The sequence below is a fragment of the Moschus berezovskii genome, chromosome 28, assembly GCF_049115385.1.
Source record: "Moschus berezovskii isolate FMDL1 chromosome 28, NW_MosBer_1.0, whole genome shotgun sequence".
NCBI classification, from domain to species: domain Eukaryota; kingdom Metazoa; phylum Chordata; class Mammalia; order Artiodactyla; family Moschidae; genus Moschus; species Moschus berezovskii.
Genome location: NC_142487.1, coordinates 27790153 through 27862241, shown reverse-complemented (window position 1 = coordinate 27862241; position 72089 = coordinate 27790153). Strand labels below are relative to the sequence as shown.

Below are 72089 nucleotides of genomic sequence, written 5' to 3'. Positions count from 1 at the left end.
GCTGACATCATATACTAACAGACAGTACCTAAGTGGTTCTTTTGTAAAGATTTCTAAATCATTAAAAATAACCGCAGTTTCATTTTATTGACAAGTAAAATGATGTTTTCCAGACATGTTCTACTTTAATCTTCACAAGAGTTTCTTGGTTTAGCTACTGTTTACTGATGAGGAATTGGATCTGTAATGGGCGAGGCATATTGAACGTTACATGTATTGTAATAGAAAAGCTCTTTGAAATCAGCAGCCAAGTCTTTTACCACCTTTTGTAGCTGATTTTGCCAGTGAAAGTATTAATAGTATCTTTTGTATAAAACAACAAAGTAGACATGAGCAGTAAGAAGCTTTCATGCTTTTATTTACGTGTTTGAAGCCTGTAAGTAAAAATACCACTTTCAAATTCTCTTTGGGCTATAGCAGTCTATTTCAGTGTATCTCTAGGAATTGTCTTAAAATATCCAATTCCTAAAGCCACAAAAAATTTAGGAAAATTGGCCTCTGCTTCCAAAGGGACGTGTATATATATATTCATTTTATAGCCTGCATTCTATAATTTCAAAATATATTCACATAATCCTGACAACTCTATGGATGACTTTAGAATTCTGTTTTGAATATAAATTGATCGTATGGACAAGAGTCCAATGAAAATTTTAAAAATTCTACTTTGCATTTTGTCAAAAACTGTGTCTAAGGATGATTAATAATTTCACCTAGATACAATTGCAACTTCTTCTGTATATTTAGGGTTTTGATTTTTCCTCGATGTTGCTTAATTCTACAAAAAAGTCGAATATTTTCAATAAGTTTTTTGAAAAAAATTCATATATGTTTGTACAACATTTGGAAGTTTTTTCCCCAGATCTAAATATGTCATTCTCTCTGAAGTACTTATTGCCATAGAGATTTTATCTAATCCTCCTGTGAAATATACAAACACATGAACTTAAATAATGGATTCTTCTTGAAATAACATTTTAATGTAAATGTTGCCTGCTAAACCTCAGATTAAAGGTGCATAAAATTAAACTCCTCTCAGATGTTTAGATCATTTGACAAGTTTTTTTTCAACAAAGGATTTCCTAAATAAATGTAGGTTTGGAAAATATTTTACACAAAAGATACAAAAATCAGTTTATGTACATTCTTACAATGCTAGGATGAAGATGAGTGCCCTCAATTATATGGCCAGTAAGACTGTGCTTGGTCTGTTATTTTAGAGAATATTTATTAGCACTTAGCTTACATTTGAATATCTGATAGTATAAAAAAATGATTTTGGGGGAAAAAAGTACTACAAACTAAACAAATGAATTCCTTTCCTTAACTTGTCTGAAATTAGTCTGAATTTGAACATATTATTAAAAATTACATAATCTACTAATTCTGATCATCTGAGTCTCCTGACTCCTTCAATTCTTCTTCTTTAGATAAATCCCCAGATAAAATCCTGTTTATATGCCTTGTAGAGAGATGTGTTGGTTTTCTAATAGGAGAACAAATAGAAAAACCACAAATTTCAAAAGTTTTCCCACGCTAAAAAAAAATGATTGAAATAAGATATATTCAAGAGCATATCATAAGACTGGGGGTAGTGATCTTAATGCTGAAAAAATCTGAGCATTTTAAGAATTAAAAAGTAGTTACATTTTCTTACTTAAAATATCTTTTGGATCAAGTTTTTTTAAAAAATATTACTTATTTATTTGACTGCACCAGGTCTTAGCTTCAGCATGAGGGATCTGTAGTTGCATCATGTCAACTCCTAATTGCAGCAGGTGAGATCTACTTCCCTGACTAGGGGTTGAACCCAGGCCCCTTGCACTGGGAGTGCTGAGTCTTAACCACTGGACCACCAGGAAATTCCCAAGGACTAATCATTCCTAAGTGTGTCACTCATGTAAATTAGTGTGTCTAAAAATATTATACTGTCCATAATATTTCCTTCAGTATTTATACCATTAGTTGCATGAAGAAAAAAGTATTCAGCAAAAGTAAACATTAATGAATTGTATTCACATATTGATAAGTTCTGAAGGGTATGACAAAATGTATGAGGTTTTCATGGTATTTTATGTTGACAGAGTAAACTTCTAGGTAGGTTGATAAGAAGTCCAGGGACCCCGAGGAGGACATAGGAGTCTGGAATTCTCAAGGAGGACAAAAGAACAAGCGTCTCTCTTTTTTTTTTTTTTCTCTCTATATATTCACATAATTTTTTATTTTTCCTTTATACCTGGAGCTGATGATTACACAAAGAAACAGCTCAGTTTAAACCCTGTACTAAGGATTCAGTTCAATTGCTCAGTCATGGCCGACTCTTTGCAACCCCATGGACCACAGCACGCCAAGCCTCCCTGTCCATCACCAACTCCTGGAGTTTACTCAAACTGTGTCCATTGAGTTGGTGATGCCATCCAACCATCTCATCCTTTGTCTTCCTCTTCCTCCCACCTTCAATTTTTCCCAGCATCAGGGTCTTTTCCAATGAGTAGTTCTTCACATCAGGTGGCCAAAGTATTGGAGTTTCAGCTTCAACATCAGTCCTTCCAATGAATTTTCAGGACTGATTTCCTCTAGGATGGACTGGTTGGATCTCCTTGCAGTCCAAGGGACTCTCAAGAGTCTTCTGCAACACCACAGTTCAAAAGCATCAATTCTTTGGTGCTCAGCTTTCTTTATAGTCCAACTCTCACATCCATACATGACCACTGGAAAAACCATAGCCTTGACTAGATGGACCTTTGTTGGCAAAGTAATGTCTCTGCTTTTTAATATGCTGTCTAGGTTGGTCATAACTTTTCTTCCAAGGAGCAAGTGTCTTTTAATTTCACGTCTGCAGTCAGCATCTGCAGTGATTTTGGAGCCCCCCAAAATAAAGTCTGACACTGTTTCCACTGTTTTCCCATCTATTTGCCATGAAGTGATGGGACTAAGAATTATATAGCAACAATTTATCCTGCTTGAGCATGGTTTCTCCTTGAAAACCTTCTGACTAATCCTGTCATCTTAAAATGTAAATTGTGGAAGTGGGTCTGGTAAGATCTTTTCAACCTTGAGACATTCTTTTGATTTATTGTAATAACTAATTTAGAAAGTGTGTAACTCCCTCGCTAACACGAGGGGGGCACTCTCCTTCCCCCTTCTGATGTCTGTGTCAGAAGCTTTCTTCTGTCCCTTTTCATACTTTAATAAAACTCTGCTACACAAAAGCTCTTGAGTGATCAAGCCTGGTCCCTGGTCCCAAAGCTGAATCTTCAGAGATTTACACCCTTCATGGTAAACTATCAATGTTTACTCATGTTCAGGTAGTCCCTTTTCCATCTATTAATGTTAAAATTACTGCTCTCAAATTACTATTAATACCTACCAGAAGACTCAGACCTACATGATTCCTTTTTACGTCACTGAAAATATTACCCTTTGTGATGAGGAACATAATTAATGCAAATCAAACTCAATAGCAATAAGTATCACTGCAGTGAGAATTAGGAAATAGAAAAATTCTTACAAATGCTAAATTAGGGTTCCTTTTATTCCAGCAGTAATTAGGATATCCACGTTTTGGTAAGAAACATGTCTTGGTACTACTTTTAATCAGAACTGGAATCTATGTGATTAATCATGAGTACTAGATATTTGTATCATGGATTTTGTGCCATGGAGACAGTCCCCTACACCCAATATGTAAGAATTTTATCCAGTCAATCTTGCATCGATGATATGTCCATTTTTAGTTGTCTGAAAAATAAAAGAACTTTAAAATTTTATATTTAGATAATAGAATTTATTTTCCAAAATACCATTTCATCAGATTATTCATCCAAAGGAAATTTGTGCTTCACTGCTGTGTTCTATGTTCAGCTGCTTAGCTGTGTCCGACTCTTTGTGACCCCATGGACTGTAGCCCACCAGGTTCCCCTGTCCATGGGACTCTCCAGGCAAGAACACTGGAGTGGGTTGCCATGCCCTCCTCCAGGGGATCTTCCGGATCCAGGGATCAAACCTGTCTTATGTCAACTGCGTTGGCAGGCGGGTTCTTTACCACTAGCGCCACCTGGGAAGCTCATGCTTCATTGCTAATACTTTTGAATATCTGCTAGTTCTAGGTTGACACTGGTGGTACTTGAGAGGGTGAAGCTGTTCTTATGACAAAGGGCTCAGTGTATTTACAAATTAAATCATAAAAGTAGGTTGAATCAGCTCAGAACACAGATCAAATTAACTTGGAAATTGACTTCAGCCTCTAGTCTAGACAAGCGTTCTAAGGATAATCCTTCCTTTCCAGTTCTGGATCTGTTAGGACGATTTTCTTTTCCAAGAAAAGAAAGACAAGATCTTGTCTTTCATTGACTTTCCTCCTGGTTCCCTAACCTTTCCAGTTGTTTATAACTGGCTGTCCTTTAGATTAGGTTTATCATCCAGGGTTGGAAGCAGTATCTATTGAGCATTTGAGTAATTGAAGAAATTCTCACTTGACAATTTTTCTGTAGTAAAACTATATGACAAAAATTGTTCATGAATTGTGTGATACTATATCCAAATGAAGTACTGTTTATTTACTCACAGGCAGTAGATGAGTAAGTTTGGAAGAAAACAAAACTGCAAATGTTATATTAAATATCCTAACAACATCTCCTTAGCTTTGATACAGCCTTTTATCTGGCTATCTGGTTATTTGTCATTTCAAATTTCTTTTCACAGAATAAAGTGCACAAAATACAATAAAAATAATATGAAAATGCTCAGAGTTGAGAAAATATGCTTCATGACTAATAAATTAGATTCCTAATCCCCAAATAACTACTAATGATGTTGGCTATACCTGAATTATGGAGTATAAGTGATAATGATACCAATATGAAAGGTTTTATTATCTTTTCTATGGTTTGTATATATTTAAAACACATTATCTTCTAATTGCCATAAATAATAGTTCTAATGCAAATTGGAAAAGTGGTAAAAATAATAGATTTCTTTGCTTGACGCTTCAGATAAAAACCTGTGTCTAAATGAATTCTAAGCATCATTTGTTAGTATTTGCTCTGCAAAATTTCCCTTAAATGTTGATTATTCATGTATTTTTCTGAAGTGATTTCAAGCTTTCAACTAATAAAATTACATTTTATGAAAATTAAAATTTTATTAAAGCTACATTCTATTAAAATTTCATTTGATTAGTTGAAAGCTTGAAACCATTGCAGAAAAAAATAAAAGGAATGAGGGAATGAAATGGTATATTGTTCTCCAAATCAGGAAGCTATTGTGTCAACTTGCCATATTTCTGTAATGAATTTTTGTTGTTATTGTTTATTATAGATCAGCATGCAAAAAAAAAGGAGAAATAAGCATGTATGTCTATGTGATGTTTAGTTTGTATTACCTAATGGAATAAATGCCTATACAGAAAGTGAAAGTTGCTCAGTCGTGTCCAACTCTGTATGACCCCATAGACAGCAGCCCACCAGGCTCCTCCGTCCCTGGGATTCTCCAGGCAAGAACACTGGAGTGGGTTGCCATTTCCTTCTCCAATGCATGAAAGTGAAAAGTGAAAGTGAAGTCACTCAGTTGTGTCTGACTCTTAGCGATCCCATGGACTGCAGCCCACCAGGCTCCTCCGCCCATGGGATTTTCCAGGCAAGAGTACTGGAGTGGGTTGCCATTGCCTTCTCCAGCAAAACCACTACAATATTGTAAAGTAATTTGCCTCCAATTAAATAAATTTATATTAAAAAATTTTTTTAAATGATGCTCTGGGGTTTTCTACTCTGAGAGGAGTGGGGGAGGAATGTTTAGAAAGCATCCTCCCAGCCCCCCAAGTTCTCAACTGCCAAAAAACTGAGAGTTGCACCTGTAGATGGAGGAGGTCACCTAAAGGAATTGGGGCTTTTAATCACCAAAGCCTGGAGGCAGGGTGAGTGCGAGGTCGCTTCAGTCCTGTCGACTCTTTGCGACCCCATGGACTGTAGCCCACCCGGCTCCTCTGTCCATGGGCTTCTCCAGGCAAGAAGACTGGAGTGCGTTGCCATTTCCTTCTCCAGGGGATCTTCCCAACCCAGGGATCGAACCCGCAGCTCTTACAGCATCTCCTGCATTGTCAGGTGGGTTCTTTACCACTAGCGCCACCTTGGAAGGGCCCAGTATTTCTGAAACTGGGAGGCAGAGAAGAACTGAAACTCACACACATTCAGAGTTGTCACAGAGCTCTGGGAGGCTCCCTCTGAAGGAGGAGATGAGGGCTCTGGAGACCTCTGCAGGCACAGAGGCAAGGAGCCGAATGGGGAGGGGATGGGACACCCTGGTGACCTGGAAGCCTTGCAGCCAGGCTTTGAAGTGGGCAGACATGCCTCAGGTGTCTACACAGGCCAGAGCGCTTGGTGCCATCACTTCTTAGCCACTTGCCCCACAGACAGGAAGTCTCCATCCAACCCTCAACACACTCGAAATCAGTGGAGAATGGACTCAGATTCAACAAGCAACAAAGCCCAGATGCAGATAGACTATATGCATATGCAGAAAGTAAATATCATTTGATTTATCATCTGCATTTTTATTTGGAAATGATAACAAATAATCACAAATTTTAAAATCTACACGAACAAATTTAGAAAATGTGACATATAGACAAGATAAGGAAAAGTCTATAGAAGGAGATCTGGAGATGTCTCAGTTGTTGAAATTACGTCAGGAATTTTAAACAACTATGGAAAAATGCCAAAGAATCTATTGAAAGAAGTAACATTCACGAACAGATGGTAATTATAGAAGTATGGCAACTTGCAAAAAGAACCATGTAGAAATGCTAGAAATTTAATAAACAATATCAAATATGAGAGGTTATCTGGTAGATTAAATAGAAGGCTGTTTAGAATCAGTGTATTTGAAGATTGGGCAATCCAAACTAAAACACAAAAAAAGTTTAAAACACACAGAAAAAAACGCCTAAAATCTGTTGTCAGTACTTTCAGTCTAACATTCTATGCGAATTCCCAGAAGAAAGGCCTTTTCTGGTGGCTCAGACAGTAAAGAATCTGCCTTCCATATGGGAGACCTGGGTTCAATCCCTGGGTTGGGAAGATCCCCTGCAGGAGGGCATGGCAACCCACTCCAGTATTCTTGCCTGGAGAGTCCCATGGACAGAGAAGCGTGGCGGGCTGCGGTCCACGGGGTCACAAACAGTCAGACACGACTGACCAACTAAGCACAGCACGACCAGAAGAAAAGGGAAAAAAATAAGTTATCCAGAAAATAATGTATGTTTGAAAAGAAAATAGTTGAGGACTTTCTGAAATAGAGGAAAAAAATTGACCCACAGATCCAAGAACCTCAGCAAATTCTAATCAGAATTCAAAAAAACACAAAAAACACACACCTTGACGTAATCAGCCGTCAGAAACCTATCAGCAATTGGTTGCATCTGTGGATTCAGAGAGCTGAATCTACCACACAATTTGCGATTAGGTGCTTAAACGTCCAGCGATTCTGGAATCCACTAGGGTCCCTGAAACTAATTTCCCCACAGATACACAGAGATGACTCTGTAATTAAATTTTTGAAACTCCAAAACAAATAACATATATTAAAATCAGCTAGAAACATATCACATACAGAGATCCGGTTCCAAATGTCAGGAGTTGATGTGGGTTTGGGTTTCACTCCTGCTGTTGTTCTGTTCAGTGCATCAGAGCCTTCTAACGCTGCTCTTACCTGTGTTTACAGCAGGGCTTGGTCTGAAGGGGTTTCTCTCAGTTTTCCAGCTCCACCCTCTGCTTTCAGCAGTCCCTGCCCGCTTGTGCTGCAGAAGGGTTCTCTCTGCTCCTTCCCCAGTGGGAGCAGTTCACTCAGATCTATGTTTGTGGCCTGGTCAGCCTCTATCTTAGGCAGCCTCTGTTTATCTGGTCCCCAGGGATGCTCTGTCAGCATGCTCAGATGTGTATCTGCGATTTGCCTTAGGCTCCCGCTCCTTCTCCAGGGTTAGCAAAAGACCCCTGCTTGAAACGGATGTAGAATCCTGAACCCACCAGGGTTTCCTGTCCCCCTCCAGGTGCAGAAGATTCTTCTCCAGGCCACTGATCTTCGCTGTATTCTGAGTCACAGGTCTTCCTACCCTCATCCCAAGATAGAGGGGTTTTGCTTCTATTTCTTTCTCAGAATTAATTTTTAAACAGCCCTGGGATTTCAGTGATTGCTACTGATATCCCAGGATTTTAAAATTTGTGCTTCATAGCAGGGAATGCTCAAGGAAGCTCGGCAGGGTTTTGCATCTGTACCCCAGCAGCATTAAGCACCGCCCATGGCTGCACCACCAAAGGGCGCCCCTCCCTGTCCCCCCCACCCGCCGCGTGTGCGTGCTCACCTTCCCCAGTCCCGGCCCACTCTGTGTGCCCCCGTGGACTGCGGCCCGCCAGGCTCCTCCGTCCAGGGGCTTCTCCAGGCGAGAACACTGCAGTGGTTGCCACGCCCTCCTCCAGGGGGTCTTCCCGACCCGGGGATCGAACCCGCATCTCTTACGTCCTGCACTGGCAGGCGGGTTCTTTACCACGAGCGCCACCTGGGAAACCACCAACTTCCCTAGCCCTTCCCATGAGCACCTGTTGGGGAGCTACTCCAAAGAGACTGTAAATGGGCGTAAACGCCCCTTGGGCCTGAGAATTCTAGCTACTCTAATCTGATGCTAGCCCACATTTGCTCTTTCATAATGTGTTGCCCTTCCAGCCGATTTTCTTTTTCCCACTGTTTGTGTGGCACGCGCACCTTTCTTCTGTCCCCTAAGATAAAACAGTTCCTGTTTAGCATTGCCTCTCTCAGGATGAGGTTTACTTGACTTGAGACTTTAAGTCTCTGATGAGCTCAATAAAAAGTAACGATTGTGTAGCTTACTTGGCACTTTTTCTTTCATCGTAAGTCTGAAAATGATATTCTCTTGAAGCTTTCTGCATCTCAAGCAGAAGCACAATTCAAGGGTGTTTTCATATGTTTACTTACTCTAAAGTAAAAGCAATCTGTTAAGATGTGGTTCATTCAGAATATATGAATTCCCCTCGTCCCTGCTCATACCCACTTGGGTGTTACTAGAATTGGGCAAGCATTTTATAAGGGAAAGAGGGATGTTTCTGAACCTGGCCTAATTTTTATTTCCGGTGGTAGAGCTAGACTATAGAGCATTCCCACATACGTGACCTGAATGAAATGAGTGAAAGTGAAAGTCACTCAGTCATGTCTGACTCTTTGTGACCCCGTGGACTATACAGTCCATGGAATTCTCCAGGCCAGAATAGTGGAGTGGATAGCCTTTCCCTTCTCCAGGGGATCTTCGCAACCCAGGGAGAGAACCCAGGTCTCAAGCATTGCAGGTGGGTTCTTTACCAGCTGAACCACAAGGGAAGCCCAAGAATACTAGAGTAGGTAGCCTATCCTTTCTCCAGCGGATCTTCCTGACCCAGGAATCGAACTGGGGTCTTCTGCATTGCAGGTAGATTCTTTACCAACTAAGCTATCAGTTCAGTTCAGTTGCTCAGTCATGTCTGACTCTTTGCGACTCCATGAACTGCAGCATGCCAGGCTCCTCTGTCCATCACCAGCTCCCGGAGTTTACTCAAACTCATGTCCATTGAGTCGGTGATGCCATCCAACCATCTCATCCTCTGTCATCCCCTTCTCCTCCTGCCTTCACTCTTTCCCAGCATCAGGGTCTTTTCCAATGAGTCAGCTCTTCGTATCAGGTGGCCAAAGTATTGGAGTTTCAGCTTCAACATCAGTCCTTCCAGTGAACACCCAGGACTGATCTCCTTTAGGATGGACTGGTTGGATCTCCTTGCAGTCCAAGTGCCTCTCAAGAGTCTTCTCCAACACCACAGTTCAAAACAGTTCTCCTGTTTGACCACTTCCAATTTGCCTTGATTCATGGACCTAACACTTCAAGTTCCTATGCAACATTATTCTTTACAGCATGGTACTTTACCTCCATTACCAGTCACATCCACAACTTGGTGCTGTTTTTGCTTTGGCTCCATCTCTTCATTCTTTCTGGAGTTATTTCTCCACTGGTAGAAAGTTCTGACAAAACATGGTGCACTGGAGAAGGGCATGGCGAACCACTTCAGTATTCTTGTCTTGAGAACCCCATGAACAGTGTGAAAAGGCAAAAAGATAGGACACTGAGAGATGAACTCCTCAGGTCGGTAGGTGCCCAATATGCTACTGGAAATCAGTGGAGAAATAACTCCAGAAAGAATGAAGAGATGGAGATATCAGGGAAACCCTGAATGACATGAGTGAGCATATGATATGTGGAATATTGCTGGAAAGAAATACTATCTCCTATCATTAGGTGTTTGCATTAGTGCTTGTTTTTAAGATGATATGAAGTAGAAAAGAATAGAAAGAAACCAAAGAATACCTGACTCTTTTTTCTGCTTCCACCCACTTTATTTCTGGCGTTGCAACCTCCACGTTGGGATTTGTTCCCACGTACCCCACAGTGCAAGGGACGCTCATTCACACTCTCTGCCCTTCTGTTTTTGGGTTGTGGCAATCTCTGAAAAGTTGAGAATGACAGTTCACATTGACCATTTCAGAAACAAGGGCTAGCTGCCCAGTTTGCTGCTTAGCATTGATGTTGGTATTAATTTTTGTCTTTTTAAACAGATCCAGAACAGTAGGGAGAAAAAACTAAGTCATATCACTGCCTCTCTTTCAAGAAAGAACAAAATGTCTTACTCTCGGTAAATATTCAATAATGAATGAGTGATAACTTCTGATTGTGATTGTTCATTGGGATCCACGCATCTTGGAATTAATGAAGGCCTCCTCCAGCCCCAGGTTTGGCAACAGCTAATTGTCACTCAGTGTTCTGCTCCTTTCATTTCGTAACTTTTGTTTTCAGTGGGGAATTGGTAGAAGTTGCATGAGGATTTGTTATGTAGATAAAAATTTTAACCACAAATTCTATATTTTATTCTGATTTTTGGACCTAATACTAGTGGTTTTTATTTAACTTCGTGAGTCCCTCTAATCTGTGGCTGCATAATCTACTTCTATAATCTACAAAATGCATGGTAACAGGGAATTCATTTATACATCCCTTTTAAAATTAATGTGATTAAAAATATCTCTCTTGTTTACCATATTTTTCTTCCAGGATCAAATGACATTGCAAATACCAGAGCTTTTGCTCTTTCCTGAACTATATGTAGATCACTATTTGTCTGTCTCTTTTGAGCTATTTGTGGAGTGTCTTAGGGTTTTAGACTCTTTGTATATCAAGGCCTACCACAAAGTAGACACAATCTAATTGTCAATAAAATGAATTAAGCTAATAGAGTGAAAAGGTTGGCTTGAAGTTCAACATTCAGAAAACAAAGATCATGGCATCTGGTCCCATCAATTCATGGGAAATAGATGGGAAACAGTGGAAACAGTGTCAGACTTTATTTTGGGGCTCCAAAATCACTGTGGATGCTGATTGCAGCCATGAAATTAAAATGCGCTTACTCCTTGGAAGGAAATTATGACCAACCTAGATAGTATATTAAAAAGCAGAGATATTACTTTGCCAGCAAAGGTCCATCTAGTCAAGGCTATGGTTTTTCCAGTGGTCATGTATGGATGTGAGAGTTGGACTGTGAAGAAAGCTGATCGCCGAAGAATTGATGCTTTTGAACTGTGGTGTTGCAGAAGACTCTTGAGAGTCCCCTGGACTGCAAGGAGATCCAACCAGTCCATTCTAAAGGAGATCAATCCTGGGTGTTCATTGGAAGGACTGATGCTAAAGCTGAAACTCCAATACTTTGGCCACCTCATGTGACGAGTTGACTCACTGGAAAAGACTCTGATGCTGGGAAGGATTGGGGGCAGGAGGAAAAGGGGACGACAGAGAATGAGATGGCTGGATGGCATCACCGACTCGATGGACATGAGTTTGAGTGAACTCCGGGAGTTGGTGATGGACAGGGAGGCCTGCCGTGCTGTGATTCATGGGGTTGCAAAGAGTCAGACATGACTGAGCGACTGAACTGAACTGAACTGAAAAAGCCCAGCCCCTTCTACTAGATATTTTCAAGTACTGCACTCGCCCTAAAATAAATTTTTGATCTTCTCTTTTCCTTGTTAAAATGTAGGCTTTGTGAGGGAAGTGCCCATTTAGGGCTCATTCATCACTGGTTTTTCAACCCTTAGAACTGTTTCTGGAACACAGGAGGCCAGTTCAATGCATCTATTCAACAAGTATTTATTGATCTTAAATGTAACTAAATACATGTTTTCCATTATAAATAGTCCTATATTATGATTCTGTTTTATCCTTATGTCAAAAAACTAAATTGGAGAAGGAAATGGCAACCCACTGCAGTACTCTTGCCTGGAGAATCCCATGGACGGAGAAGCCTGGTAGGCTACAGTCCATGGGGTCACAAAGAAATATCATCCTTGATTCTAAGATCATACTACTAAAGCTACTTTCTTGTAATGAACTTCTTCCCAGGTAGATCTATCAACCAGGGAAGAATGTACTGATATCAGTGATTTCAAATATTCTACCTAGACAAGTATATTTGTTACTAGAAAAATGTTAAAGGCATGAAACATTTTTGGTTTTGGTAATCAGATGACTGAGTAAGAATTACTATCCACAAAAGATTTGAGTGAACTGAACATGATGACTGAAAACTAAGCAGTTGAATATTTCTTTGATTCTCAAGGGAATAAATAAATGCAAAAGAACTATGTTTTAAAATGAAAAAAAAAAAGTGACTCACATCCAAAGTGAATGTAGAAAGACAATAACAGACCCAGAAGTTCACCTCTTCCTTTAAATTTTTCATATTTTCTCACAAGTTTGGAGATTTCTGGTTTTGGCCATCAAAGTATTTTAATAATGGTACAGTTCCAGCATAAGTAAAATTCTCTTAATTGTTGTTGTTTCATGTCACTCGAAAAAAATAGTTAAGGATGTATCATTGGCATTAATTATGCTAAAGATAACATTGTTGCACACTATTTTTGTCCTTTACTATGCAAAAAACTAAATGATTTTTACATATATACATGGGTGTGTGTATATATATATATATATATACATTTATTTTAATTTCCAAAATTTTTGTTAAATTAATCACAAGATATTACATGTGAAGTGCATTTTCAATTTATTTATATTTTGTTAAATTTCACCCTTAGGCATCAATATCATAATAATTGTGAATGAAGGCGCTCCAGACAAGATAATGGCATATTCACTCAGAAAGCAGATTGCATTTTGCTATTAAAACATGACAACAGTATGGTTCTAATTACCTCCTAAACTTTAGAGAGTGGCAGCTAGCCAATGAACTGCACTTTTTTTTCTCTCTTAAAAGAATATTATCAAATAAAGGGTAGACAAGCTTTTGTAGACTCTTGGATGTGTAAATTAAGCACCTATTTAACAAGTCATTTTGTCATCCTCATGAGTGGAAACATTGATTTTCAAGACTAATTATACTCTCTATTTTTAGAATAAGCAAGGGGTTTTGCATTATATAGTTTTGCAGAGCATTGGAATTAGGCAGGTTCTCTACAGGTCAGGCCTCCTCAAAAGACATCCAGGATGTTTACATAAAAGTCATCTTGGTGAAGGAGATGAGGTTTATAATTCAGCAATTCACCGTGGGTCCAGTTTGCATTTTGAAGTCGATTGGAACTGTCTGCTTAGACATGCCTTCCCAAATGTCAAGGAAGGTCTGCTTCTGTAAATAGCCACTAATTACTAACATATCTTTAGCGAATAAGTCTAGACCCTTATTTGTCCTCTGAAAAGCACCGTTCCTCTAGCAAAAATATGTTTTTTTGTTGAGCTAGGAAAGTATCTTGTGAGTCTACTGAAATTCATTGAACAAATCTGTTTTATGTCAAATGGTTTCAAAGAGAGTCCCAAAGGAAGAGTAAACACGTAGGTTTTGGAGTTATCCAAAGAAATAGAGAACTAATAGTCCCTTCCAAGGGAAGAAGTATATAACCAGATACTAAAACAAAATTATATTTTATACTTCTGATTGTCAATGATAAGCAAATTCAGATTTTTCATGGAACGCAGAAATACATCACCTAGACTAAAAGCTGTGAACTGTTTTCTCTTAAGCACATTTAGGGTGTAAATCTGTGAACTGAATTTTAGAGTCAAGAATAAGTGGAAAATATACATAAGCTGGAAATTTGTGCTCAGGTCTCATATTGGGTGTCAGAGCATGCTTAGAGTCCGAAATTTATTAGTTAACAGAATACAATGTCTTCCTTCAGTGTGCCCTCCTCAGAGTTTTGCTCAAGAAATATATTGTTGATTTAAAAAGACTGTCTTCCTATGGCTGAGTCTGGGCAGTGGCCTCCACAATGCAGTTCACCTGAACTCTTCCTGAGAAACCATGTGCCTTCACAAAAGCTGATCTATTCCGGCTGAAGAAGCAGCCCAGCAGAGGAAGGATTTGTGCATCCCTATCAGCAAACGCACGAGGCTTCAGAGTCTCAATGACAAGCTCATTCTGGAGTTGACAGGAGTAGGATTGTTAGCGACGGTGAATGTGTTTGCAAGATTCAAATGTGTACTGTTTATATTAAACTAAAACTAAATTTTTATCCTCTGTCTATTTTCCCCATCTTTATACTTGGATAGTTAGTCATCAGATTAAAAGTCACAATTGGAGAAGTAAAATTCTAGTTTAACAGGTTTTTATCATTTTTTAATTTTTTCCATCCTCCATACTAAAGAGGTAACGTGTGTACATATGTATGTTTTACCTATATATTTGAAAAGTTAAATTAAGCATGAGTCAGTTATCTGCTGTATAACTATTTACAGAGGTGGCATAACATTTGTAGAAAATCAGTCTGAGTCAGGTGCTGCCTTCTGAACTTCACACTCATTGTTTTCTTTAATCCTCACAGCAGTACTATGAGTACAATTCTATGAGATTAGAATTATTGTCCTTGCTTGACCGAAGAAGCTGCGTGTTACGGATGTTAGTAACTCACCTGTAGACACACATTCATCTTCCCAGAAGCAAGACTGAGGTGCAGGCGGTTGAGGCTATCCTCACACTGCAAAGCTCACAGCCCGCTTGTTTCCCGTTTGCATAGTCTAAAGCCCCACTCACTACACATTTGTTGTTGCTCAGTTGCTAAGCCGTGCCAGACTCTTGGTGACCCCATGGACCATAGCACTCCAGGCTCCTCTGTCCTCCACTGTCTCCCGGAATTGGCTCAAATTCATTTCCATCACTATATATGGGGAACAAATAAACTCAGGTTCCTGACCGCAGTCCATGAATTCAGTCAGAAAGACACAGATTCGCTGAAATTGTGTATAATACTGTCATTTATTGTATGTTATCGAGGGGATTGATCCACACTCTGGCATAGATATCATCAGAATCTCAGAGCACTGTTTGTGATATGGAAAATGGAAAGACAGGACTTCCCCGGTGGTCCAGTGGTTAAGAATCTGCCTGCCAAAGCAGGAGACACCGGTTCGATCCCTAGTCTGGGAACTGAGATCTCACATGCCATGGAGAACCTAAGCCCATGCTTCTCAACTACTGAGCGCCCAGCCCCACACGCTAGGGCCCTCCTGCCACAGCAAGAGAACTCACTGCAATGAAAAGCCCATGTACCAGAGTGAAGACCCAGCGGAGCCAAAAACAAGTAAATATAGTTTTTTTAAATAGTAGGACTGCTGTGACCCAAATAGTACATGCCACATCCATTTGCTCCAGGATGACCTCACTTCAGGCTTTAAAGGACATACTGAGATAAGGGCATATTAAGATGAGGATGAGATGGTTGGATGGCATCGCTGACTCGATGGACATGAGTTTGAGTAGACTCTGGGAGATGGTGATGGACACGGAGGCCTGACATGCTGCGATTCATGGGGTCACAAAGAGTCGGACACGACTGAGAGACTGAACTGAACTGGAGATAGGAAATAAGCAAGCATCAGAACTGATTTGTAAAACAGTTCACTCTTGCAGGAAACTCTTAACTGAATTGGAAACACCACATTCAATTTAAATAAACATTTGCATATTTGATAAACTAGACTTTTTGTTGTAAACACTGTAGAGCAGAAGTGCCTGAGAACAACTTTTAGAATTTAAGAAACTGCACAGATTTTTTTTTTACTTGCTTAAAATAAAATCAGCATGAGACTGGCCATGACTGGAAATGTTCTTGACTTTTTATTCTGATTTTGATGATGTGTAAAGCTTAGGGAACAAGGAATGTTGTGTAAAAAATATGCAAAATGACCTTCATTTTAACTCTCATTATTGCAGATCTGGAATAATTCTTTTTCGCAATTTTCAAGCTTAATTGGTCATAATTTGTTATTTTGATTTTTGTAATCTTTGTAGATATTGAAATATTGATACAACAAAAACTGTTATGCCAACTATGAAATTTTTCATTCTTCCTGATGATCCTGTCCCTCTATTTAATATCAAAAGATTAAAACCTGTTCAATGATTGCTGAATTGTTTCAGGGTTTTAGATAATTACCATTTTTGAGTGATTATTCTCCTGCAGGAAAATAAATGCTATGACGACAGAGAATGAGATGGCTGGATGGCATCACCGACTTGATGGACATGAGTTTGAGTGAACTCCGGGAGTTGGTGATGGACAGGGAGGCCTGGCCTGCTGTGATTCATGGGGTCGCGGAGAGTCGGACATAACTGAGTGACTGAATTGAACTGAACTGAACTGAACCATGCATTTTAATTTGTTTTCCTTTTAAAGTGTGACTTTGAAATAGGTTCTCATCATGTGAAGAGCCTTGGAAAAACTAGAGCTGCTGAAGCTCAGAAAGGCATCTGACTTGAAATCTCCTATGAAACGTGGTGTCCGGGAATGAACCGCAATTGGCAAACCCGTAATATGCACACCGGTACTCCAGCACACAGCCTCAGAGTCCAGGAGAAAAATGCTGCCAAGTGATCAGCCTTCAGAAGTGTTAATGCACTGCTTCCCTTCCCAGGGTGCTGTGAAATGGCTTTCTCTCCCTCAAAAAATAGCACAATTATCGGATTTCATCGAGACCCGGATGGAAGAAGATGAGTCTACACGGGATGATGGTCACATATCAAGTTCTGCAGAGAGCCAGCTTAATGGAATTGGGGCCTCCCTGTGTCTGGCAAGATGGCCAACCAAGAGGATGCAGAGGTCAGTAGCCCAGTAACAATGACGCATCTGTCCTTGAATAAAACCTGGGACTTGGATATTTTCTCCATCCATCTAATTACCCGTTGATGTAACCTGATCACACAGTAGAAATGTAATGTGTGTGTGTATGTGTGTGTTTATGAAACCTAAGATTTGCTTATGTATAACAAACAAAATCACCTTAATAAATGTCTAAGCAAACCATGGAGTATTTTTTTCTAAAGAGATTAGGAAGCTTCATTGTTTCAAAGTAGGTTTAAAGACAGTTTCTTAGGGCCAATTGTTGGACTGAAAATGACTGTGTGCTCTTCTATGCATGCGTGCGTGCTAAGTCACTTTAGTCGTGTCCAGCTCTTGACCCTACAGGCTGCAGCCCGCCAGGCTCCCCTGTCTGTGGGATTCTCCAGGCAAGAGTACTGGAGTGGGGTGCCACGCCCTCCTCCAGCACATTTTACTGAATATCTCACTCTATCGCTTACAGGGGAATGTTAACAAGGTCTTCAAAACTCACAACCGAGTAGCTCCAAGGGACACAGGGCCAAAAGGTGGGTAATGTTTTGTCTAATATTTCATAGTGTCTTGTAATAGCTGTTGGTCTTCAGTGACAACTGGGTTCATGAATATTAAAAAAAGTTACTATGCACAGTGGAAATTTCCTCTTTCTGGCATCTAGTTATATTTTTATTTTATTTTTATTAACAAGTATCAAAGCATTTTAAATGTCATGTAGATTTCAAGAAATGTCTTGAATCAATAAATATTCAATTGATAAATATATTTTACTTGAGGGTTTGTAAGCTTGACTTACAACTTTTTAATTATTTTTGTAGTAAGAATACTCAACATAGGGTCTACCCTCTAGCAAATTTTAAGTACATTATTATTAGCTATCAACACTAACAATGTATCTAGACTATTATCTCCATGCTTCCCCTACCCCCAGCCCCTGGGAATCACCATTCTATTCCTGTTTCTATGAGTCTGAGATCAAATAGCATGTGTCCTTCTGTCTGGCTTATTTTATTTAGCATAACATTCTCCAGGTTCATCCATGAATAGCTGGAAGGATCTCCTTTATTTTAGGCTGAATAATATTCTATTATTATTGTGTGCATATATACCACATTATCTTTATCCATCAGTCTGCTTAAGGATACTTGAGTTGTTTTCATATTTTGGCCATGGGCAATCCTGACGCAATGAACATAGGAGTGCAGGTGTCTCTTTGAGTTACTGGCTTCAGTTCTTTGCATAAAAACCCAGAAGTGGGATTGCAGGATCATACGGTAGTTCTACTTTAATGCTGTGAGGAACCTCCATACCACTTTTCACAATGGAGGCACCAATTTAACACCATTAGTGTATGAGGACTCCCTCTTCTCCACATCCTTGTCAACACGCCATCATTTGTTTTTTAAATGACAGACATCCTAACAGATGTGAGGTGACATCTCATTGTGGCTTTGATTTGCATCCCCTGATGATACTGAGGAAATATCCTTGGAAAAATTGACTGACTTGCCAAAGTTCTAAGTCAATAAGTGGTTAAATCAGGTATGAAAACAAGGTTGTTTAACTCCAAAGGCCGGCTTTTATCAATAGTCCCATATTTTTGTGATTTTCTTTTAAAGGAAGAATCTTTTTTTAAAAGGGTGCAACTGGAAAGATTATTACTTTTGAGACATACAGAGTGAAATTCACCCAAGAAGAACTAAATTCAGTATTCTTAAATATTTTAGAATGCAATGCTTTAAATTCAAGCCAGACTCAAATACTTATTAACCAGTTACCCAAGTGCTTCACAGGTCCCAAACTGTCTACAACCTTAGGACTGAAAATCCCACTTCACAATGAAATTAGATTGAACTCCTAACATAGTGAGAGATTTCATACATTAGTATAAGAGAGAATTTAAGTCAAAAATCATCTTTATACTAATTAGTGATATGAATCTTTGGAGTCAAGGTGACATATTAAAGATCAACTAATTTTTCTCCCTAATTACACTTCTCTCAAGAAACAAGAAAAATCACCGGCGCTCTAGAAGAGAAGGGGTGTGTGTGTGTGTGTGTGTGTGTGTGTGTGTGTGTGTATGTGTGTGTGTGTGTGTGTGCTCAGTCTCTCAAGCATATCTGACTCTGTGACCTCATGGACTGGACTCTGCTTCCTCTGTCCATATTTCCCAAGCAAGAATTCTGGAGTGGGCTGCCATTTCTTCCTCCAGGGCATCTTCCTGACCCGGGGATCAAATTTGCATCTCTTGGTCTCCTGCATTGGGTGGCGGATACTTTATCACTGTGTCACCTGGGAATGCCTGGAAACATAGAATATATTCCCCCAATTTCAGGTATTTGAAATTTGCTCATTTCTCTGGAATCACCTTTAGATGCTTTACTTAAAGATAGAAAGTATGTTTTCTTCTTTTTCCTGTGCCAAACCACGGGAAGTTGTAAAATCAAGTTCATGTGGGCATCAGACAGGCCATACCAAGGAGAAGCTATGTAAAATCCCCAGTGTTCACCACAGAAAATAGGGACAAGCCAAGAATATTAGTTAGTGCCAAGGCCATAGGTGCGATGAAATAGTGAGATCCAAGACCAAAGACTAAATCTAAAAGTCTGAAGTCAAGTCAGTATGAAACGAGCACACAGGCCTACCTAGAACAGGGATAACTCAGTAGTTTCTGAAAGTTCTTAAGGAAGGTATCTCTTCCTTCTAGACCTGAATTCGTGTGAACACGGGATAATTTTGGAATAGTTGATAAAATCTAATATTTGTTGAGAAATGGGAAATAGATTATATCACACCATAAGTTTTCAGATCCAGATTGCTAAATTTTCAAATTTAGTCATATCCTACCTATATTGTCATTACTTCTTTGGTTGTCTATGGAAATCTAGCAACTCTTTTATATACAATGCCCTTAGGGTATTGGGAAGTTTCTTATAAACTCCAGACATTTCCATAATACTATTTCAGATACCATAGCTTCTGCCACACATACTCTGCAAGACACCCATATACCACTGTGCATAGTTTCTCTCTAGCGTCCCTGGAAATTCACCAAAAAATAACCAACAAGGACAGGTGGTCTACAAGCCACTTCTAATATACGCATCCACTGTATCTTTGTGCATTCTGTATACTTTGATGAGTATGCATGAAGTACAATATATGAATGTCTGTTCAATAGGTCAAGTATTGACTGTAAGTCACAGCAAGCAAGCACTAAATCTATCCCAATCACTTTTCTGCCTAACTCAATGGGCATTGGTGATTTTAAAGCAAGAATCAATAAGACTGACAGATTTCAATGCTATTGCTAGGATTATATATATTACTGCAAACAACACCGATGTTATACTTGACCCTGTGTCTTAGAAGGCAGAAAATCAATATCCTTATATCACTACTAGGATTAAATTCTCTTCTTGGAATATGCTAATGAAAAGTCAACCGGAGTGCTAACATTTTCTGCATAATTAATACAAATTTATAAAAGGCAAAATAAATTATAATGAGCAAGCACTTTTGTTGGAACATTAGTACCAAATTACATCCCCAACACAAGAATTACTTATTGTAATCCAAGAAGCCAAAATTATGTCAGGCTGTTCTCTTTTTTGTGTGTTACGATTACCTATTTAATTATAAAATGATAATGTGTGTGTGTGTGTATTTAAAACACACAAGCTCAAATTGTGGAAGATTGTGAGGTGCTTTTGTCCCTCGATAATGTGTAGGTAGAAAAGCAATTTAAAGCATAGAATGCATTCTTTAATGTCAGTGCAGCTTTCAATGTGACTTAAACTTAATGATTTTTGAGGGGAGAAATAAATGGGCTGAGCTCCATCAGAGGTCTACTCAATCTCACACTGTAGATAGTGTTTTAAGAGAAAATTTACTATGGACGTTAGAAAAGTAATTACTCTGCAACTACAGAACTATTGTCTCTTTTAAAGATACATATATAATTTGGCCCTGGCCTCAGAAAAGCTGTCACAATATTAGGGGAAATATCCACTAGTTCAGAAACACCCAGGTCTAGAAGAAATGGAAAAAAATCAAGATATGCTAAATGAAGTATAAAATATTGTCATATGTGATTTTTAAAACCCTAGAAATTTATGACATAAAATGAAAATCCAAACAATCCATCCTGGTCTTTCTTAGCTATTCCCAGCTGATCAATACTCTTGATGGATTTTTTTTTAATTAAAAAAAATAGTTTCATAGATCAACCAAACAGCCAAGTGCCTTTTCTAAAGGAAATTATGTTCAACACTTTCAGCAAAACTATCCTTATCAAATTCTGCACCAGTTCAGTTATCTTTATTTTTTATTAGAGTTAACTGAGAAACTTTCTTCCTTTATACTGCAGCTTTGAAAGACTAGTTTTCGCCCTCTAAACACTAGTTTTTTGCATTCAATTTGAAGCTGCATACATTTTCCTCTTGAGAAATTTATGCAACTCAACCTTGATTTTTTTTTCCTTCCTTCAAAACAGCAATTTATGAACAAATTAAATTGGTTCTAACGCATTCAACAAAACAAGTGAATTGAAGATCTAGTAGTACCATGCTCGATTCTGAGCAACAAACATAAGAAATGAACAAGAGACAAACATCCTTGCCTTCAAAAAAAGCTTAGACATACTTTTATATATATACAGCTTCCCTTTCCATTTGGGGGACTACAGCTGGAATAGGATGGTGTGTTCGTGTCTAAAAAGTCCACCCTACTTATTAAGAAAGCATTGTCATTGTAGGCTTGGCCCTACCTGGAAAATGCATTCTATGTGATTTCAAATCACAAGGTAACAACATAGAAAAGGTAAAATGGGGATGAAACAGAGGGAAGATAAAGGGAGGAGGGAGGTGGGAGGGGGGTTCAGGAAGGGGAACTCATGTACACCTGGGGCGGATTCATGTCAATGTATGGCAAAATCAACCAATATAATATTGTAAAATAATTAGCCTCCAATAAAAAAAAAAAGAAAAGGTAAAATAAAAATCCTAACCAAAAACAAACTCTGCAATCTCAATGAACTATTTTAAAAGAATTTTAAATTTCTATATTCAACTGCAAATTGTGGGATGTAATTAAAAAGTGAATGTGTGAAAATACTAGACAGAAGGCAGATAGCTACACTTTAAATGCTGTGTATGCCCCACTACAGTGCTATCTCTAAAACACTCTGTCTGTTCTTCCTTTACAGCTCATACTGAGTTGGCCGTCACTGTCTGATCGCTCTGCCTCAGGCAAATCCATTATCCAGCTGACAGCAGCTGGAGAAAGGGCTTGTCGGGTCGGAATCTGAGAGATCTCCCGTGTCCTGAGATGCTTCCCTTCATCATCTCTTTTCCTTGAGAGCAACAGCCAGAGTGGCTTCCCAAGTGGTGCTAATGGTAAAGACCCACCTGCCAATGCAGGAGACTTAAGAGATGCAGGTTCCGTCCCTGGGTGGGAAGCTCCCCTGGAAGAGGGCATGGTGATCCACTCCAGTGTTCTTGCCTGGAGGATGCCCTGGACAGAGGAACCCGACAGACAGAGAGGCGAACCTTCAGAGAGGGTCCTCTTGCCAGGCGATTACTTATTTTTGCGTGGGGACTGGGGCCTTCTCTGATTTGGAGAGTGATGACAAAGGGCTGGGGTATTCATGTAGGACCGAAAGCTTCTGGGCTTTCCCTTTTCAAATGGGCACCACCCTTTGCCTGAATTTATCCTTTCCATTTGCATTTTGCCCTGCCCCCCACCCCTTTCTTAACCACTTTGCTACCAGGATCCACAAATTCTGCTTTCTATTATGTAATACTTGATTATTTAATTGATTTTCACTAACCAGGACTTGCATAGTTTCCCTACCTTTCTTTTTCAGACTCTCAAGTTCTATGCATCAACTTTCCTGACTTAAATAAGGAGGAAATCTTTGTTATCTAGTTCAGCTTTTTAATTTTTTTCACAGGGGAAAACATACACAAAGGTAAAAGTTTGTGTGGAAGATGTGGGTGTGTGTTTATCAGTCGCTCAATCATGTCTGACTCTGCGACCCCATGGACTGAAGCCCGCCAGGCTCCTCTGTCCATGGGATTCTCCGGGCAAGAATACTGGAGTGGGTTGCCATTCCCTTCTCTAGGGGATCTTCCTGACCCAAGGATCAAACCCAGGTCTCCTGCATTGCAGGCAGATTCTTTACCATCTGAGCCACCAGAGGTAAATAAAATGAAAGCAAAGACCACCCCCCGTTCCCCTCCAGGAAGGGAGACTTCCAGGCTGACTCCTCTACACGGGCGGGGTAGAGGAGGCTACACAGGGGCTGCGAGAACTCCTTCATGAACCGCACTTTAGGGATAAATGGACAAAGTAAAAATTTTCAACAGAACAGAAAAAACTTTTTCCCTTCTGTGAAACATGAAGAGACTTACCACAATATTTAAGGACACTTACATAATGTAGTTATGTGTGTGTCTGTGTGTGTGTCGGTCTTGACTTTTTTGAGATTGGTTCTCCTTCCTGAACAGTAGCTTAAGTCCGTATCCCAAAGGACTTCCTTCACTGCCCCAAGACCAGGTCCCAGACAAGCAGGGACAGCTCCCACCCCCCAGAACCTGCTGAAGTTACTCAGATTAGCCAGTCCCAAGCCAGCCTTCCTCCATCCCTGCCCCCTTTTCCCACGAAGTCAAAGTAGAAGTATTAGTGTCTGACTTTTTGTGACCCCGTGGACTGTAGCCCACCAGGATCCTCTATTCAGAGGGTTCTCCAGGCCAGAATACTGGAGTGGGTTGTCCTTCCCTTCTCCAGGGTATCTTCCTGACCCACGGATTGAACCCGGGTCGCCTGCATTGAAGGCATGTTCTTCACTGTCTGAGCTACCGGGGAAGCCCATGTGTTTGCCTAATTCCTCACAAATAAAGAATGTCAAAGTTTTGCAAGAACTTTATTTCTAGACTATTTCACAGCCTCTGGCTAATCATGCCATCTGGTGCACAAATTAAATAACTGCAAGGAAGATTTCTCGGTACCTGTATGAGTGTGTGATCTGTAAGGAAAGTAGTAAAGGGATGGTATTAAAGTCTAGTAAATAAAGTAGTATATTCAATTTAAACTATAAAAAAATCAGTTTCTAATTAGTCTAGTTCAGTGCAGTTCAGTTCAGTAAAGTTCAGTCACTCAGTCGTGTCCGACTCTTTGTGACCCCGTGGACTGCAGCACACCAGGCCTCCCTGTCTATCACCAATTCCCGAAGTTTACTCAAACTCATGTCCATTAAGTCGGTGATGCCATCCAACCATCTCATCCTCTGTCATCCCCTCCTCCTTCTGCCTTCAATATTTCCCAGCATCAGGGTCTTTTCCAATGAGTCAGTTCTTTCCATCATGTGGCCAAAGTATTGGAGCTTCAGCTTCAGCATCAGTCCTTCCAATGAATAGTCAGGACTGATCTCCTTTAAGATGGACTTGTTGGATCTTCTTGAAGTCCAAAGGACTCTCAAGAGTCTTCTCCAACAACACAGTTTAAAAGCATCGATTCTTCGGCACTCAGCTTTCTTCACAGTCCAACTCTCACATCCATCCATGACCACTGGAAAAACCATAGCCTTGACTCAGCGGAACTTTGTTGGCAAAGTAATGTCTCTGGTTTTTAATATGCTGTCTAGGTTGGTCATAATTTTTCCTCCAAGGAACAAGCGTCTTTTAATTAATAGTCTGTCACTGTTTCCATTGCTTCCCCATCTATTTGCCATGAAGTGATGAGACCAGATGCCATGATTTTAGTTTCAAACTCACCCCAAATATATCTAACAAGTTCTACTAAGTAGTGCCAAACCCCTATTGGTCAGTTATGCAGGATAAACTTAAGAAAACAGCATTGATTTCTGAATCTCATTTAATTTGCATTCATAATATCAGTTAATTTTCACAAGAGAAGATTAGTGAGTATATTAATGTTCTCATTTTTTAATGAGAAATAAAATCGTATGGCTTGAAACAAGTTAGGCATTGTACAGCAGGTAATTCTTCTGGCTTATCAACCCTTTGAATATTATTTCATTTATTGAAATTTTGGTTAAATGGCACACAAAAACCCATGGTCTTCTGTTTCTTTTTAAATTCTTAGAATTTATTGTACATGCGTAGAACTTCTGCAAACAAAGACCCCACGCAGTCATATATGACTTCCATTTGAACATAAGCTACAAGAAGAAGCCAATATAAAGGTTTCTAGGGAAAAAAGGCTCCATCTTGTGGAAGATAAAGGGAAAAATGAGAAACTGCTGTTGGCTTTGGCCTGTGCAGGGCTTTTGAGACCACTGGATAGGAGGAAACTGCACTGTGGATTCTTCGTCTCCATCCCCTCAGCGTGTGGGTCTTTGTATGTTTTGGCTAATTGTCCACAGATATGTCTTTTCCAAATATATTTTTCACTCTCTGTGGTGTTTCTTGTCATTCTTTTTAGCTATAGAGTAAAAGTTCTTTGTCAAGTTGAGTAAGTTGCCCTATATTCGTAGTTTGTGGAGTGTTTCTATCATGAATAAATGTTGGCTTTTGTCAAATACTTTTTCTGCATCTTTTGATATGATCATAAGATTTTTCTTCTTAAGCCTGGTGATATGACAGATGACATTAATTGGTTTTCCAATGTTGAATCAACCGAATGCTCTAGAGCTTCAAAAATAAATATATTTTGTGCTTCTGTAGATTAAAGAACAGATTTAATCAGTAAGATGGAAAGAATACATTTAAGAACATTGTGGCTATTGCTAATTAGATTGTCTGTAGTCAGAGAGTAAAGAAATTTAAGGTTAAAAGAATTTTAAGATGAAACCCCATAAATACATATGGCTGAATTTTACCTAGACTTGACACTCCAATTTGGTTAATTATTTACAGTTGAAAGTTAAAATCTAAATGATTTAATTAACATAAAATTGTTTTCTAAAGAAAACCCAAAGATTGATTTCATTCACACATTTTGTTTTATGTTTAAAGTGCTTTCTTTTTGTATTTTTTACATGCAGAAATATATACTATATTTTCAACACAGTACATGCTTTTTCCCTACTTGCTTTTCACTGATAAGAAATTTACTGTAAATTATCTCCTTCCTTGAAACAAAATATTCTGTTTAAATGTAGGAATAAACCTAAGGAAAGATTTGATTGGAATTATAATAATCTGTTTCAAATTTCGATAGACAAAGATTGAACAAATGATGTTTTCAACCAAAGAGTATTCTTTGTATTTCATGTTTTTCTGTATCTTTTCTCCCTCAAAATTTCTGATCATATTTATTCAAAAACTTTTTTCCTAAATTCCTACAAAATGCAATGCCTTTGTCAATAATTCACTTTCTAGTGGACTCTTCTCAGGCAGCCCTTGAGAGTGGCTGCTGCAGTCATAACTAATGGAGGCGCTGTAATTCTGAAATCCTTTCACTTGTATAATTTCATATCTACTCTGTACTTCTTCCTTTTTTTTTTTTTTTGCTATTATTGAAAACTGTTCCACTTCCCAAATCTCTTATTCAAGAAGCAGAATCACAGTTCCTTCTATTCATCCAGTCCATTCATCTGTATCCTTCAGAGTTCTCATTTGCACACATCCCAGCCTAGTCAGCTGAGACCCAAGACCGCTGATTCAAGAAGATCTTCACAATGGCCTTCCCCACACTTCTGTCTTTCTGCTGAATTCACAGCACAATTTTAACCAAAGATGAGAACAACTGTCCAGTTTCGCCTTGAGTGTAACTAGGGGTCTACATTTCAGCAGAATTTTTATTTCTATTTGGGCATTTTCAATTCTGTGCTCCTCTCTAGGGATACCAGTTTTCCTGATCTTGAGTAATCATCTTATCTCTTTCCCATATTCCATCATGGGACTCTTTCCTTTTTTTTTTTTTTTTCCAATGAATTCACAGTAAATACTTCACTCCTTTCTTTCAAACAACAAATTCAGTTTTGAACTGAATGCCAGGAGCAGTGACCATCGTGTTACTTAATCCAATGAGTCTTCCTTAGCCCTTATCTTCTATGATCTCTTAGGAGCTCGGAACACTTTGACAGCTCCATTGTCCTAGAAACACTTTTTCCCCTTAGCTTCAATGACATCATATCCTTCTGCTTTCTGCTGGATCTCTCTTGCTGTTTTTTTTTTTTAACCATTAAAAAACAATTTTTTAAAAAAAAAAGAAAAATTACATATACCAGTTTATAACAAATGGCAAAATCTGTAACTCTGTTCAAAGTTTTAAAAAATTACTTAAGAATAATTTCTTGTATTTCTATGCCACCTGTATAGTTCTGGTTCTTATCCTCTGTTGGCTCAGATGTCACCTGATCTTTGATGTCAGAGGTCATCAAAAATCAGATCAAGACTCTTATTTTTATTCTCTATTAATTTTTATTTAAAAATTCTTCAAATCTACTATAAAGAAAAAAGTATAGTACTAAGTTAATAGTTCAAGTTGATTAGCTTTTAATTTATTTCTTCCTCTGGCGCACTTGTTTAAGTGTGTTAAAGAAAAACCGGATGCACAGATACCAACAACACCCAAAGCAAACTGTTTTCTAACAGGTGACTCTGATGAGCTCAAGGGGGCAGGGTCTGTAGATTCAGGTTCAGAGTCCAGTTTGGAGACTGTGCTGGCGAAGTTCACTTCTGCCAGCTCTCAGATCTCTACAAGATGTGCTCTCTGCAGAACTGCTCTGAAGGAATCCTCAGCCCGTTGCCGCCATAAATGTATAGCTTCCTTGTTGAGCTGGGCCGTCCTCCCCAACAAGAAAGTCCTTTCCCAACTAAGCCAAGAAAATGAAGCTTTGGCAATGAGCTGCAAGTGGAGAAGCAACTTCAAGTCAAATGGAAAATACATCTCTTGGATACTCTGTGATCAGTTTTTTTAATAATGAAACTTATAGGAACTTTAAAAAGTAAGAAAATAAAAAGATTTCATTAGACAAACTTGCTCTCAACTCAGTCTGAAAGAGTAGGAAAAATAACATTGAAAATATTCTTGGCAACAAAAGCTAGTGTTGGTCCCTGAGTTAGATGCAGCATAGTAGACACTGCCAGTGCCCACCTAAACCCCCTCACGTTCCACTTCGGCGTGCCCTGGGTCTCACTTCTTGTTGCCAGCACCTATTCCTTAGAGGAGGAAATGGCAACCCACTCCATTATTCTTGCCTGGAAAATTCCAAGCACAGAGGAGCCTGGGGGGCTACAGTCCAAGGGGTTGCAAAGAGTCGCACTGAGCACTCACGTATATCTCTGCCTGAGGGGCTCATCCCACTGCTGGAGCCTGACTAGCATGCATACAACAAGCCAGAGGTCTTGGGGAATTAACATTCTCCGGAGCAGCCCTCAGCCCGTGGTTGTTGATTTCAATTGTGTCCCAGTGGGGTTAAATTAAGGTCTGTTTGCTCACACTGGTGGCTGGCTCGCTGAGAGATCTTTTATTGGCTGCCTCCCCCACACCCCTGTAGGTGTTTCCTTCACTTCCCATATAAATTTAAATACTGTTCTCAGAGTCTATTTCTGGACAGATATAAATTATATGATCTATAATGTTGCCTGAATGACTTTAAAAATATTTATGCTCATTTAGTATAATCGTGTATCTTCTCACATCTTTAGATCATTCTTTAAATCTGTAAAAATTATAAATATCCTTATTAGAGTCCCTTTAGGCACCCTAAATAAATTCTCTCCTGTAAATAATTGATATGGTTTTTACTTTGATTTCCTTGGAAGGAAAAGCAACATAAACTAAAACTATGCTTTTCTATGGATAAACAACCAAAACCAAATTTATGTCTTCTACTATAATTTAATATTACAGAAGAACATATGAGATTACACTATTGAGCAGTGTCATTTAAATAAAGCAAATATAGTATAAAACAGCATAAAGAGCAGTGGAAAAACCAAATAAAAGAATAGAGAGCTCACTGCTTACCCACATTAAGGAATGTATTAAATTTCTTCTTTGTTTTACATTTGAAATCAGTCACTGTATTAATGGCATCTGAGTTTAGGTGAGGCAATGTCCATACCATACTGAGATGACTCGGATAAATTGCTACTCAAATGGCACGTTCTGGTTTTAATCTAGAAAAGAGGTTGGCAAACTCTGGCCCCTGGGCCAAATTCAGCTTACTACCTATTTTTGTCAATAAAGTTTTATTGGAACACAGCTATGCCCATTTGTTTGCATGTTGTCTCTGATGCTTTCACATTACAGAAGGACGGTGGAGTATTGTGACAGAAGCCATATGGTCCTCCAAGTCTAACAGATTACTTTCGTAGTTTTATATGAAAAACTAGCAAACTAATAGTAGTAACATTTATGCATCCAAACTGCTTATTATTATTTCATTCTTTAGCTTCCTTTTTTATATAAAGACGAAACTTACTTTTATATTTAATATGTATACATTTCATATTTCAATACAATGGGTAAAATAACTTTGGAAGACAATTAAACTTGCATTTACCATGGTTTATGAGCGAGTTGATCTCTTCGTTTCTTTAAGGAGACTTACCACTGGGCACCCCTGGTGGCTCAGTGGTAAATAATCCACCTTCAATGCAGGAGTCACAGGAGATACAGACTGGATCGCTGGGTGGGGAAGCTCCCCTGGAGGAGGGCATGGCCACCCACTCCAGTACTCTTGCCTGGCGAATCCCATGGACTGAGGAGCCTGCCAGGCTACAGTCCATAGGGTCGTAAAGAGTCAGACAGGACTGAAGAGGCTTAGCACACAGGCATGCACCTGCCATGCTCTTAACTCTTCAATCATCTAGTACAATGTCAGCAAATAAAAAAGTGCTTTTTCTTTGAAACAGTGTCTTACCTCAATCAAAGGCACTTTTGAAATGTTTTATAGTGGTTGAAAATTTAAAGAAATAGAGTTTCTGATAACTGATCATTTTGAACTATTAGAAATTTAAGTAATAGCCCATATCAAGTTATATTTGATATTTTTATTCACACAGTGTTTTGCTTTTTATACAAAATGCCTGGTTTTACACTGATGGAATGTTATTTTCATCCACATAGAATTAAATTCACTTTTTCAGTTGTAATTATCTGCTAACCTGGTTGTCACAGTTTTCAAGCACATCTATTTTGTCAATTTCATGGCCCTTAGAGTAGGACTCAGCATTGGTAAAAAGAGAATATTTTGGTTTTATTTGTTCAACTAGGTTAGTAAATAACTTTTAACTGATTTAAGGAATTATTGTGTTCCCAATCAAACTCTTATACCAGCTGAACTCTCTTAAGTACATTATTAAGGAAGTATTTTTTGCTATTATCTGGTATAATTTTATACATTGCTTAGTCACTTACAGAGACAAATTAAAAGTTAAAGTCTTAGATTTTATATCTAATATAGGAATATACTGTCTATGGAAGTGTGGTTTTGTATTGAGAGTTCTTTATACATCAACATTTTATAATAAAATATCATTTAAATAATTATTTTTCAAATTTTAAATAAAAAATTTCCTGAAGAATAACTTCAGTTCAGTTCAGTCACTCAGTCGTGTCTGACTCTTTGCCCAACCCCATGAATCACAGCACCCAGGCCTCCCTGTCCATCACCAACTCCCGGAGTTCACTCAAACTCATGTCCATCGAGTCAGTGATGCCATCCAACCATCTCATTCTCTGTCGTCCCCGTCTCCTCCCACCCCCAAACCCTCCCAGCATCAGACTCTTTTCCATTGAGTCAACTCTTCACATGAGGTGGCTAAAGTATTGGAGTTTCAGCTTTAGCATCCGTCCTTCCAATGAACACCCAGGATTGATCTCCTTTAGAATGGACTGGTTGGATCTCCTTGCAGTCCAAGGCTATCCCTTATTCATCATGACCATCTAACAGACCCTTTTGAAAATTGCTATGACTTTTTTATAGTTTTAAATATTAAAATGTGCTTTAAAGAAATGTTTAGTAAGCTTGCTGCTGCTGCTGCTGCTAAGTCGCTTCAGTCATGTCTGACTCTGTGCGACCCCATAGACGGCAGCCCACTAGGCTCCTCTGTCCCTGGAATTCTCCAGGCAAGAATACTGGAGTGGGTTGCCATTTCCTTCTCCTATGCATGAGAGTGAAAGGAGAAAGTGAAGTCGCTCAGTCGTGCCCAACTCTTAGTAAGCTTACTCCATGACATTTCAAAGGCATGGTTCCCAGGTCCTTGCAAAAGACATTCTTAGACTGTAAAAATGGCAAGAAGTTTTAAAAAGATTTATATCTCAAAGGGTTAGTCAACAAATTTACAATTATAAATTTTCTAAAACGAATGTTTTCAGAGAAGGAAGGTCAGGGTCTGACCGAGCATCAGGAAGAGGTCTATCTAAACTTCAGACAGCTTCATCAGGTATAAGGTAAAATGGATGCTGGACCCTTCCACGTGTGAGATTTCTTTGTGAATACCTTCTCAGTTTGAATTCTCAGAGCTTTATGATAGGCCAGAATAATTGAGTGACTTGTAGCAAGTTTTCTGGCATCAAACAGTAGAACTTCTACACTGGAAGATCAAATTTCTCTTTTTGCTATCCCCCTTGCCCACTGTCCCCAAAAAGGGAATTAAAGGTAGAGTCACTGCATTTGAAAACTTGAGAGACTTCCTTGGTGGCCATGATTAAGACTCCATCCACTACAAGGGATTCCCTCGTAGCTCAGTCGATAAAGAATCTGCCTACAATGCAGGAGACCCAGGTTCGATTCCTGGAAGATCCCATGGAGAGGGAAATGGGAACCCACCCCCCTATTCTGGCTTGAAGAATTCCATGGACAGAGGAGCCAGCGGACTGAAGCCCATGGACTTGAAAGATTTGGACACGACTTAGTGACTAAACCACCACCACCCCTACGAGGGGCTCAGGTTCTATCCCTGGTCAGGGAACCAAGATCCTGTGTGCTATGAAGCACAACTCCCCCCACACACAATTTTCTAATATAAATAAAAAGTAAATAAAAATAAAAACTTGATACGTTTTGTTAAGCTCTGACTTTGATACTTAAATATTTGACATCCCAATACAAAATTCAAGTGTGACGGTCTTGCCTTTTGCTGACATCTGCTGGCACTTTCATGAAACTGTACTTCTTTGCCTTTTTAAATTTTTTTTTTTTTAAGTCCTGGAAAAAAGACAGCCAGGTGTCCACTCTCAGGCCTGACAGAGTAACTCCAGAAACCTAAGTGTCTGTCCACACAAAGCTCAGCGCTCTATCAGTGAAGTTGACAGGGAAGTCTACTTGGTGCTCTGCAGTGACTTAAACGGAAGAAGATCCCCAAGGAGGGGTGTATGTATACATGTGGCTGACTCACTTTGCCGTACAGTAGACACTAACACAGCATTGTAAAGCAACTATACTCCAGTAGCAATTAATTAAAACAACCCCCCCCCAAAAAAAAGGATGACAGGATCTATTCTCCTTATACCTCCAAGACCTGGAGGAATTCAAATTCACCTGTAAGGATTTCAGTTTGGAATGAAAAATATTTGAACCAGAGCTGAGTTCACTGTCTCAGTTTTAAGTGATACAACCTGAAAGAAAAGTTCAGAGCCCACGATCTGCTTGGCCAACCATCCTACCCCTGGTGGGGATCCCAGGCCACCCTCTGAGTACAGCAGGCAGGGAGCGTCACGGGCAAAATGCTTTGGCTTTGCGGCTACGAGGGGCAGCGATGATGTTGAGAGGCCCGGTGATGGAGCGGGGAGGTCCAGTATGGCGAGTCCGTGCTGGAGAGGAAAGAAAGGTGTGAACTGTGTCACACAGTGCAAAGAAAATGTAACTGGAAATATTATTCTGAAGTCTCGTTGCCTTTTTCCAAACGCATGAGTGGGGCGGATACAATGAGTGAGTAGTCGTGTTGTCCGCACCATTTCCTATGGTCTGGTTCTGCCCTGTGCCTAGTTACAACCAACCAGGCTAAATGACCATGTTGAGACCTGCCTGGAAGGCAGCAAGAGATCACTACTCTTATTAAAAAGACGACTGAGGCAGAAGTATTGTTTTGTATCTTTTTTAAAAATCTCCCCTCTTTTTTGAATACTTCTATTTCTTTATTTATTTGGCCGTGCCAGGTCTTAGGTTCTGCATGTGGAATCTAGTTCCATAGCCAGGAATCAAATCGATGCCCCTGCATTGGGATCGCAGAGTCTGAGCCACTGGACCACCGGGAAGTCTCACTAAATCCCCTCTTAACAGGTTTGTCTGGTCAGTAAGTAAGGCAGATGCTCTGGAGGTTAAGAGTATGGAGAATCACATAGGCGGTGTCTTTGATCACTCCTGCTCTATGGAACGGGAAAAAGAATAAGTGAATCAAAGTGAGCTGTGTCCTCACAGATCTGGCTAAGGTCTTCTTTTCAGTGCAAACTTGAAGCCCAGCAGGCCCACTTTGCATTCTTTTGGATGGAACTCTGTAGACATTTACTATTTTCCCACTGGGATATTTGAATACATGGCCATTTGTCATAATTAGATGAAGAAGGACTCAGAAATGATAAACATTAAGAGCTAGTTAGTGCGTTACATTGATGATATTATCATAATTGCTCCTCGGAGAATTAAGGAGCAGGAGTTAAGAACTGTAGTCACCTGCTTGACAAACACAGGCTGACTGATAAATTCTGCTACAATTCAAAGCTCATTGAAATTCCTGGGAAATACGTGGGTTAGAGCAGCCAGGGACATCACCATTTGGTGGTTAAAGGCACAGACCTCTTCTAGTGGCTTTATTTTATTAATGAGAACACTGATCCTTGACAGCTCAGTTATAGAGATAATTAAAGGCTGAAAAGAGACAAAAATTCAAGTTTTCTGACTTTCAGTTGATATTTTCCAACTACTCCAAAAATGAGTTTCTAATTTGTTTCAGTATGAAATATTTCAGTCAAATAGAAGATGATTCAACAAATTTCCATTCACCTATCATTCAGATAAACAAATCTTAATTTTTTTTCCATTTGCTTAATAGTCAAGAAATGCAATTGGTATCTTCACTGTACACCGTGCAGCAGTGTTAATCATAGTTATCCTGTCAGACATTACCTCCCTAGTGCTTACCAACGAAGTTTATACATTTTACCATCTTCCTACAATAGTTAACAATGCTCCATAATATACAGGAAAATCACTGAGAGTAAATTCTAACAGCTCTCATCAAAAGTAGAAAGTTTTGCTTTCCTTTTCTCCTTTCTTTTTATTGTATGTACATGAGATGATGGATGTTAGTAATCATTTCACAATGTACGTAAATCAAGCCATCCTGCTGTAAACCTTCAGTTTAGTTCAGTTCAGTCGCTCAGTCGTGTCCAACTCTTTGCTGTAAACCTTAAAGAAGGGTTTATGCCAATTATTTTTCAATAAAACTGGGAAAAAAAGAAACGTCAGTTTCCATGTTTTGTTGAAATACTATTTCGACTGTTTCCTGTGTCAAGAAGGAAGTTATTAGTCCCAAAATTGGTGTGTATTTTGCTCACCCATATTTTTACTTTTCTATTACATGTAAATGAATTCTCACTTTCAGCTCCAGTCATCCAGTAAGATACTGATCTGCTCCTCTGCCATTACTTGTGTCTGAACTACTTGAGCTTTACAGAAAGTTTTGATATTTGGTAAGGCAAGTTCTTGGAAAAGGAAATGGCAAGCCACTCCAGTACTCTTGCCTAGAAAATCCCATGGACGGAGTAGCCTGGTAGGCTGCAGTCCATGGGGTCCCTATGAGTCGGACACGACTGAGCGAGTTCACTTTCACTTTTCACTTTCACACATTGGAGAAGGAAATGGCAACCCACTCCAGTGTTCTTGCCTGGAGAATCCCAGGGACGGGGGAGCCTGGTGGGCTGCCGTCTGTGGGGTCGCACAGAGTCAGACACGACTGAAGCGACTTAGCAGCAGCAGCAGCAGCAAAGCAAGTTCTTCTTCCTTATACTGATACTTATTCTTCAAAAGGACTTAGGTATTCATGGTTCTTTGTTCCATTATCAGAAGTTTGAGATCAGGCTATGAAGTTTTGAAAACTTAACACAAAACATCTGTTGAGAATTTGATCTAAATTGCTTTGAATGTAAAGATTACTTAAGAAAGCCTTCCATTTTAAGACACTGAGTCTTCTTTTAGGTGAGCAAATACTGCTGAATACGATTTGATGGTATTTTATTTAAAATATACAACTCAGTGGTCACAAGAGTGTTTGGTATAAAATGTAGTTTTATTATACTATTCTATTTTGGTCTTACTAAAACAGTTAGAATACATGTATATTTGGGAATTAGAGGTTACTTTCTTTTCTTAATCTGTGATGAAATGATACTATCTGTTTCTGGAGGCGGTAAAAACCCCACCTACACAAATACCAGGACCCGATGTCTGTCTCCACTATAGGGCAGCGAAGTTACTGTGTCAACTGATTTAATGTTTTCACTTTCTTCTATTTTTATACTTCTTCTTGAGAGTACTATGGTAATATGTTCTTCAAAATTATTAACATTAGTTTTTGCTTTGAATTTTATTGTTATTTTTAAATCTCTATAGAATCTGTATTTGAGACCCTGTTTCATCTTGTGTTAACATGTACTTTTATCCACTTATTGACCATTTTGCAGAGGTTTGTTTTCTTTATTTAGAATATGAGGAGAATACATCATTTGGTGAGAGAATTTCTTTTTTCAATACTAAACATATATCAGCAGTACAGAAGTCAAGAATTTTTGGAGGTAAAATTTTTATATAAGTATTTCGTTTATCAAAACCTCATATTAAAGTTTTGACCTTTAGACACAGACTGATGACATACATTTCAGACTTCTCCAATTTAGATTTATTCTTTATACCTTGAAAATAAAAGGATATTTTCCAAAATGCTGTTCTAACTATATTTAGTTGAAATTAAAAATTGGATTCACTCTTTTATGGTTGCATGTTTTGTCTAGAGGAAAAAAAAATCTTAAGGCAACTTTACTTGTTGAATAAATTATAGAGAGAAGAGGAGTTGTTGCCACATTCTTATTTTGCTCCTCTCTCCATGGGATTCTCCAGGCAAGAATACTGGAGGGGGTAGCCATTCCTTTCTGCAGGGTATCTTCCTGACAAAGGGATCAAATCCAGTCTCCTGAATTACAGGCAGATTCTTTATAGTCAGCCACCAGGGAAGCCAAACATCTACTCAAATAGCAGAGATCTTTCTATGAATACATTAAATGCTCAGATAATGAGCTCTTTGGGTCAACTGGATACTTTCAGTTCAGTTCAGTCACTCAGTCATGTCCGACTCTTTGCGGACCCCATGGACTGCAGTACACCAGGCTTTCCTGTCCATCACCAACTCCCAGAGTTTACTCAAACTCATGTCCATTGAGTCGGTGATGCCATCCAACCATCTCATTGTCTGTCATCCCCTTCTCCTCCTGCCTTCAATCTTTCCCAGCATCAGGATCTTTTCCAGTGAGTCAGTTCTTCGCATCAGGTGGCCAAAGTGTTGGAGTTTCAGCTTCAACATCAGTCCTTCCAATGAACACCCAGGACTGGTCTCCTTTAGGATGGACTGGTTGGATCTCCTTGCAGTCCAAGGGACTCTCAAGAGTCTTCTCCACACCACAGTTCAAAAGCATCAATTCTTTGGCGCTCAGCTTTCTTCACAGTCCAACTCTCACATCCATTCATGACCACGGGAAAAACCATAGCCTTGACTAGACGGACCTCTGTTGACAAAGTAATGTCTCTGCTTTTTAACATGCGGTCTAGGTTGGTCATAACTTTTCTTCTAAGCAGTAAGTGTCTTTTAATTTTATGGCTGCAGTCACCATCTTCAGGGATTTTGGAGCCCCAAAGAATAGACTGTCACTGTTTCCCCATCTATTTCTCATGAAGTGATGGGACCAGATGCTGTGATCTTTGTTTTCTGAATGTTGAGCTTTAAGCCAGCTTTTTCACTCTCCTCTTTCACATTCATCAAGAGGCCCTTTAGTTCTTCTTCACTTTCTGCCATAAGGGTGGTGTCATCTCTATATCTGAAGTAATTGATATTTCTCCCAGCAATCTTGATTCCTCCCCCAGAGTAGGGAATGGCAACCCACTCCAGTGTTCTTGCCTGGAGAATCCCATGGACGGAGGGGCCTGGAGGGCTGCAGTCTATGGGGTTGCAAAGAGTTGGACACGACTAAGCAACTAACACACACGCGCGCGCGCGCGCACACACACACACACACACACACACGTAGTCCAGAGAAGCAGTAGTTTATGAGGATCACTCGATCAAGAGGAAACAGTGTGCCAAGGTTTGACATCATAAAAGTCGATGGAATGGGTCAGAAGACAGCTGGCACAGAAAGAATTCAGACTGAGTTTGGAGTGATGTGTTGCACTGACATTTTTGATTAACCACATTGTCCTATCAAACATGTAACTGAGTTTCTAAAGAGCCGTAGTTAATAGTTTCTCTATTTCCACATCTCTGTTGTCATGGCAACAAATATAGAAGACCCACTGAGTCACCTGAAATGAAGGATAGAAAGTCGGGTATGAGTTTCTCTATTTTCCTTTGCTCGAGAAGAAGCAGTCAGAAGCCCATTAAATGGGGCCCTATTAAATACTGGTCTTTCCCTCATTTTTGTGACTCACTCTTATTTTCAGACTTCAGATCATCTGTCAAAGTAGACGTGCAGATTTTCCGCCGAAGTGGAGGTTTTCCACGTGGTTCTAGTTGTAAAATATACTCTCTTCTAATGATACTTGTAAAATCTTTCCCTCCTTTATTTACAAGATATTCAACTCAATTATTTGTCTCCATGTATCTTATCATTACTGATTCTACTTTTAAAAAATATCTATTAATAGATTTGAAATTTGGGGGGTTTATTTTTAGTAATAGAAGCAATTAGAGGCCTCTTTACCCCAAACCCAATGGCAATGGTGTCTAACATAGATATTACTTTTTGGATGAATGGATGAATCCATCATGAACTTTTGGATTCCAACATTTTATTTTGCATCCAGGAGTTTCTGCCTATAGAATGGAGTGAAAATAAAGTCCATCCATGTTATAAGCTATAATTAATACATCTGGTAAATAATTAATATGTCTGGTAAAATGACTATAACAGGCATGGCAAATCCCCCAATTTTAGCAGTATAGTGGCAGGGTAATATTTTTGAAATATTTACCAGCGCTCGGTATTTTGTGACTACTGTTTGTCTCAGATTGACTCTCTAGTCACTGAATCAAATCGTTGTATTACTTCAGAAGGGCAACGGAGGACAAAGTAGTCATCACTTTGCTTTAATTTTCCAGATTGTTATTTTTTATTTTAAAAATTACAAAGGGTGAAATTTACTTTTTACAATACACAGTTCTCTGGGTTTTGAGAAAGGCATAGAGTATAGCATCTACCACTACGGTCTCCACAGAAAACAGTTTGATCATCTCTTGCAGAGACGATCCCCCCGCCATGCTCTCGACTTGCAACCCCTGAGAATCTGATCTCTGTCTCCAATAATTTTTCCTTTGCCTACAATTCATGCATAACTTCTTTCACTTAACAAAATGTATTGGAGAGTCATCTATGTTGTTACAGGAACCAACAGTTTGTCTTTCTGACTGAGATTGTACAGTGCGATATACGCCACAGTCGGTTTATCCATTTACTGGTTGAAGGACGTTTGGGTTGCTTCTTGTTTTTTGGTGATAAGAAATAGAGTTGCTATAAATAAACATTTGCCTGCAAGATTTATACAAACAAGTTTTTATTCCTCTTAGACAAATAACTGAGAGTGGAATTTACCGAGTTCTATATAGGAAGTCTATGCCTAAGAAAAGGTCAAATTGTTTTCTAATAGAAATGCACTATTTAGCATTCCCATGAGCAATGCAGGAGCGTTAGAGTTGATCTGCATTCTGGTAAGCAATTGGTATTGCCAATTTTTTTTTCATTCTGGTAAGTCTGAAGTGATATTTCATTGTGGTTTTGATGGGGCTTTTACTAATGAATAATTACGCTGAGCATATTTTCATGTGCCTATTTGCCATCTTTGATGAAGTATCTATTCAGATCTTTGGCCTGTTCTTTAATATCAGGTTCCTTCTTTTTCTTATTGCTGGATTCTGAGAGTTCTTCTATGATCTGGAAACAAGTGCTTTGTCAGAAACATGGTTTTTCTCCCAGTCTACGCTTCTCTTCTTAACTGTGTTTTCACAGACTTAAGATTTTTAATTTTGATAAAGCTCCAGTTTTTCTTTTATGAATTTCACTAAAAACTTTTTGATTGACCCAACACATTTTTTCTTCTATATTTTACATATACATATATATAAGTTGTGAGCTATGGGGTCGAAATTTTGTGAATGCATATGGCACCACTTACTTTTTGTTGCTGTTCTGTAGTTGCCAAGTCATGTCCGACTCTTTGCGACCTCATGGACTAAACACTCCAGGCTTCCCTGTCCCTCACCATCTCCCAGAGTTTGCCCAAGTTTATGTCCCTTGAACCACTTACTTAAAAGATGATCATCTCTCAATCAACTTATCCTTGAATCTTTGTCAAAACTGATTGACTATATGTATGTGGGTTTACTTTTATATTCTGTTCCAATAATCCACATGTCTGGCTTTTAACCAAAACCACACTGTCTTAATTACTGTGGCTTTATCCTAGGTCTTGTAATTGGGTTGCATGAAATCAGTCAAAATGCTTTTGATCGACAGTAATTATGCCTTCAGAAGCCTGGGAGACTCAGGGCATAGAACTTACAGCATTGACCCAAAAGTCGGCAATAAAGTGTATTTCTGTTCTTAGAAAACAAAAACAACTTAACTTTCTGTGATTTTCCTAAGTTCTAAGTGTCACAAGTCAGTAGTAACATTTAGCCAGGTCCCACAAAGCTACTCGCACATGATTTCATTAGCTGTGTGCATTGTTCTGAGGATTTGTGAACGTACAAGTCAATCAGCAAATAGCCCAGCTCCTCATGGTCCCTGGCAGATACCAGGTCCTAGACTGACCCTTGCCTCACAGCGCTGTTAGGAAACGCTCCCTTTAATGGTCTTGTAGTGACAGGGTGAAAGGTAAGAATAAAATGTAAAGCCAAATGATACGAAGTTGTTCTTCTTATTTAGAAAGAAAAAAACCCACAGAAACATTCTTCGCTTTAGAAGTCAAGGAAAGAGTAAACAGAGACTGAACTTAATAAAGCTATACAACGACTCTGTACAGCTGGCATTCACACGTTTGTCATCTTACTTCCTGCAGGCACTTAATTTTTCAATACAAAGTTATGGTAACAAAACTACTGGAGTATTAGTGGATAGTGTGCGTGTGTGTGTGTGTGCGCGCGTGTGTGTGCGTGCGTGTGCGTGTGTGTGCGTGTGTGTGTGTGTGCGTGTGCGTGTGTGCGTGTTTGTTAGCTGCTCAATCGTGTCCGACTCTTTGCGACCCAATGGACTATAGCCTGACAGGCTCCTCTGTTCATGAAATTCTCCAACCAAGAATTCTGGAGTAGGTAGCCAGTCCTTTCTCCAGGGATGGAACCCAGGTCTCCTGAATTACAGGCAGATTCTTTACCATATGAGCCACCAGGGAAACCCTGGGAAAAGTAAATAGAAACCAAATTTAATACAGGAATAAAACAACCCTATATAGTTGGCATTCTCACATTTTTGTCAAATTCCAGGAGACATTTAACTTTTATCTGCGGAATCATTGTAACAAAAGTCAGGCACAGTTGAATGATAATGACAAATTATCTGTTCAAAGGAAATTTTAATTTATAACATAGTTACTGAATGCATTTGCTGTAATTATACTCGGATCAATACATACCATTTGAGAGGGGCTGAGTAATGCTGATTTTCAAAGTTATCCATAAATCACTGAAATAAAGGACATGTGCTAAAGTTAAATTGTTTGAACAAAGTTGTGCTTTTTATTATGCAAGTTATTCCCTCAGTTCTGTGATCTGGGCAAAGCGAATTAACGTTAAGTATGAATTATGCCAGGCTTCCCCGCTGGCGCTAGTGGTGAAGAATACACCTGCCAATGCAAGAGACATAGAGACACTGGTTTCATCCCTGGGTCAGGAAGATCCCCTGGAAGAGGAAATGACAACCCATTCCAATATTCTTGCCTCGAGAATCCCATGGACAGAGGAGCCTGGTCGGCTACAGTCCACAGAGTCACAAAGAGTCGGACACAACTGAAGCAACTTAGCAAGCACAAATAAATTATGTCATACCTCTGGAGTGGGATGCCCTGCCCTAGAGGATCTTCCCAACCCAGGGATAGAACCCACTTCTCTTAAGTCTTCTGCATTGACAGGTGGGTTCTTTTACCACTAGCGCCACCTTGGAAACCCTTTAAGTCCTTGAATAAATCAAAGATAATTTGGATAGGTATGGTTTCACTTCTATTTCTATTTACGTTTAAATGATTTGACAAATGGAAATATAGGAGCTGAGACAGAAATACTGTGTTTACTACCTGTGGAAAGCTAAATTTGCATTAAAATATTCACAAGGGACCACAATGGTAAAATACTGTCAAGATTGCAGAGTTGCTCAGAGAAAATTTGAAACTGTGGGTCAGTTCCAAGTACAAGTTCCAAACGTATGTGATATCTCTGCAGCCAAGATTATTTGGTCTGCCTGTGAATTCAGAACCAACCTCAACAAACATAACATTCATTGTTTTGATCCACATGGGTTACTGGCTCTCAAAAATTTCCAACTCTCATAAAATTTCCGTAATTCACATGAGTAACCTTTATTCTTGCTGTATTTCAGCCTTTAACATACCGAGATCATGCATGTGTTAAATACAGGAGGCATCCAGGAAAACTCACGTGGGTCAGGGACAATTCACGGATAAAATTTGTATAAAACTTCTTTTCCTGATACAGTTATGTCTCTTCTTTCTACATTAATATTATATTTTCTGATAAAGTCCGGTCATTTTATAAGAAAGGTGATGTTCTTTGCACTTAGGAAATAAAATTATAAAACCTGAGTATAATTGAAAAAGTGTTTTATTTTTTTGGTTTTCAGGGACCTTAGCTTCATAAAGTACTGCTAGAATTCAAAGTACTGCTAGAATTTATTGACCACAGCCAAGTTAATTTTTTAAATTTATTTTTAATTGAAGGATAATTGCTTTACAATATTGTGTTGGTTTCTGTCATGTATCAACATGAAGCAGCCATAGGTATACACATGTTCCCTCCCTCTTGAACCTCCCTCCCACCTCCCACCCCATCCCGCCCTTCTAGGTTGATACAGAGCCCCAGGCTGAGCTCCCTGAGTCTACAGCGAATTCCCACTATCTATGTTACATATGGCGGTGCATGTTTCCCTGCAACTCTCTCCATCCATCCGACCCTCTCCTCCCCTCCATTCCCTGTGTCCATGAGTCTGTTCTTTATGTTTGTCTCTCGATTGCTGCCCTGCAAATTGGTTCATCAGGACCATCTTTCTAGATTCCATTTATATGTGTTAATATATGATATTTGTTTATCTCTGACTGACTTCACTCTGCATAATACGGCTCGAACTTCTTCCCCCTCATTAGCACTGACTCAGATGCGTTCCTGTTTAATGACTGAGTAATATTCCATTGTTTATAATTAAAAACATGGTAAGGTTTGCATCTGGGCTTCCCAGGTGGTGCCAGTGATAAAGAATCTACCTGTCAATGCAGGAGACACAAGAGATGTAGGTTTTATCCCTGGACTGGGAAGACCCCTTGGAGTAGGTAATGGCAACTCACTCTGGTATTCTTGCCTGGAAAATTCCATGGACAGAGAAACCTGGTAGGCTACAGCCCACTGGGTCACAAAGAGTTGGACATGATTGAGTGACAGAGTACACACATACACACACAGATATGCATCTAGGTGTACCAAAGCTACTTTATAAAGAAAATTTTAAGTTATTCTTAATAGGATAATTCAGAATACTGAGTGGAAGTTGCTAGATGGTAAGACTGTTTAAATATCCAATGAACTGCAGACTTTAAGTCACAACGGTGCTCCCATAAATGGTTCATTAGTTTGAGAGTATACAGATATGGTTTAATGGGCTGTCTATTATTCCTATATGGAGTTTAAATAACATTTCAGTATAGCCACTATCACTACTTTATCAAGAAAGTTTACCTGCAAAGTTTTTTTTTCTCCATGAAAAGACATTCCATGTGACAGTGAAGGTCAGAAAGATTTAATGTGCATCTAGTCTTGTGTTTGTGAAAGAAAAACTGAAATGGGGACCTAGAGATAAGAAACCTCACATGAGACTGGGAAAATCATCTCTGATATTCCTGTAAAAATATTTACTGAATTTGTATCCACATCATGCTGGGGATTTGGATTAGGAAAAGAGCAGATATGTTTAGACGGACATTAAATATCACTGCTGTTGATCTTCAGAGACATTAAAAATGGCATTACAGAAACAATTAATTGAATCACTGCATATAAGCTTGGTAGAAGCCACAATTCCTTCCAAATAAAAATGAAAGGATCAAAAGGCCAATCTGTCAGCTTTTTCATTCTCATCTCTGACTCTCTGCTCCAAAATACAGAACATTTCTTCATCTGATTTGTTGAAATAGAGAAACATCATATGTACTACTTTATTTTTTACAGAGACAGAATACTACCATATGATACTGAAAATGATTTGAACTTGGCAAGTCTTTATGCAATGAAATCAATCATGTAAATATGTATTAATTTACCAAATTTCACAGTGGAATTTTTTTCTTTATAAGAGGAGGGATTTCTGTCTTTTTAATTTACTGATGTATTTTAATGCACCAAGAAATGTCCCTGACAGCTGTGGAGGTTATTCAGTTGCTCAGTCATGTCCGACTCTTTGTGACTCCGTGGACTGCAGCATGCCAGGCTTCCTGTCCTTCACCATCTCGTGGAGCTTGTTCAAACTCATGTCCACTGAGTCGGGGATGTTATCCAACCATCTCATCCTCTATCATCCCCTTCTCCTCCTGCCATCAATCTTTCCCAGCAACAGAGTCTTTTCTAATGAGTCAGCTCTTTGCATCAGGTGGCCAAAGTATTGGAGCTTCAGTTTCAGCATCAGTCCTTCTAATGAATATTCAGGACTGATCTCCTTTAGGATGGACTGGTTGGATCTCCTTGCAGTCCAAGGGACTCTCAAGAATCTTCAACACCACAATTCAAAAGCATCAATTATTCGGCGCTCAGCTTTCTTTATAGTCCAACTCTCACATCCATACATGACTACTGGAAAAACCATAGCTTTGACTAGATGGACGTTTGTCAGCAAAGTAATGTCTGCTTTTTAATACGCCATCTAGGTTTATCATAGCTTTTCATCCAAGGAGCAAGCGTCTTTTATTTTCATGGCTGCAGTCACCATCTGCAGTGATTTTGAAGCCCAAGAGAGTTGTGACTTGCCATAAATTTTACTGAATTAGTGAAAACAACAAATACATAAACAAACTTGAATCTCTATATCTGTCTCCAATGTACTCACTCCCCTGTCATCATCTTACATAACATAGGATAAAAAAGAATCAAACATTCTAAAGAGAGGATACCATTTACAATATCCCTTTCTTATTGTCTTCAGTAATAGATTTTTCAAGTTGGTTTTTACATTTGGTATTCAAGTTCATACTGCAGTATCATAAATCTTTCCCAAGTCTTTGAATTTCATCAATAAGATAGTCAACATCCGTTTGTCTTGTGGCAGGATTAGAAAAGACCATTCGGAAAAAATTCACTTTGTCCCCACAGGGCTGGTAGCTGAGCATGACTGTACCTTCCACTATCATCTGTGCTTTAATCTTTGGAGCAATCTGTGTATAAATGCAAATATCATTAAAAAGAAAGTTTACAAATACATACTATTCCACCTCCTAGATGACTACATGACTATCATTAGCTTGAGGTAAACTGCAGGCAATTTAAAACGGTCAGGGATAATTTTTAAGAAGCAGCTTACTACAGAATAAAAGCAGCCTGTTCTAAAAACATATTAACTCTCTTGCTAGTCCATGATTCACAATTACCAAACTCATAAAATAATGCAAGTGTACTAGAATACATTAAAGAAGGTTGTATGACATTTTGTTTACATTTATATGTCAATCTAAACAGACATATCTGGGAGAGAGGTAAAATGAATTAGAGAATGGAAAAGCAGGAATACCTTCTGGTATTCTAACTTTCACTCTTTGAATTATTACAATACAACTTGAGTTTTTCAACAAGGTCACTGTTTTGCAGCGAAACGTCGTTTCTATGTAAATTCTACAGAGGAAAATTCTACCTGTTTAATGTCTTGCACAGCTCCTAAAACAACACTGCGCAGGGGACATTAGATCACATAACACTCTTGGGGCATTATGGATACTACAGGACAGAGTAGTACTGAGACTCGGGAAATGCAGCGGCATTCACACGCTATTTAAAATGCAGTATTAAAGTTATAACCCCTATATCACACACACACAAACTTACCTTTTGTAGTTCTTGATCTCTTTCAAAACTTTTTGGGATATGTTTAAGTCTTGGTGGAAAATACCAGAAGCAGACATTGGTGAACTCAGGCTAAATCAAAAATTAACACTTTATAAATATTCTTAAGGTTTTATCTACTTCTTTATTCATTTTATGAGTATTCTTAAAGCCCTACCTAATTTCTTAATTATCCCAGAAATATTTTAATTACCCATGCCATCAGGCTGCCAAGGGGCTGACTGGCCCTTGAAGAGGAAATGGATATAATACTAGCAAAACTCTCAATTTTATCATTAATATCTGTAATTTAGTACCTAAATAATAATTAATCAAGGATTATCAGGTAAGTTAAAGACCACTTTTTCTTATGTCACCTACTCTCCAGAAACCCAACTGCATAGTCTAACTTACAAGAAAAATGCTAGGAAAAATTAAATTTCTCTTGATTAAGTGCCATCAAAATCAGAAAAGCAATTATAACCAAATAGTTTTATCTTAATTTTTTTTTTAAATTGAGAGCCTGGTGGGATATAGTCCATGGGATCACTAAGAGTCAGACACAATTAAGCATGCACAAAGGCAAGGCAACTATTAAATTAATCTATTAGGCCCTAGGCCTATAAAAAAGAGAACTTAATGGAAAAGTTTTTAAGATCTAAATGTTTTACAGCACTTATGTAAAATAAAATGTGTATGATAGTTATTGCATGTAACTTCTGAATTACCTCGAAGTGTTAGACAGGTAATAGATTCAAGAAAAAGTACTCAGCAAAAAAAGAATAGATACATTAAAGTATCACCAAAAAAGCCCACTAATAAGAGTCCTTACCTCTGCATCAAATACGAGCTTAAAGTTATCTTTTTTCTTTAAAACTTTATAGAAGTATTTTGCAAGTTCCATATATCTGTCGATCTGTACCTCAAAGCCATAGGTTCCCTGTAGTTTAAAAAACAGCAAAAGCTTTATTCAAGTAAGTACCTTTAAATTAAACTAAAGAAGCTCTTGCCATGTATTAAATTTATTTAAATGTACTTATTTAAATAAATGTGAATATTATCTTACTAGCAGTAGGTATCACCTATTCTCATTGCATTCTTATTTCTGTCTTCTCAATCTGCTTTTACTCCCCACTGTCTGTGGAACCTGGGGCAAGTTACTTAGCCTTGTTAAGCTTCTGTTGCCTAGATCTACAAATGTTTGATAAATACTTTGATATGAGTTTTTAAAATAATTTTACTTATTTATTTGCTTGCTTTTGGCTGTGCTGTTCTCCCTTGCTGGGAGGGCTTTTTCTTTAGCTGTGGTGACTCAGGGCTACTTTCTAGTTGTGGGGTGCAAACCTCTCCTCTTGTAGAGCATGGGCACTAGGGTGCGTGGGCTCTAGGGTGGGTGGCTCTAGGGTGCGTGGGCTCTAGGGTGCGTGGCTCTAGGGTGGGTGGCTCTAGGGTGGGTGGCTCTAGGGTGCGTGGGCTCTAGGGTGCGTGGGCTCTAGGGTGAGTGGCTCTAGGGTGAGTGGCTCTAGGGTGCGTGGGCTCTAGGGTGAGTGGCTCTAGGGTGCGTGGGCTCTAGGGTGCGTGGCTCTAGGGTGAGTGGCTCTAGGGTGAGTGGCTCTAGGGTGCGTGGCTCTAGGGTGATTGGACTTTGGTAGCTGTGACCCCCGGGCTCTAGAACGCAGGCCCAGCAGTTGTGGCTCACAGGCTTAGTTGCTCCACAGCATGTGGGATCTCTCCAGACCAGGGGTGGAACCCGTGTCTCCTGCGTTGGCAGGCAGATCTTTTACCACTCAGCCACCAGGGAAACCCTTGACATCTAATTTTTAATCTGTCTAGTATGCAGAGCACATTTTAAAAAAAATTCTATACAATGCAGTGAGGAACAGGGGAAATATGACAAGCAAAGCCCTTGGCATATTGGCTGGCAGAGGCTATCTTAACACTAGCAACTGTTGACCTTCGGCTACATCCCAGGTGAGCTTGGTACTCTGGGTCTAACCCACTCTCAGAACACCATGAAGAGGGTGATGAAGGCACGGGAAAACCGACCCGCCTCTGTCTCCAGTCGCCCCCCTTTCCCTTGGTGAGTCCCTTGTCTCGTGGCTCTAAGCAGCATGTAAAGGCTGATGACTCGCCCACTTAGACCTCCTCTCTGAACCTCAGATTCATGTTTGATTCCCTGTTAATATAACTAACATCTCAAAACGACATGCCCAGAACCGAACTCCTGACCTTTCTCCACAAACTTGTACTTCCCAGTGTTCCCAATCTCTATTCTATCCTTTAGTTGCTAAGGTCCAAACCATCAGCATCTTATCCTTGACTTTCTTCTTTTTTCACAGCCACACCCAGTAGAATATTTTGGGAAATTCCATTGGATTTAACTTCAAAAGGTAATCACATTCTAATATATCTTCACCTATTTGTTGCCACTATGCTGGCCCAACCACCCTCTCCTGCATTCCTGAATTTGCTTTCTAATGACCTCTGCTTATGTCTGTACATCCCAGATATTCCTTGCTGAGGGCACCCATTACTGGTTACTTTAGGGGTATGCAACGTAGAGCCTTTACAACAACATGAGGTGGCACTTCAGCATCTTCTCCATACTTAAACTTTTGTGATTAGGCAGACAACTGTCCTTGGGGCCGCAAAGAGTCAGACACAACTAAGCGCACACACAGACCTGTGCGAAAGACAGAGGAAGGAGGCAGGCAGACTGGGAAAGCTTCCAGACTGAACAAATATGGCTCTCTGTGTGTGTGTCGCTCAGTCGTGTCTGACTCTTTGTGAGCCCAGGGACTGGAGCCCGCCAGGCTCCTCTGTCCATGGGAGTCTCCAGGCAAGAATGCTGCAGTGGGTTGCCATTCCCTCCTCCAGGGGATCTTCCCAACCCAGGGATTGAACCCTGGCCTCACACTGCAGGCAAATTCTTTACCATCTGAGCCACCAGGCAAGCCCACATATGACTCTAAGTGAAGGGAAAAGATGGGCAAAGGTGGAGTGGAAGCATCCTACACTACAATGAAATCTAAGATTCAGGAAGGCCTTTAAGACCTCTTCACAGCAACTCAGCTATGAGGAATAGTCTCCTGTCTCTCAGGAGCGGTATGCCTTAGACTCCCTGCTATGCACAGCCACTGACAGGGGAAAACCGGGAAGCTCAGCCTCAGGGCAAATGCAATCGCAACTTTAGAAGAAGCAGATGGGGCTCTTGGACAATTAAGCTCCTGATAGCTTTCTCCTGGCCAAACACAGTCATTGTATGAATATAAAACTAGTCCAACTTACGTAGAAAATCCTTCCAAAAAAAAAAAAGAAGCTTGTGCATTAGATTTGCTTTTGCACAATAATCAATGTTTGTGGAATCTTATATTTCTATATGATTTTCTTATTACTTAGCTTTATAACCTACCACAGCATTTATGGAATTAATTTTACTTTAAAGAAATATGAATTTCATTAAAAATGGCTCCTCTTTTCTGTAATCAATGAAGTATTCATTCTGTAATTACAGCAAATGAGGAAAAAATATAAAATTTTCACTTACATCTCTAGACTTTCTTCTTAATTCCCATCATCTTGTCAAGAGTACTGATGGAGACTCGCCCAGCAAATATTTAAATATTTAGTACTTATAGATCATGCAACAAACTTGCAAGTCAACTCCTCCCTTTCAAGCCTGCCATGTGTATTTACTTGAACTTGCATTTTAACATAGAAAAATGCTCTTAAATATGAAAATAATTTCCATTCTGCTATATACTGGGATTTTGTTTCCCTACTCTCAGGAATGGCCTTGCTTACATAATATCTGTTTATATACCTTTTCTTTTATAACATAGTTTCCATATGCAAAAGGTGATAAACCTGCTTCTTCATCACTACTCTAGATGAGTTTTAGCATTCCCATGGTGCTATGAATTATGTTAAGAAAGATAATATGGATTAGTAAAAAAATAGATTTTGAATTTGAGAGTTAGCTGTGCTCTTTAGATTAAGTTCTCTTCATCCATCAGCAAGTTAATTTCTTTACCTGTTTACCAGATATAACCAGCCTAACTGTTGGGACACGTAAGCTAAATAACACAAGTAAAGCTTTGTAGCCTAATATATGTTCAATATATGGTAAACCCATTACTACTGAAGATCTATACTATTGAATAGATATATTTATTATTTCAATGACTTATTATTGAAAGAATTTAAGGTGAGTTATCAATATATATACACTATTCAAAGTGGGTTTTTAAATGCGTATTTCAAACAAGGTGATTATAAGGTTAGGAAAAAGCAGGTGATAAAAGATAAATTTGTAAGAGAAAATGCTGCCAGTGTATTATAGACTACTAAAGAAGGATCATGCATTTGCCTCTGTGATTCATGTTACAGAACATGTTTTTCTATTTTTGTTTTGTACTAGGAATTCTATATCCACCAAATAAAAATCTGCAATTTTTCTGGAGAAGGATAACTACCTGTGATACACATAAGAGTTCCCTTGAGATGCAGAGGGTGGGTGATGTGTTGTGGAGGATCAGGTTCCCACTGTATTAAAGAAGCTGTTGGTTCATGTCAAAGCTTTCATCTTCACAGGACCTACTGCCCATTTTCCTATAGAGGATTGGGAAGGAGGTGTTAGAAATGCTTCCTAAAAGCATTTCCATTTTTTAAGTTAAAAATTATGAATAAGGGGCAGAAGGAGGGTGTAGAACATGTCCTGCTGTTGCAATCTCCGGAGAGACTGTATCTGTTGTCCTTGACTCTGCGTGCGTGTGTGTGTTTATTAATCGCTCAGTCGTGTCCGACTCTTTGCGACCCATGGACTGTATCCTGCCAGGCTCTTCTTTCCACGGGATTCTCCAGGCAAGAATACTGAAGTGGGTTACTATTTCCTTCTTCAGGAGATCTTCCAGATCCAGGCATCAAACCCAGGTCTCTTGCATCTCCTGTGTTAGCAGATGGATTTTCTACCACTGCGCCACCTGGGAAGCCCCAACTTTGACTCTAAGGTAGACTGAATATTCAGGTAATTAATAAGTGTTCACATCTGGGAATCTATATTGACTTCAAGTGGCTTGACCTATTTTCAATTCGAAAAGAAAAAGTTTTTTTTTAAACCTGCAGGCAAATTTATATTCCTAACAGATTTTACTCCTACCATTAGATAGAATATATATTAATGATGAAACAAGCTAAAATCTTTTCCACCTCAGTAGGATTTTGAGCTCAGAAACCAAGCTTGCCATCTGCAGTTAGACACAGAGCTGTTTCCTTGACAGAAGTTTAACAAAATAAAAGGGCAGTAGGGCTCCTCTGGTGGCTCAAGGGTAAAGAACCCTCCTGCGAACGTAGCAGAGAGGGATTCAACCCCTGATCTGGGGAGATCCCACCTGCCACAGAGCAAATAAGCCCGTGTGCCACGACTACTGAGCCCGTGCTTTGAGCCTGCGAGCTACGGCTACCGGGTCCATGGGCTGCAACGGCCGCAGCCCCGTGCGGCCCAGAGCCCGTGCCCTGCAGCCAGAGAGGACGCTGCAGGGAGAAGCCCCAAAACAGGAGTGTAGCCCCCTTCGCCACCACTGAAGAAAAGCCTGCGCAGCGGAGAAGACCTGGCACCGCCGAACACAAATAAATGAAATTCAAAACAGAGGAAAACTGAAAATAAAAGCATTATAATTTTGGAAAAGACATCCAAAGTAAGCTCTAAAATACGGAACTAGTTACATCAGGTACCCAAGTACATAGGACCTAATAAAAGATGGCAAATTCCTACCTTGGCCTTCCACATTAACCAGAGCTTAAAGACATCAACATGTCGGCCGCATTGAATAGTTTTATCCCCGGTGTCAAAGTTAATATTGTAGACTTTATCAGGCTGGAAAAGGTACTCAGCCTGCATCTGGTTGCATGCTCCCAGAAGACCCTGAGAAAGGAATGATATTCATACTATCATTGTGGCATCTCAAGAAGAAGCCACAATCACTTATTTATTTCAGTTCACTTAGCGTTTCTACTTTACAGGCACATTTCAATAGAATTTCTGTTTATTTTATATAAAAATATGTTACTTTCTTGGGATCTTCATGGATTCAGCTGTTCTTTGGATTTATCTGGAACTGTAGATGGTGTAATTAGATTACCAGTTGTCTGTATTTCTTTAACTTTTCTTAAAAACCTTGACGTTTTGCTGCTCTTTTGAAATGATGTGACCAGCCTGCATTGAAGTTAATTAGAATTGAGTGCCTGGTTCACTTTAACTAAGCTTTCTCATGAATCAACCGTTTAGATGCCAGTCAAGCATACTGCTCTGAGGGCCACGGGAAGTAGAGAATAAAACAGTCCATTTATTTAATTTGGCCTTTCCTAGCCATTTCCTCTTACATAAAAGGTGTTGAAAACATTCTTTCTTGGTGTTGAAGAATGGAGAAATACTCCTTTTGAATGATTAAATAATAATCACTAGAGAAAAGAAATGTTTTCCATCAACCAGTTGAAAAGAGGCTTTTCTCAGAAGATATTCATTTCCATAGCATAACAAAGGCTAAACCTGTGTGCCCTGACTGAGTAGAGTTTAAACATATACCAACTATAACCTTTTGAATATGAAGCAAATAAGAACATATTTATCACGTGCCTATTATATGCTGGACACATCACAAATATACCACCTGATCCTCATGGAAGACTTAGGGCATAAGTGCTACTATTGTATCATTTTTATAGATTGAAGAAACAGAAACTTCACCACGGTAAGTAATTTTCAAGATCATATATCTGCACAGTGGTAAGTTTGAGAGCTGACAAGAGGGTGGTTCGTCTGGGAGTCTGTGGCAATCCAATTTCCAAGGGAAGAAAGCTCACACTCTTATTTAGGAGCGGCTTATGGATCTAACGAAAGGATCACAATTGGTGGTAAGATTTGAAGTACTGCGGTGAAATAGAGAAGAAATGATACCTTGCAAAGGAGGGGACTTTGTGTGTGTGTATATACACAATATACTACATATATATATATATATGTATGTATACACACACACTACATATACTGTTTTAAAATACTTTAGTCTCCAGTTCCTATCTAACAAAATATTAAAGTAGAAGAATATCAGAGTGGGTAGCCATTCTCTTCTCCAGGGGATCTTCCCATCCCAGGGACTGACACATGTCTCCTGTGTCTCCTGCATTGCAGGCAGATTCTTAGATTCTTTACTGTCTGGCTCAGGAGAATTCTGTGGACAGAGGAGCCTGGTGGGCTATAGTCCATGTGGTCACAAAGAATCGGACATGACTGAATGACTAATACACTACACACTATAGGGTCCAATTTACACATGAAAAATATTTTCCCTTTAGTTTACTTCAAACTTCGACTTTAATATTTTGTTAGACAGACACTAGAAACTAAAATATTTTAAAACAGTGTAAACAATGTGAGTTTTAACTATAGTTCTTAGGTAAAGATTGTGTGTGTGCTCAGTTGAATCTGACTCTTTGCAACCCCATGGACTGTAGCCCACCAGGCTCCCGTGCCAATGAGATTTCCCAGGCAAGAATACTGGAGTGGGTTGTCATTTCCTTTTCCAGGGATCCGCCTAAGCCGGGGACTGAACCCACATCTCTGGCATCTCCTGCACATCATCCTGCATCTCCTGTTGTGCCACCTGGGTAAGCTTCTGAGGTAAAAATTAAGCACCTAAAATCTGTCATACTCTGTGCTGGGACTATGAATTTGTGATAAGGAAAAACTCTAGCCTTGTTGAGTTTACACTCTGGGTTGTAGGAGGCTGAGCAGAGAAGGGCAGGGCTACTTCCACACACTCATTATGAGTGAAGAATGAAGAGAGACTGCAGAAACTTTGTTTTTGAGCCCTAAACATAAAAGTACCAGAAACCTGCAAGTGGACTGTAGACCTGATAGCACAGTGGAGGGCGTGTTGCCCTGCAGCCCACTGAGCAGCATCTAAAGCAGAGCTAACGGTTCCAGCTGAACCGCTGAGAATGCCTCGGGTTAGGAGAGAACAAAGGCTCTCCTAGCGCTCGCGGGGAAGAGGTGTGTATTTAACACTCAGCCCAAAGTGGGGAGCACCAGCTCAGGCAGCTTATAGTGGGAGGACATGCACTTTATGTTTAAATTCAAACCCTGGATTGCTTGTGAGTAAGAGAGAAAGAAAACAAAGCTATAAATGATAGCTTCGTTTAGTGTGTCTGCACCTCTGACAACTAAGGAGAGACAGGGAATATTCAAATTGAACTTCGTACTATCTCTTCTTGCAGGAGATCACGGGCTTCTCTCCTGGTGTGGCGTTACATTTACTGTTGGCAGAGATACAATACACAAACTTATAAGCAAAAAATAATTTCATGCAACCCACAATTTTTTGCTTTTTACGCTAAATGTACATCACCATTACTGATCGTTATCCCTACTTACAACAAGTCTCATTCTGGCCATACTCTCTGAGGCCACAACTGGTCAGCAGGCCAAATCTGAGTGCAAAGAGCCCTTACATTTGTTCATGGTGTGTTCAGAAGGGAGGTCGCGAATGGCCGCATTTTCTGTCCTGTGTCTCATCCCAGATCTCAGTCCCACATTAACTTACTACCTGTTGCCCTACAGTCATTGATTCTGTGGCCCTTTCACTACCCACTGCCACTGTCAGTCGCTCAGCCACATCCGACTCTTTGAGCCTCTGTGGACTCTGTCCCTGGGATTCTCCAGGAAAGAGTATTGGCATGGGTTGCCATCTCCTTCTCCAGGGGACCTTCCCGACCCAGGGGTCAAACCCAGGTCTCCCACATTGCAGGCAGATTCTTTACCATTTGAGCCACCAGGGAAGCCCAGCGGTTGCTAATTAAGGATCAGCTTTCCTCTATAGGGCAAATGGTCCTGCACTCCATGAATTCAATGAGGCCGTGACGATTTTGGTTTTGAACATACACAATGAACCTAGTCATGACCAAGGTGTCCATTACATCACTACTTGAAAATAGAGATCATTTACTTTTTCCCGGGTCAGGAGAGCAGAGCACTGAAGGGGGACACCCATGAGTTTGTGGGGGTTCCAGGTCACGGAGTCAGCCCTAGGCGATAAAACAACTCCGGTTAGTATTTACAGGCTAAGGAAACAAAACAGAAGTCTGAATAGGTTCTTCCACTTACACGGGCCGCCCAGGTCTCACCTTTCAATGCCACTGAGTTTATAGGAATGCTTTCTGGACAACAGCAATCCACCTCCCCAAGCCGCCTATGATGGACACAAAGGATGTGTGTTTTTACATTAATTATTTCTTTTTACATAGCACTGGCTACTCTTTCCTATGTTATATTTATTTCAAAAGTTGACGAAGATTTAATTGCTATGCTAGATAATTATAAACTTGGCTATAATTATCTCATTTAAAAGAACAATGCATTTAAAATTTTCCTCCTATGAATCCTCATTGTCTATTCATGACTTAGTAAAGTTTTAGGTTTCTATTGACAATTAATGCAAAGAGACAGCTTCTGTATAATTTCCAGAGACAGAATTTTTTAAAAGTTGGCATCAGATTTGGCAATACTACAGAAAAATTAAAATATCTACCATATTATAGAACTTTACATTTGTCCAACTCTAATCAAAGCCAAAGACATTTTTGCCCAAAGTCATTGTCCTAACAGCATCAAAAATTTTGACTTCCATAACAGCTATTAATTACGAAACATACATTAGAGAAAGGGGCTAAGTCTCTCTGATTTAAAATCAGGTTTAACTATTCCTTCAAACTGATCTTCTAAATTGTTGGTTGAATATAAATAGGCATTTAGACTTTTTAAAAATAATATTGATACATAGCTCTTTCTATGGTAGTGGATTGTCTATTTTCAGGTAATTTATGCAAATGTGACTATTTTTTCTTGATATTTATTCAATATAAAAATTAGAGTTGCAGAGAAATTTTGGCCTTGCTTGTAATGTCAATTAAGAAATTATGAGGGCTGTTCACAGGTTACATTTTTTTAAAAAGGGAAATTATGAGCCAGACTCTAGGACGTGACTTACATCCACATGCATCCAGAGTTTGTGTATCTCACAAATATCTGCGATGTCATGGAGCGGGTCAAAGGCCCCGAACACGGTGCTGCCAGCTGTGGCCACAACACAGAAAGGAGTCTGGCCCTGGGGTGACAAAGGCTGCATCATTCGCACATCTCGGGAAGTCCACTGTTGTTTAGTCGCTGAGTCATATTCGAATCTTTGCAACCCCACGGACTATAGCCTGCCAGATTCCTCTTTCCATGGGATTTCCCAGACAAGAACATTGGAGTGGGTTGCCATTTCCTACTCTAGCCGATCTTCTCAACTCAGGGATTGAACCCGTGTCTTCTGCACTGGCAGGTGGATTCTTTACTGCTAAGTGACCAGGGAAGGCCCCGACTAAGGACATTAAGTACCTAATACTTTCAGTTATTTGGAGGCACCTACACTAATGCAAAAAGCAGCGACACGGTAAGATGAACAAATATCACTGCCTCTGAGTCTCATTTACTGTTATTTCTCTCTGAATTTATTCTCAGAAAATCATACCACAACAACAAAGGTGACTAAATTCCTTTAGTCGTAAATATTGGTGATAACTTTTCTTTTGATATTTAACAGAAACAAAATGGTCAGGGAAATATTGCAATGTCATTTAATTATTTCACTTCAGCTTTAGAAGAAATTTCCTACATTTAAAGATTACTTTATGTCCTGTAGCAATTCTTATCAGTTGCTTGCCACTAATGAAAGTCAGTAAAGAAAATAAAGATGCATTTGCAAGTTAAATATGGAACTTCAGAACTTACCTTTCTTTTAGCTTGTAATATATTTTTCTCTAACTCAGCTGGAATCATCTTTCCCCTTAAAAAGTCAAATACACATTGTTTTTTTATGAGTGAATAAACATATCGATTCTACCAGTTAGAAGAATTAATAATATTCAAGATTAAAAAATTAGTTTTTAGTGACTCCCAAAGGTGTGAAAACAAGCATTAAGCAGTTCCCTAAAACCAAGGTAAAATATCATGTTATTTGAGTTAAAGGAAGTTGAGTTTACTATTCAATCATCTTAAAATCCGCATTGTTTACATATCAGAAGATTCTGATTTTTCTAAGACACATATGGTTTTCTTCCTTCCGTCTTTTCTTTCTTCCTTTCTTTCTCTAATGGTTAACCTTTAATTATAAACACTTCTTTGGGCTTCCCTGATAGCTCGGTTGGTAAAGAATCCACCCACAATGCAGGAGACCCTGGTGGTTCAATTCCTGGGCCAGAAGATCCCCTCGAGAAGGGATAGGCTACCCACTCCAGTGTTCTTGGGCTTCCCTCGTGGCTCAGCTGGTAAAGAATCTGCCTGCAATGTGGGAGACCTAGATTTGATCCCTGGGTTGGGAAGATTCCCAGGAGAAGGGAACAGGTACCCACTCCAGTATTCTGGCCTGGAGAATTCCATGGACTATACAGTCCATGGGGTCGCAAAAGAGTCGGACACGACTGAGCCACTTGTACTTTCATAAAGACTTCTTGGCATTAAGATAGAAAAATCAAAGATACAACTTGGTGGGGGGAATGTGGCAAAAATTCAGGTGGTCTCACATTTTTCTTCACAGCAAATTTCTGGGACAAAAAAACAAAAGCCAGTGTTTTCCTGCTCCATCCCGTTACCAGACTGAAACACCGTCTCCTGCTGACTCACTGGCAGCATTCCTCTTGAAGTCCGGAATCAAGTAAGAATGCCTGCTACCATCAGTATTACAGTAGCTTTTTTCTGAAGAAATGCCTGTTATCTTTGGAGGTGATCATGATGATAACAGACGAGAGAGAGAGAGAAACGAAAATAAGAAAAATCCCTAATTTAAGTACATATGGTTGTACACCTGGACTACCTAACATTGTTTATTGAAAAACTTTTGAAAACTATAAGAATGTTGAGCAATGGGAGGGTTACAATAGTAAATTAGGTTCCTAAGTTTTTAAACTAATTGTTCTGAATAAACATAGAACATATCCTATTCAGAGTAGTAAAAACAGATACAAAATATCTGGGAAAGAGATTCTCAGCAAATGTGCAGGGTTTATATAAAGAAAACCAAACAACTTGAAATAAGTATAGAATGACAAACTTATAAAGCACATTTACAAAATATTTTATATTCATATATTTTGCATTTCAAAATATCTCAATATATAAATATTTTTACAAGCAAATAATAAACTACCAATAAAAAATTGGCCAATGAAAATGAACAGACATATTATGGTAACACACAGCTGGTTGGTCAGTATACTAGACATATACAGATCCAAACAACTGAAGGTCATCTTCATCTGTCAGAATTTTCAAGTACAGAAGTGTTGATAATATTCCAGTTTCTCCCAGTAGATAAGCATCAATTAACTCAAAAATATTTTAAGGGCAAATGAAAATCTATATGATATGTAAAGTGCAGACAATCTTTGAATCTGTAATTCAACTTCTAGGGATTCATGTGAGAAATATTCAAACACAGACACTCAAGTATACTTGTATAATTATATTCATTAAATCAGGGTTTCCCAGGTGCTGTGAGTGGTAAAGAATCCACCTGCCAATGCAGGAGACCCAAAAGACTCAGATTCGATCCCTGGGTCAGGAAGATCTCTTCGAGAGGAAATGGCAACCCATTCTAGTATTCTTGCCTGGAAAATTCTATGGACAGAGGAGCCTGGCAGGCTACAGTCCACGGGGTCACAAAGAATCAGACACAGCTGAGCGCGCGTGTGCACACACACACACACACACACAGACACACACACACTCATGTAATCATTGTCTTTAAATACTTAAATCTACGTGAAAACCTTTTAAATAAGATATGTGAAGTTATATATACAAAATGGAAAACTCCAAAGTAATTAAAAAAGAATAAGGAAAGTCTGTATAAATTCACAAGCTAAGATTTTTAAGATATATTCTAAAGCCAAAAAAATTAAAAAAATAAGTTGCAGATTGTAACACAGAATTTGCTATGTATAAATATATTTAATATGCATCAAAATGATCTTCAGAATATATGTATTTATAATATAGTTTATTCATGAAAAGTAAGATTCAAGAGAAATGGAAATATATTTTCACTCTGTAGATTTCTGATGCAACTGACTTTTTCATCTCCAAACATCATTATATTGCTACTTCAATATACTTAAAACAAAGAAAAGGTATGCGACTCTCACTTGTATAGGACTATATTCAGTACAGGATACTCTATAGGATAACTTCGGTACTTCTTTCATAATTACTTCCAGTTGAAACTAATCTGGGAAAGTATTCTTGCTAAAAATTGGGATAATAGAAAAATGGGGTTTTAATCTTTATATGAAGCATAATGATAATAAAAATCTTGAGAATGTGTTTAGAAACATACCTTTCATCACATTTTACTTCAATTACATTATCTGTTCCAATACCAAGAGTTGCTGCAGCTTTTTTTATGGAATAATGACCCTTGGGCAAAAATGAAAATAGGAAAGGCATTAATTTTCCTGCCTTAAATCATTACTTACACTAGTGTATCACTCAAATTAGGGCATATATGCATACCTCTGAATGGATCTGTGCATATATAAATATATATATATATACACACACATATAGAAGGGTAGTTCTCAAGGCATACTTCCAGACCCTTATCATGACGTTAGTCGAGATGAAGAAGGCTGTAGCACCTGTTTCTAGGAGGCACTGTTACTCAGCACAACATTTTGATTATTCTTATTCTAGTTTTCTGTATCCACATGAATCGTGTCATTTATAAATTTACTGACAATATCCTCCAGGTCAATCCTTGCATGTTATGGATTGTCACTCAGCACAACATTTTGCTTATTCTTATTCTAGTTTTCTGTATCCACATGAATCGTGTCATTTATAAATTTACTGACAATATCCTCCAGGTCAATCCTTGCATGTTATGCACAGCTTTAAGTCTTGAATTACCAATATTTTTTTTTTTTAAGAGAGGCCTAAAGAAAGGAATCAATTTTTCCTCTGCTTATAGTTTTTAATTTTGACTTTGATATCAACTTTGATTTCTTGCCTTCTGGGTGACTACTATCTCATGGCATAATTTGCATAATATAAACAGAATCAGTAAGATGGAGGTGACAGCTCAAAGATAAACTTTTCCTGGGTTATTTTTAGCTGCCTGGAAAAGACCACATATATGAGAGAAAAGAGAAATTTAAAACCCTTACAATGTTTTCATCTCAATGGAGAACATCAATACATAGATTAAATAGGAAATGATTTTTTTTTAAAAAAACTACCTTATGGGATTTCAGCTTATTTGCTCATAATATTGAAAAAGTATATGTCAAATGATGAAAATGATGTTTGTAAACAAGTATCTTTGATTGTATTGTTTTTAGTAAATTACATTAAGCATGCAGCAGTGGGACTCGCCTGGTGGCTCAGTGATAAAGAATCCGCCTGCCAATACAGGAGACTCGGGTTCAATCCCTGGGTCAGGAAGATCCCCTGGAGAAGGAAATGGCAACCCACTCCAGTATTCTTGCCTGGGAAACCCCATGGACAGAGGAGCCTGGCATGCTACTGTCCATGGGGTCACAAAAGAGTCAGACACGACTTAGCCACTAAACAAAAACAACCATGCAGCAACGGTCCCAATTTGATAATATGTATTTATATAATGCTAATTTGAGTTTAAATTAGGAAGGACATTGCAGACAAAGGGACATTTTTAGAAAATCCAGTGTTTCCAAGTACTTTTAGGAACAATTCTCAAGCTGGGACTTCAGTTACACTTTAAGATTATAAATATCACCATGGTGGAAAAGAAAAAGTGATCAGTTTTATCAGAGGGATTAATTGCTTTTTTTAAAGAAGTTTTGGTACTCTACACAGAGTCGGAACATGAAAGCTAAAGGAGGCCTCAGTGGATCTATTGTCAGTTTCATAAACATTTGGCTGAGGGCATATAGAAACAAAGCTTTCTCTTCAACCAACTTCTTCAGGCCTAACTGGAAAAACAGAACATTAATCACTTTCTTGTTCTCTTCAGGCAATGTTAAAAAGAAGCATTAAATATTTGAAATTTTTATGCCTTGATTTTTTTTTTGTAAGGAGAGCAAAATGTTTTATATTTACAATCGTATCTTTTTTTCTGTTAGTTTCCCCTATGTTGAAATAAATTTTTTCCTGAATTATCTGTATTGCTAATCTAGATAGCCTGTATAGACTGGAAACTTGTTTTTCTCCTTTCCAATATCAATATATAGATCCAAACAGAGATTACAGAGTATTTTTAACATAAAAATGCAGTTAATATTCTCAATGTTTAAATTACTGTATCAGTATATCTTAGAAGATTCTTGAAGCTTAGAAAAATCTAGGCTTGATACTTACTTGTTCAGAAACAAACAATACAATGCATGGAAGGACGGCCATGCCTTTTGCTTTTATCTCTGGATATTGCTTATAACGAGCTACTAATATACCATAGAGGTTTGATATACTCCCACCTAGGGAAGAGAAATTGTGACTGTTAATCTAATTTCAAAAATCTGAAATGTTGATTGAGACAATCTGAGAGTTTTCTGAAACTAAAATGGTGCCAAATTACTGACGTCATTTTTAAAATAGTCTTCCTTGAAAGTATTAAAAGAAATCACAACAAAATCCACAACTTTAGATTTCGAAAAACTTTGTTTATGATTATAACCAACAATATGGCTTAGAACATTCAAATTAGTTCAATGACTCAAAAACAATCATATTAATTTAAATACATTTTTACTTTCTCCTATTATTTCTTTTCACTTATAAACCTTTTTCTTACCAGGTGAAAATATTCCATCTGCTTCTGTTTCTCTCCAGCCAATAATTTCACACATTTTCTTAAGAAGAACTGTTTCCATGATAGTAAATACTGGAGCTATTTCATAGGTAAACCTATAATATATGTATAGAAATTCCACTGTGAATTATATTACATGGAAGAGGATAAATAAAATCATGTGCTAGGTAAGATTATACAGATTTTTGTATTCCGCAACAGACTGTGCAAGAAATAGTTAAATTTTATATGTTCTTGTCCCTGATCAAGAGTATGTTAGTTCTACAAAGTGTCATGGCTTCCATTATTTTGTGCAGTACCTGGGAATTTCATTTGCCACCAAAAGGAAACTGAAAGTAGCTCCATCCCCTCAGCACACACACAACACTGTTAGGGACAGAAAATGCCCAGTTATCAATAAAATACATACACATTTCCTGAGGGTCAACATATTACAGCTACAGATAATGATTTGCAGACTATGAAACAGCTTTTTCTAAAAAACTGATTGATAAATGTTTCCGAGCTAAAGATTGTATTATGAGCAAACACATCAAAAAAAAAAAAAGTCTAAAAACCATTGTTTCCAGTAACAGCAAGTAGACGGTACAGGCAAGAACGCCTCATCAAAAAGAATTCAAAGAAGACTGTTGTGGGGGACTCTCCTCTGAATCACCCTGCGAAATTAGCTCTACAGAAAGAAGTTGAGATTAAAACAGAAGGCTCAATGCTTTTCCCTATAAATACCAAAATGCAGTAAACAATAATGGATGTACTAAGGACTCCCAAATCAAAGATGGGCCCAGTTATTCTCAAGAAATCCTTTTTGCCCTCAAAACAATTTTAAAGATCCCTTTAAGTGTAGTTCCATGTGGATCCCTGTACCAGGCACCAGTTATGTGCCATTTCAGAGGTGCTCAGCTTTCTCTCTCAGGTCTTCAGACATGATTCAGACCCAGCCACCATGACCACTTTCACCCATAACACGACAGAGAATCACACACTTGCAGTCCCTAACCTTCAGCCCTGGGACTTCCTTTTGCCCTTAGCACGACAAATCGTGGAATCAGCTGGGAGTCCCAAGAATGCCCAGTGATGATGTGTGGGGAACGTTAACATCCCGTTGTGTAGTCCTTTGATCGTAAGAGACCTGGCGGAGAACAAATTTGCTCCCTTGCTCCCTACACAGGGCCTGATGGTGGAAGCGGTTCTCCACAGCGGGTACACAGTCCCAGAATCCACGCACCCGCTTCTGCTTATTCTAAGGGGTAACCAGGTCGAAAAGGCCCCTCGTGTTATCCTCTGCCTTGTGCTGACTCCCTTCATTCCCATCAGTCCTGCTCCTCTGGATGGCACGCCCTAATCAAGCAATAATACATAAGCTCTGGCCCAGGGCTCTGTACAAAAACCGAGACTAAGAAAACCCACTGCCTATTAGAATTAAGCTTCTAGTTCTGAGAGGAACAAAGTTTACAAAGCAAGCCTTACAGACTTCGCTTTCAACGAGGCTCATTTTTGCCAGTGCTGTGTCAATTTCAGCTTCTTACACACATTACCTTTTGATCCTATTTCAATTCCAGGGAGTAGACATTATTCTTTTCAGACAACAGTCAGTCAGTTCAGTCGCTCAGTCGGGTACGACTCTTTGTGACCCCATGGACTGCAGCACACCAAGCCTCTCTGTCCATCGCCAACTCCTAGAGTTTATTCAAACTCATGTCCGTTGAGTCAGTGATGCCATCCAACCATCTTATCCTCTGTCGTCCCCTTCTCTTCCCACCTTCAATCTTTCCCAGCATCAGGAAACAGTCTATTCAAATGAGTTGGTTTTTCATATGAGGTGACCAAAGTATTGGAGTTTCAGTTTCAACATCAGTCCTTCCAGTGAATATTCAGGACTGATTTCCTTTAGGATGGACTGGTTGGATCTCCTTGCAGTCCAAGGGACTCTCAAGAGTCTTTTCCAATACCACAGTTCAAAAGCATCATTTCTTTGGTGTTCAGCTTTCTTTAGTCCAAATCTCACATCCATACATGACCACTGGAAAAACCATAGCCTTGACTAGATGGACCTTCGTGAGCAAAGTAATGTCTCTGGTTTTTAATATGCTGTCTAGGTCAGTCATAACTTTCCTTCCAAGGAGTAAGCGTCTTTTAATTTCATGGCTGCAGTCACCATCTGCAGTGATTTTGGAGCCCCCAAAAATAAAGTCTGACACTGTTTCCAATGTTTCCCTATCTATTTGCCATGAAGTGATGGGACCAGATGCCATGATTTTAGTTTTCTGAATTTGAGTTTTAAGCCAACTTTTTCACTCTCCTCTTTCACTTTCATCAAGAGGCTCTTTAGTTCTTCACTTTCTGCCATAAGTGTGGTGTCATCTGCATATCTGAGGTTATTGATATTTCTCCTGGCAATCTTGATTCCAGCTTGTGCTTCATCCAGCCCAGCATTTTTCATTATATACTCTGCATATAAGTTAAATAAGCAGAGTGACAATATATAGCCTTGATGTACGCCTTTCCCTATTTGGAACCAGTCTCTTGTTCCATGTTCAGTTCTAACTATTGCTTCCTGACTTGCATACAGATTTCTCAAGAGGCAGGTCAAGTGGTCTGGTATTCCCATCTCTTTAAGAATTTTCCACAGTCAGCTCCCGGTCTTTCTTTTTGCTGACCAGAGACCCATTAAAGGGTAGAGTTAGGACTTAAATTTGTTTCTCTAATTAATTCCATCTCTCATGCTTTTCTATTATCTCACACTATGGTTAGGATTCCCAGGTGACTCCAGGGGTAAAGAGTCCACCTGCCAATGCAGGGCACGCAGGAGACAAAGGTTCGACCCCTGTGTCGGGAGGATCCCCTGAGGATGGATGGCAGCCCATGCCAGTGTTCTTGCCTGGACAGTCCCATGGACTGAGGAACACAGTGAACGATAATCCAAAGAGTCGGATACCTTGAAGCAATGTAGCGCGCATGCGCACATCCGTTGATTAAAGTAAGAATTACCCTGAAGCAATTTAGCACGCATGCGCACATCCGTTGATTAAAGTAAGAATAACTCAAACACATAGAACCGTCTCTTGAATGCTTTCTCTTTGTGTTTTTCTACTATTTCTCTATTTAAGCCAAATATTTTCTTCATACAGAGAATGATTGTTTTATAGCAATAGGATTCCAAATAATGGAGTAAGATTTGTAAAATGATTTGTATGTAATAATTTATATAAAATGCATCACATTTTATATATCACAAATGATATAGGTTCTTTAAGGGTCTCCTGCATTGCAGGTGGATTCTTTACCAACTGAGCTATCAGAGAAACTCCCAAAAGTGTTACTCTATGTGTGTTCAAATAAAGGGCTACAATCAAGCAAAGAAAATTAAAACTAGCAATAAACTGTGTGGCTTATTTTTCTATGCCTTTCACATTTATAAAACCTTGTGCCCCATTAAGATCCCAATGACAACTAAACCGTTAAAATAAACCACAGCTTTCCTACACAGTAAAGCAGTCACTTCTCATAAATGTTTAGTTCCTGGTTTTAAAGTTTAAATTTCTACCAGCTATCTCTTTTGGCAAATTGCCAACATCCGTTGGATCATGGAGAAAGCAAGAGAGTTCCAGAAAAACATCTATTTCTGCTTCATTGACTATACCAAAGCCTTTGACTGTGTGGATCACAATAAACTGTGCAACATTCTGAAAGAGATGGGAATACCAGACCACCTGACCTGCCTCTTGAGAAACCTGTCTGTAGGTCAGGAAGCAACAGATAGAACTGGACATGGAACAACAGACTGGTTCCAAATAGGAAAAGGAGTATGTCAAGGTTGTATATTGTCACCTTGCTTATTTAACTTCTATGCAAAGTACATCATGAGGAATGCCGGGCTGGAAGAAGCACCAGCTGGAATCAAGATTGCCGGGAGAAATATCAATAACCTCAGATATGCAGATGACACCAAACTTATGGCAGAAAGTGAAGAGGAACTAAAAAGCCTCTTGATGAAAGTGAAAAAGGAGAGCGAAAAGGTTGGCTTGAAGCTCAACATTCAGAAAACAAAGATCATGGCATCTGGTCCCATCACTTCATGGAAAATAGATGGGGAAACAGTGGAAACAGTGTCAGACTTTATTTTTTGAGCTCCAAAATCACTGCAGATGCTGATTGCAGCCATGAAATTAAAAGACGCTTACTCCTTGGAAGGAAAGTTACGACCAACCTAGACAGCATGTTAAAAAGCAGAGACATTACTTTGCCAACAAAGGTCCGTCCAGTCAAGGCTATGGTTTTTCCCATGGTCATGTACAGATGTGAGAGTTGGACTGTGAAGATAGCTGACCGCCGAAGAATTGATGCTTTTGAACTGTGGTGCTGGAGAAGACTCCTGAGAGTCCCTTGGACTGCAAGGAGATCCAACCAGTCCATTCTAGAGGAGATCAATCCTGGGTGTTCATTGGAAGGACTGATGCTAAAGCTGAAACTGCAATACTTTGGCCACCTCATGTGAAGAGTTGACTCACTGGAAAAGACTCTGATGCTAGGAGGGATTGGGGCCGGAAGGACACGGGGATGACATAGAATGAGATGGCTGGATGGCATCACCGACTCGATGGACATGAGTTTGAGTGAACTCTGGGAGTTGGTGATGGACAGGGAGGCCTAGCGTGCTGTGATTCAAGGGGTCACAAAGAGTCGGACACGACTGAGCAACTGAAGTGAACTGAACTGAACTGAAATTATATTAACATCTGAAACAGACTGTTCCTTCCAATTTCATGTCCAGTCATTTCCCTATTCCTTTAAACTTGAAATATATTGCCCTAAAATTAATTTTACTTCAAAACATTAACAGCAGTGTATCTCATTTTCATATAACTGAAAGTTTTGTTGTGACAAAGGTCAACATTTTTAAGGAATCACATTGGAGTTCGATGTAACTTTAATAGTTTACTTTCTTCACCTTTGAGCAGACTGAAGTTTTCATTAATATTCAGGCAACTTTTCATACACTGGTGTGTGTCATTTTTGGGCTATGTGCTCTGGGCTATTTGGGCAGTATGCAGTGATTTCAGTCCTGGAGCTGGACTCCCAGTCTTCACAGTAATAACTCAGACTAATCAACTGAACTTTACTATTTACCAGGAAATTCAGATCCTAAGAGTTTCTAGAGAGGAGAGACAGTCCAGAGGACCAGTTAAAATGTGCCCCGGGGAAGAGGAACGGTCTTCTGTGCATTTCTTTCTGGTATCACCGCTTGGTTTCTGACAGAGCAAGCCTCCTGTCCAGCAAAATGGAACCTCAACAATGGACACCGTCACTCTTGCTCGCGTGCCTCACAGTCTCACGTTCCTTAGATCCAGAAGGATACTCACATGTTGGTGTTTGCAGTGGCTGTCAGCCACTCCCCTGCAAGTCCAATCACATCTAGCCCACTGGAGAGCTGGTTAAAATAGCGAGGATGTCCTGGGAAAAAAAGGCAAAATTGCAGATAGGTCAAAGTGTAAACACAGGGTCGAAATCTGGTTAAATTTTATAGCAGTTTCTCAGTGAACAGGTATCATGGATCAAGTTCACGATGTCATTCAGTGAACATTCCTGAGCGATTATCATATGCCGGGAGTGTTCTGCGTGTTAGGGCCCAGCGGTCATACAGGGTGGACATAGCTGCTACGTGGGGATCTCACTGACTATTGAAAGAAGGAGACATAATCAAATAATGACACAAATGTATTTAAGTAAAAAGCAAAAATTACAAAGCAAAGGATCAGGATGTTATGAGACCATTTCTAAGGGGTCAGGAGTAGGAGAGGCAGACTCCAGAGAAGGCTTTTGGAGGAAGTGATCTTTCAGAGAAGGTCTTAAGTCTATTTCCTAACAGTGGAGGAGGAGGAGCAGCTATAAGAAGGCACCAAAATGAGAAAGGGCTCAAATACCAGAGTGAGGAACGCAACTGAAGTAGAAAGACCGAGGGTGGGGTGTGGGACGCTACCCCAGTGAATGGGGGAAAGATCACCTGCTGCTGCTGCTGCTGCTAAGTCACTTCAGTCGTGTCCGACTCTGTGTGACCCCATAGACGGCAGCCCACCAGGCTCCCCTGTCCCTGGGATTCTCCAGGCAAGAACACTGGAGTGGGTTGCCATTTCCTTCTCCTAGAAGATGAAATAATTTTCCTTCCAAAGCTGCTTATACATTTTCTGGATGAAATATCAGGTCCCTAGAGCTTATCATACTAAGCAAGAAACACCGTGTGAGAGTCGGGCCATAAAGAAGATTGGGCGCCAAAGAACTGACGCTTTCCAACTGTGGTGTGGAGAAGACTCTTGAGAGTCCCTTGGACTGCAAGGAGATCCAACCAGTCAATCCTAAAGGAGATCAACCCTGAGTATTCACTGGAAGAACTGATGCTGAAACCCGATTATTTTGGCTACCTGATGCAAAGAACCAACACATTGGAAAAGACTGTGATGCTGGCAAAGATTGAGGGCAGAAGGAGAAGGGGGCGACAGAAGCTGAGATAGTTAGATAGCATCACCAACTCAATGAACATGTATTTGAGCAATCTCCAGAAGACAACAGAGGACAGAGGAGCCTGGCGTGCTGCAACCCATGGGATCGCAGAGTCAGACACAACTTAGCGGCTGAACAACAAGTATGTGGAATCCAAAATACGACACAAATAAACTTATCTACAAAACGGAAACAGAACCACAAACATAGATAGCAGACTTGTGGAGTGTCAAGGAGGACGAACTGGTCTGGGAGTCTGGGGTTAGCAGATGGAAACTGTCACATGTAGGATGGATAAACAGCAAGGTCCTAGTGTAGAGCACAGGATAGTCAACATCCTGTAAGAAACCATAATGCAAAAGAATTCTTTAAAGATACAGGCAGCAAAAAAGATAAATAATTTCAACTATCAAAACATCAGGTTCCTCTTACAATGATTTTTAAAAATTTTATATTAAGGAAGAATCACCAAACATTGCTTGTCAAATTGAACAATCTATATTCAGCTCAGTTTAAATTAAGCTTCTCCTCCTTAGCTCCACAATGGATTGTTCTGTGCACTGGTTTTACACTCTGTCTTAAAGATAATGTGTGTGATAGCTCTTTGTGAATCTCTGTTTTGCCTCTAGAATCTTATTCAAATATCGTTTGCTCCTGGAAGTACCATTGTTTTAAGAGATTAAGAATTAAGTTACGATAATGTTATTTGAATCAGAAAACACTTTCTAAAATATAGGCTGCATATATAAATTATACATATATCTAATTTTAGCCTTCTATATTTTACTGATGTACAGAGATAATAAATCAAGCATCCAGTAATGAATATGATCAAATAAAGCAAAAAATGAAAAAGGTAAATAAAAACTGTATGTTATTTGCCATTGGGATATATCCCTCCAAATCAAAATCAGTTTGTTTACTTTCTCTGTTAATTAATGAACAAGTCATATATGAAAATACCAATTTAAAATGAACTAGACAAACATTTTAAATAAAAATGAATGAAATTGGGGTGTTTTTCAATGCAAATGTAAAATCAAGGCTACTCATTCAATCTCCAGTTCAGGCAAACAAATTTGAAAATTACCTGTTTTAACACCATATTTTAAGGTGTCTGTGCAATCAACAAGCAACTGCTCCAGAGATTCAGGACGGTCAGACAGTTCTAAGTCAAACCCATCCAAACCTTCAAGAAGTTGATGAGGATAATGAAAGTCCAATATTTTACTCTTAACATCGAAAGTTTTCTCAATGTAGTGCAGAAGAATATTTACCACTCGCAGCAGAAAACATTTTGTTAAATCTTCGCCCTCCTTGGATGGCAACAAATCTAGAGAAAAAAGAAATAAACAACAAGGTTGGTATCTGAAGAGTCAAAGAAACTCACTATCAGATAGAATTTTGATCATAGAAAATTAAAGATATTTGAAGGCCACGTCAAATAGTAAATAAAGCAGCATTTGTCCAAATCCTACAAATAATCTTCATTTGAAGTCCCACTGGATAACAATTTTCACCAAAAAGTAAGCCACTTTAGATTAACGCCATAAAAGTAATTGGCCCTTTAAGCTCTACCAGGTGGTCCTTATTTGACTGTCCTCAAAAATGAGCTGCTAAGTTGTACTTTTAAAAGTCAGTTAAAGTATACTTATAAAAGTTAGTCTATAGATCTTAAGAAAATCAAAATTATTTCAATAAATACGTAGATAACATAGAATTTTATAAAAAGAACAAAACAAATAACACTTGTTAACAGCATCCATACCTGAAGCATAAGTATTTGATAAATTAGTCATTAAATTCTCAGCATGAGCTTCTTTTATCACATCTTTGTCAGTTGATTGACAAGGATGAATGGATTTTTTTCTCATCTGTTTCCTATCTAAGTTGAGAAAGAAAATATTTGTAATTATTAAAACAAGCTAATAAGATGTATTACTGTAATCCAATCTGTAATCAAATGGATGACTCGAAAAAACTCATAACACATGAAATTTTTATTTACCTGTGATCTCTGGTGGAGGGGGATACACTGGAGAGAAGCATGAACTCTGCTGAAGTTATGTTAGGCTCTTTTATCACCACACAGAGAGCAGTGATACAGCTCTTACATGAGAGCTTCCTATCAGCCTGGCACAGAGGATAATTAATCTAATAATTAAGACCCATCATGAAAGTAAAGTGAACGTGTTAGTCACTCAGTGATGTCTGACTCTGTTCAACCCCGTGGACTGGAGCCCACCAGGAATTCTCCAGGCAAGAATCCGGGAGTGGATTGCCATTCCCTTCTCCAGGGGATCTTCCCAACCCAGGGACTGAACCCTGGTTTCCTACTTTGCAACTTGATTCTTGACTGTGAGCCACTAGGGAAGACCTGTTATCGTTAATTATGAACAACAATGACTGCTACAGGATAAGACCCTTGAGTGCCTTGCATGCGTATTGACATTTAAGTACATATAGCCGTACCTACTACACAGTAAGAGTCCTAAGTGCTGCGCACACAATTTGATTCTCACTGTAACCATACAATACAGGAACATTTACCCAGTAAGTTGATAAACAGATTTAAAGAAGTAACAGTAATAAACCAACTCTTGTTGAGTGCTTATTATGTCCCAGGCACTGTTCTAAGTACTTCACACGTGTCATTCTATTCAACCTCATAGTATAGGCTCCTGATATGGGTACTGTTATTAACAAAAATAGCTTTATATATGGTTGGACTGGAATTTATAGGCAAGTGTTTGAATCCAAAGATCAATACATCTTTAAAAGATCATTATCCTCATTAAAAATTAATATTTGAAAATAATAAGTCTTAGAGTCTTCTTCAATAAAAGTGTTAAACCAAATATCCCATCAAGCAAGCTATTTCATTGTTAAATATCATTTCATATCCTGAACAATGTAGGAGAAAAAAGAAAGTACAAACTATAATTTATAAAATCCACTTGCTTACCAATAGTTATAAAGAAAAAACACAAAGTAATCAGAAAATGCCCTGGAGAAGGAAATGGCAAACCGCTCCAGTATTTTTGCCTGGGAAATCCCATGGACAGAGTATCCTGGTGGGTTACAGCCCACGGGGTCGCAAAAGAGTCAGACACAACTTAACGACTAAAAAACAACAGCAAATCAGAAAATGATGTATGGCTAAATTTTGTAGCTTCTATTCTGTAAGCTTAGTAGTATTGTTTCGAGTTCTAATGGATTTTTCTTGAAATAAAATAAGCTATTCCCCTCTATAATCCAGATTGCATTTGTTAAGACTGCAGCAAGATTAATTTGGTTTAACTTTTAAGCATTGATCCATTTATCAGTTTATGAAACATGGACATTTTAAATGTTTATGTGTGACAGACAAAAGTGTCTCAGTACAGCTTTCTCTGTAAATAAAATCCTAATACATGAGGGAACAGAACAGAAGAAAAGACAGCACAGATTACAGGACTGTGAGGTGAGTTTGCAGAGGAGTCAGGGCACTCAAAACAGAGTTTCATATTACATGGTGATCCAGTAGACATAAGTTAATACTTTGTACAACTTTTTTCCTAGAGGAAAATTGCTTTTTCCAAGTTTCAGTGCTATAGACAATGAGTAATAATTGATAATAAATAAATTTTAAAGTACTAAAGCTTTAAATGCATCACTTCTTATAAATAGTGGAAACAAAAATCACAAGAAAAGTGAAATTAAAAAATTCTGTACATGCAAGAGTATTACAGAACATTTATTTTAAAATTATGTAGAAACTAAAAGATTTTATATGGCAGAATAAGAATTATACTCCATTAATAGTTCAACTACACATTGACTGTACAACCAGAAACTAAATTAATACTTAATAACAAAATTCTTGCTTTAAATGCATAAGTAAGACAAAGATTGCTAATATGTTCTGTCAAAATATGCTAATAACTACTAATCATAGAAAATAAGCAAGACTTGAGAGTCTGAACTTTGAATTTTCACTTTTTCTCACAAAATTTCAACTTACTTGCCAGGTTATATCCACACTCCTTGA

General features: G+C 39.0%; 1 protein-coding gene across 1 annotated transcript; it reads right to left on the bottom strand.

Moving 5' to 3' along the window:
• Positions 1-44848: 44848 nt before the first annotated feature.
• LOC129549609 (glutamate decarboxylase 1-like) lies at positions 44849-69933 on the bottom strand. Its single transcript, XM_055416835.2, has 14 exons — positions 69828-69933; positions 69150-69392; positions 66925-67015; positions 61547-61659; positions 61114-61229; positions 59114-59193; positions 56512-56566; positions 55727-55843; positions 54864-54928; positions 54686-54764; positions 51457-51606; positions 46516-46623; positions 45687-45776; positions 44849-45022 (listed from the first exon to the last, which is right to left on the bottom strand). Exons 1-14 carry the CDS (start codon positions 69931-69933, stop codon positions 44849-44851), a joined length of 1587 nt encoding a protein of 528 aa, XP_055272810.2.
• Positions 69934-72089: the final 2156 nt, after the last annotated feature.

What these genes read in the sequence shown, in the direction of transcription:
- LOC129549609 (XM_055416835.2), bottom strand. Translation starts at nt 69,933, where the DNA reads ATGAGAAAAAAATCCATTCATCCTTGTCAATCAACTGACAAAGATGTG. An exon ending in AACTCTGGATGCATGTGGAT is followed by an intron (nt 54,929 to 55,726) that starts GTAAGTCACGTC and finishes TGTCCATCATAG; the next exon opens with GCGGCTTGGGGAGGTGGATT. An exon ending in GGTTAATGTGGAAGGCCAAG is followed by an intron (nt 46,624 to 51,456) that starts GTAGGAATTTGC and finishes TTTAAACTACAG; the next exon opens with GGAACCTATGGCTTTGAGGT.